This window comes from Aethina tumida, chromosome 3 (assembly GCF_024364675.1).
Source record: "Aethina tumida isolate Nest 87 chromosome 3, icAetTumi1.1, whole genome shotgun sequence".
Taxonomy (NCBI): Eukaryota; Metazoa; Arthropoda; class Insecta; order Coleoptera; family Nitidulidae; genus Aethina; species Aethina tumida.
In genome coordinates this window covers 4,447,724-4,519,812 of record NC_065437.1, presented here as the reverse complement: position 1 = coordinate 4,519,812, position 72,089 = coordinate 4,447,724, and the positions used below count along the sequence as shown (strand labels likewise).

The 72,089-nt window shown below is 28.1% G+C and overlaps 7 protein-coding genes across 7 annotated transcripts in view; 1 reads left to right on the top strand and 6 right to left on the bottom strand.

The window, feature by feature from the left end:
* Positions 1-43,486: 43,486 nt before the first annotated feature.
* On the bottom strand, positions 43,487-44,758 carry LOC109606815 (putative uncharacterized protein DDB_G0282499). The gene is made up of 2 exons (XM_020023354.2): positions 44,653-44,758; positions 43,487-44,529 (listed from the first exon to the last, which is right to left on the bottom strand). Exon 2 carries the CDS (start codon positions 44,509-44,511, stop codon positions 43,591-43,593), a length of 921 nt encoding a protein of 306 aa, XP_019878913.2. The 5' UTR covers positions 44,512-44,529; positions 44,653-44,758; the 3' UTR covers positions 43,487-43,590.
* Positions 44,759-44,861: 103 nt separating this feature from the next.
* Positions 44,862-46,413, bottom strand: LOC109605470 (uncharacterized). The gene is made up of 3 exons (XM_020022044.2): positions 46,321-46,413; positions 45,925-46,149; positions 44,862-45,864 (listed from the first exon to the last, which is right to left on the bottom strand). The coding sequence occupies exons 2-3, from the start codon at positions 46,147-46,149 to the stop codon at positions 45,025-45,027; spliced, it is 1,065 nt and encodes a 354-aa protein (XP_019877603.2). The 5' UTR covers positions 46,321-46,413; the 3' UTR covers positions 44,862-45,024.
* Positions 46,414-47,355: 942 nt separating this feature from the next.
* Positions 47,356-52,352, bottom strand: LOC126265099 (uncharacterized). The gene is made up of 2 exons (XM_049965741.1): positions 52,311-52,352; positions 47,356-51,885 (listed from the first exon to the last, which is right to left on the bottom strand). Exon 2 carries the CDS (start codon positions 51,883-51,885, stop codon positions 47,356-47,358), a length of 4,530 nt encoding a protein of 1,509 aa, XP_049821698.1. The 5' UTR covers positions 52,311-52,352.
* A 1,245-nt stretch (positions 52,353-53,597) lies between these two features.
* On the bottom strand, positions 53,598-55,707 carry LOC109606814 (protein zerknuellt 1-like). Its single transcript, XM_020023353.2, has 3 exons — positions 55,481-55,707; positions 55,334-55,421; positions 53,598-55,272 (listed from the first exon to the last, which is right to left on the bottom strand). The coding sequence occupies exons 1-3, from the start codon at positions 55,520-55,522 to the stop codon at positions 54,101-54,103; spliced, it is 1,302 nt and encodes a 433-aa protein (XP_019878912.2). The 5' UTR covers positions 55,523-55,707; the 3' UTR covers positions 53,598-54,100.
* A 366-nt stretch (positions 55,708-56,073) lies between these two features.
* Positions 56,074-57,871, bottom strand: LOC109605192 (uncharacterized). The gene is made up of 3 exons (XM_020021759.2): positions 57,690-57,871; positions 57,546-57,630; positions 56,074-57,489 (listed from the first exon to the last, which is right to left on the bottom strand). The coding sequence occupies exons 1-3, from the start codon at positions 57,738-57,740 to the stop codon at positions 56,240-56,242; spliced, it is 1,386 nt and encodes a 461-aa protein (XP_019877318.2). The 5' UTR covers positions 57,741-57,871; the 3' UTR covers positions 56,074-56,239.
* Positions 57,872-58,094: 223 nt separating this feature from the next.
* Positions 58,095-62,937, bottom strand: LOC109605195 (homeobox protein SMOX-3). Its single transcript, XM_020021762.2, has 2 exons — positions 62,853-62,937; positions 58,095-59,554 (listed from the first exon to the last, which is right to left on the bottom strand). The coding sequence occupies exon 2, from the start codon at positions 59,472-59,474 to the stop codon at positions 58,359-58,361; it is 1,116 nt and encodes a 371-aa protein (XP_019877321.2). The 5' UTR covers positions 59,475-59,554; positions 62,853-62,937; the 3' UTR covers positions 58,095-58,358.
* An 8,477-nt stretch (positions 62,938-71,414) lies between these two features.
* Positions 71,415-72,089, top strand: part of LOC109605191 (protein zerknuellt 2-like) — a 1,190-nt gene continuing 515 nt past the window's right edge. The window contains exons 1-3 of the mRNA XM_049965740.1: positions 71,415-71,736; positions 71,801-71,912; positions 71,973-72,089. The exon at positions 71,973-72,089 is cut by the window's right edge and continues 515 nt beyond it. Of these exons, the coding sequence (XP_049821697.1) occupies positions 71,569-71,736; positions 71,801-71,912; positions 71,973-72,089 (397 nt within the window). The 5' untranslated portion in view covers positions 71,415-71,568. The remainder of the gene's footprint in view (positions 71,737-71,800; positions 71,913-71,972) is intronic.

The following is a 72,089-nucleotide window of genomic DNA, read 5'->3' as shown; positions in this document are numbered from 1 at the left end:
ATAAACTCATCCATAAGTTTTCTCTAACTATTATAAATTTGAGTCATGCTTTATTTAAATAGACATCCTGGCGTGTTGAGGGAAAAGAGGTCTTGAGTGGGAACACTTTTAATAACTTTACCTTCATCATTCCAGAAATTCTGTTTCAATAATTTTTGGACCATACGAGTCAAGATAGGCAACAGAAGAAGTTGGAGAGTTTATTTATAAAAATATAAGAGTGAAGAATTAGTTTTCAAAATGGACCAGATAAATGCAGAAATCACAAGCTTATCATCTGAGAGGAAGTCTAGTCCGAAAATAAAAACAATATTTGAAAGATGGAAGATTTAAGAAAACACAAGTGAGTGAATAACTGCATCTAAGTCTACAACGATTAATGAAATGAACGAAAATGTCTCGAGAAGTTTGAATTTTATCAGGAAGTGATTGTCTGCACATTGGTAAGTATTTCATTTTTATACTTTAATAAATACTCAGCCCTCAGTTTCATCTCCCACCTATAAATGTAACAATTAACCAATAAAGCCTCCATTTGTACTGTAAAAAAATCTAGTTAATGCTAGATTTACTCCTATTGTTAGTTAAATTGGTATTAAATTTAGTTGGCTAATTGTTACTATAGGTAACAATATGCAACACATACACAACAAATATGTGTTGTCATAGTGATGTGTTAATAAATAGGCAATGAAAGAAATAAATACTAGATTTATATCTATTGCTTGTTAAACTAGTGTTAAATATAGTTGGCTGGTTGTTGCCATAAACAAAAACATGTGTCGTCATAGTTAAATGTGTAGACAATAGTTTACTTGAGAATAGACTTCGAAACAGTAAACAATATTTTAGTTTGGGGGCTCAGAGGAAGACCTATCATGAAGTATTGATGTCCACAAAGGTATGATGAAATTACTTATACATTTTGAAAGATTTTAATACATATTTCACTCTTATGCTTTAATAAATAAACTCATTCATAAGTTTTCCCCAACTCATATAAATTTAACTCATGATTTATTTAGTTAGAAATCCTGGCGTGTTAAGGGAAAAGAGTTCTTGAATAGGAACATCTAATAACTTTACCTTCAACATTCCAGGATTTCTGTTTCAATAATATTCGGACCATACAAGTCAAATATAGGTTGTTACTTTTATAGGTAACAGAAGAAGAATAGGTAAATCTAAGCAAACGTCTGATTTTTAATATGTAGTTGGCTGTTTATTACTATAAATATAAACGTATGTTGCCATAGTTACATGTACAAATAGAAACTTGATAAACAAACTTGATTAATTTTTTAGCTTATGGTCTGGGAGGAAAACTGGTCCGAAAATAACAATATTTGAAAGATGGAAGATTTAAGAAACCACAAGTGAGTGAAAAACTACATCTGAGTCTACAATGATTGATGAAAGAGACGAAAATGCCTCGAGAAATTTGGAATCTGATGTACAAGTGATCTGCAGAGTGGTATGATGGAATTCTTATCTTCAATAATTAAACTCAACCATCAACTTCCTCTATCACCTATAAATGTAATGATTTATCTTTACTTTCTATCTGATTTGGATTTTGTTGTAATAGGAATCCTGCTGTGTTGAGCGAAAAGATAGTGGAAGTGTTCTTGAGTTGGAACACTTTTAATAACTTTACACTCAACATTCCAGGATTTCTGTTTCAATAAAATTGGGAGTAGACAAGTCAAGATTCTTTATTATATTTATTATATATTCAACTTATGGCCCAAGAGGAAGACTGATGCGAAAATAAGAATAATATTTGAAAATACATTAGTGGAAGATTTAAGAAACCACAAGTCAGAGAGAAGCCATATCTACCTCTACAACGACTAATGAAAGGGACGAAAATGCCTCGAGAAATTTGAAATCAGGCGTAGAAGTCATCTGCAGAGTGGTATGATGGAATTCTTATCTTCAATTATTAAACTCATTCATCAACTTCTTCTGTCACCTATAAATGTAATGATTTATCTTTACTATCAAACTGATTTGGATTTTGTTGGAATAGAAATCCTGTTGTGTTGAGCGAAAAGATAGTGGAAGTGTTCTTGAGTTGGAACACTTTTAATAACTTTACACTCAACATTCCAGGATTTCTGTTTCAATAAAATTGGGAGCAGACAAGTCAAAATACTTTATTATATTTATTATATATTCAACTTATGGCCCAAGAGGAAGACTGATGCGAAAATAAGAATAATATTTGAAAATACATTAGTGGAAGATTTAAGAAACCACAAGTCAGAGAGAAGCCATATCTACCTCTACAACGACCAATGAAAGGGACGAAAATGCCTCGAGAAATTTGAAATCAGGCGTAGAAGTCATCTGCAGAGTGGTATGATGGAATTCTTATCTTCAATTATTAAACTCATTCATCAACTTCTTCTGTCACCTATAAATGTAATGATTTATCTTTACTATCAAACTGATTTGGATTTTGTTGGAATAGAAATCCTGTTGTGTTGAGCGAAAAGATAGTGGAAGTGTTCTTGAGTTGGAACACTTTTAATAACTTAACACTCAACATTCCAGGATTTCTGTTTCAATAAAATTGGGAGCAGACAAGTCAAAATACTTTATTATATTTATTATATATTCAACTTATGGCCCAAGAGGAAGACTGATGCGAAAATAAGAATAATATTTGAAAATACATTAGTGGAAGATTTAAGAAACCACAAGTCAGAGAGAAGCCATATCTACCTCTACAACGACCAATGAAAGGGACGAAAATGCCTCGAGAAATTTGAAACCTGATGTAGAAGTGATCTGCAGAGTGGTATGATGGAATTCTTATCTTCAATAATTAAACTCAACCATCAAATTCCTCTATCACCTATAAATGTAATGATTTATCTTTACTTTCTATCTGATTTGGATTTTGTTGTAATAGGAATCCTGCTGTGTTGAGCGAAAAGATAGTGGAAGTGTTCTTGAGTAGGAACACTTTTAATAACTTTACACTCAACATTCCAGGATTGCTCTTTCAATAAAATTGGGAGCAGATAAGTCAAGATACTTTATTATATTTATTATATATTCAACTTATGGCCCAAGAGGAGGACTGATGCGAAAATAAGAATAGTATTTGAAAATACATTAGTGGAATATTTAAGAAACCACAAGTCAGAAAGAAACTATATCTAACTCTACAACGACTAATGAAAGGGACGAAAATGCCTCGAGAAATTTGGAATCTGATGTAGAAGTGACCTGCGGAGTGATGTGATGGAATTCTTATCTTCAATAATTAAACTCATCCATCAACTTCCTCCATCACCTATAAATGTGATGATTTATCTTTACTTTCAAACTGATTTGGATTTTGTTGGAATAGGAATCCTGCTGTGTTGAGCGAAAAGATAGTGGAAGTGTTCTTGAGTTGGAACACTTTCAATAACTTTACACTCAACATTCCAGGATTTCTATTTCAGTAAAATTGGGAGCAGAAAAGTCAAGATACTTTATTATATTTATTATATATTCAACTTATGGCCCAAGAGGAAGACTGATGCGAAAATAAGTATATTTAAAAGTACATTAGTGGAAGATTTAAGAAATCATAACTCAGAAAGAAACTATATCTAACTCTACAACGACTAATGAAAGGGACGAAAATGCCTCGAGAAATTTGGAATCTGATGTAGAAGTGACCTGCGGAGTGATGTGATGGAATTCTTATCTTCAATACTTAAACTCATCCATCAACTTCCTCCATCACCTATAAATGTGATGATTTATCTTTACTTTCTAACTGATTTGGATTTTGTTGGAATAGGAATCCTGCTGTGTTGAGCGAAAAGATAGTGGAAGTGTTCTTGAGTAGGAACACTTTTAATAATTTAACACTCAACATTCCAGGATTTCTGTTTCAGTAAAATTGGGAGCAGATGAGTCAAGATACCTTGTTACACTTATTAGATGACAAAGATGGAGCTGATGGAGAATTTATATATATGAAGAAATCATAACTGGGCAAATTTAAGGAACATCTGATTTATGTGGTCCAAGAGGAACACTGATGTGAAAATGACAATAATATTTGAAAGTACATTAATGGAAGATTTAAGAAACCACAAGTCGGAAAGAAACTATTATATATCTAACTCTACAACGATTGATGAAAGGAACAAAAATGCCTGGAGAAATTTGAAACCTGATGTAGAAGTGATCTGCAGAGTGGTATGATGGAATTCTTATCTTCAATAATTAAACTCAACCATCAACTTCCTCTATCACCTATAAATGTAATAATTTATCTTTACTTTCTAACTGATTTGGATTTTGTTGGAATAGGAATCCTGCTTTGTTGAGCGAAAAGATAGTGGAAGTGTTCTTGAGTGGGAACACTTTTAATAACTTTACACTCAACATTCCAGGATTTCTGTTTCAATAAAATTGGGAGCAGATAAGTTAAGATACTTTGTTATACTTATTCGATGACAAAGACAATGGATGGATGGAGGGTTTATTTGTGTAAATATAAAAGTGAAGTATTAGAAGTCTTCAGAATGTATTAAGCTCGAGTATAATGGAAGCGTGGAATCTACTAACAGAAGTGTGGCGGCAGATATAAAAAGGTAAATTATGATTTCTAATATGGTATATAGTTGTTTATTTGTTAGTATAAATATAAATATATGTTGTCATAATTACATGTAAAAACTTACTTAACCTAACCTCAATATAAGTCGTGTCTTCTATTAATTCTAAATTAATTTTTCAGATTATGGTCAGAGAGAAAGACTGGTTCGAAAATAAGATGAAAACGGGAATGAAAGCTAGAGTTCCACTTCAACTTCACAGGAAACGACAATCCCATCAATGGGTTGATCAGAAGTCTTTATATATTTTGATGGCCTGGATACTTGATTCTCATGCTTTAATGAATACATTCCTCATCAGCTATTTCTGTCCTCTATACCACTAATGTAGCGAAGTAGTTGGTTGAATGCGTTGAGCTAAAAGATATTGGAAGGGTTCCACTTAAGAAAACTGGGACAACTAAATAATTATTCCAGCATTATGGATTACTCTGGGTTGAAAGGCTTTTTATAAAGGTTAAGAAGTATTTAATGAACAAAATTTTAAAATTTCCATTCAAAGGTTATATATCTCGGACATAAGCTTATTAAGTATCTAAATGAAGATTAAATTGTGATTTTTACATCTTCTAAAATTACAGGTCTTAAAACACTTAATGGAAATTTTGATTTATTGTTGTATAAATTCTTCTAGGACTATCAAACCCTCACGACCTGAAGTATTCCATAATGCTAATTATTTAGTTGTCACCGTTTTCTTGAATTTGAACTCTTTCAGTATTTTTACTTTCAATATTCATCGATTCCCTAATCCAACAAAATCCGAATCATTTGTTTGAATATGCAGATACGTCTAATATTTCTATATGACAAAAGTAGTTGGTGGCGAATTTGTTTATAAAAACATAAGAGTAAAGTATACAAGCCTTCAAAATGTATAAAGCTGGAGAGAAAAAGAAATGTAAAGAAGTTAATGGACCAGAATATTTATTATATGCTGATTGGGACATGATAATCTGACTGATGGAATTCCAACTGATATATTGAAAAAATCATAAGAATCGACTTGTCAGCAGCAAATGGAAACCTTGTGCCTTAGATACGTGCATTTAAATACTTAAAATTTGCTAGTTACCATAAACAAATGTTGTCAAATATAATATACTAGTAAAATATAAATAACCAAAATTTCACTCAAAGTATTGCCTATTATTTATTAGCCCTCACTTTCTCCCATTTGAAATCTCATGCATGCAGTACTACCATTATTTTATATGGCCCAAAAGTAAACATTGTTTACACTTAAGTGGACTATATACACTGAAATTTGAGGTTAGAGTACTCCCTTGCAGGTGCGTTACCTCTCGAAATTCCATACATGGAGTACTGCTTCGGCCATTATTGTATTTGTCAGAAAAGTAGATATTTTCAAAACCAATAAAACATTACTTTGTTTACCCTTAAGTGGACTAATATACACTGAAGTTTGAGGTTAGATAGAGTACTCCCTTGCAGGTGCGTTACCACTCGAAATTCCATACATGGAGTACTGCTTCTGCTATTATTGTATTTGTCAGAAAAGTAGATATTTCCAGAACCAATAAAAAATTACTTTGTTTACACTTAAGTGGACTATGTACACTGAAATTTGAGGTTAGAGTACTCCCTTGCAGGTGCGTTACCTCTCGAAATTCCATACATGGAGTACTGCTTCGGCCATTATCGTATTTGTCAGAAAAGTAGATATTTTCGAAACCAATAAAACATTACTTTGTTTACCTTTAAGTGGACTAATATACACTGAAGTTTGAGGTTAGATAGAGTACTCCCTTGCAGGTGCGTTACCACTCGAAATTCCATACATGGAGTACTGCTTCTGCCATTATTGTATTTGTCAGAAAAGTAGATATTTTCAAAACCAATAAAACATTACTTTGTTTACCCTTAATTGGACTAATATACACTGAAGTTTGAGGTTAGATAGAGTACTCCCTTGCAGGTGCGTCACCTATCGAAATTCCATACATGGAGTACTGCATCTACCATTATTGTATTTGTCAGGAAAGTAGATATTTTCAGAACCAATAAAAAATTACTTTGTTTACACTTAAGTGGACTATGTACACTGAAATTTGAGGTTAGAGTACTCCCTTGCAGGTGCGTTACCTCTCGAAATTCCATACATGGAGTACTGCTTCTGCCATTATTGTATTTGTCAGAAAAGTAGATATTTTCAAAACCAATAAAACATTACTTTGTTTACCCTTAAGTGGACTAATATACACTGAAGTTTGAGGTTAGATAGAGTACTCCCTTGCAGGTGCGTTACCACTCGAAATTCCATACATGGAGTACTGCTTCTGTCATTATTGTATTTGTCAGAAAAGTAGATATTTCCAGAACCAATAAAAAATTACTTTGTTTACACTTAAGTGGACTAATATACACTGAAGTTTGAGGTTAGATAGAGTACTCCCTTGCAGGTGCGTTACCACTCGAAATTCCATACATGGAGTACTGCTTCTGTCATTATTGTATTTGTCAGGAAAGTAGATATTTTCAGAACCAATAAAATATTACTTTGTTTACACTTAAGTGGACTAATATACATTGAAGTTTGAGGTTAGATGGAGTACTCCCTTGCAGGTGCGTTACCACTCGAAATTCCATACATGGAGTACTGCTTCTGCCATTATTATATTTGTCAGAAAAGTAGATATTTTCAGAACCAATAAAAATTACTTTGTTTACCCTTAAGTGGACTAGCATACCCAGAAGTTTAAGGTTAGATACAGTACTTCCTGGCAGGTGCGTTACCATCCAAAATTCCATGCCTAGAGTAGTACTACTGTCATTTTTGAACATTGAGAACTTATTCAAGTCCTGATAAATAAATGTTTTATGTTGAAATTAATGTAAATTAAAAATACTTTCAACAATTTTTATGTGACTACATAAAGTACAATTACATATTTGTTTTGTAGAACTAAAAAAAATAAAATAGGAAAGTTTTAAATGTGTTACAGTGTTAAAAATAGCATTGAATATTTTAATTAAAATCATTTTCGGTTCGAGCGTCCCGTTTTATAAAAGAAAATTTCTTCCCCCCCGATAACGAAATTAAAAAGCGAAGCGCCGATACCAGTTCGTCGAAGGGTATCGGAGAGCGCGGCCTGTTCGCATCGTGAACACAAAACCGTCTCATTATCCCTCCGGTCGTATGCAGGACGCCATGTGATCCACCGATAAAATATTACTGCCATTTTTCATTCTCCTTCAGCAGCCTTCTACTTGTCAGATAGACTTGATCATTGAGGGTATTAAAAGAGCTGCAATGATTACGCACTTTTCGATATACATTTTTTTTTTTTTTTTGATGCCCCACGCACACAGATGCGCCCGGATTTTGGCCATAATGAGAAAACGATTTTTCGCCACTTACGACGCCGACATTAATCTCCCTTTATTGCACCAAATCTGAATTTAAAAGTATAATTTTTATGTGAAAAAATCGTATTAAACTTGTGCCTAATTAAACGTAACGAAGCAATTATTCATACGCATCGAAAACCCGTCGGCATTTCCTTTGGGAATGGAACGTCTTCGGCATGGAAGGCGGCAGGTGTAAATTCAAATTGTTGCAGCGTCGAGATCCGCCGGGGTGAGGCATCAACATGAAAGTTCATTGTCTCAGCGAGATATTCAAATTACTATTCAATAATTTTGACAGCTGATAGATATCTTGGAAGTTTCCCATGTTACGTCAGTCAACGTTGGCAGTGCTGTGGCCGTCTCGTCCGCGATTGAAATTCGAATGAGGCCAGGCGACGAATGGCATTAAATTGAAAATTAACCACAGGTTTTTGTTTTTTTTTTTTTTGTTCTTTCTTATATAAACACAATATTTTGCATGGTTTATCGATTATATTTTTCCTTTCTTCGTTAATTATTAAGTTAAGTTTCCTTAAAAGTTAAATGTTGTCTCAATGACCTACTTTTACTTTTATTTTCTCCATTCGTTAGGTTAATGATCAGGTAAATAGTTAATTAGTTAATTATATCTCACTATAGTATCATATTCAAATTCTGTGTAGAATAGATACTATAGAATTCTATCTTACACGACAAGCTAGTCTCGAGATCTTTCAAGAATAGTTAGTACCTTCTTGTTTTCAACTATTCGTACGACTTTGAATGTGTACCTCGTAGTGAGTTTTTTCCTACATTTGCTTCCTTAATAGAAGTTATTACGAGTAAGTACTACTATATATGGTTTATCTGCAGCCTTATTTTGTCTGCTCATTTTGTTATTTATCTGGTAGTTATCTTAAAGTTAAATTACATGTTACTCTGGTACCTAGATTCTTGAAGAATATTTAGCACCTTCTTTTTGTTCACAAAACTTCGAATATGTGCCTTGTGGTGAGTTTCGTTCTACATTAACCTCATCTAAGCTGCTTCTCTCTTAGAAACAGGTACGAGTAAGCTGTATATGGCTTACCCTTATCCTTATTCCTTCCATTGGATTCATTAATTAACAGTAGGTTTGTTTAAATAGTTAAATTATATCTTGCCCTAGTATTTACTCCAGAAGAAATAAAGCTGAAGGTAAGCCAAATATGGTACTACTTACTTGAACAAGTTTCTATTGAGGAAGCAACCTAAATAGAGCAAATGTAGGAGATCACTCAACACAAGGTACATATTCAAAGTTGTACTGATGTTTGAAACCAGAAGGTACTAAACAATTCTTTAAAGACCTCTACACTAGATTCTAGAGTAAGATAAAATTCTACATTATCTATTTCTCAAACACTTTAATTACAAATACTGGAGTAAATACTAGAGCACGATATAATTTAACTATTTAAACAAACCTACTGTTAATTAATGAATCCAATGGAAGGAATAAGGATAAGGGTAAGCCATATACAGCTTACTCGTACCTGGTTCTAAGAGAGAAGCAGCTTAGATGAGTTTAATGTAGAAGGAAACTCACCACAAGGGACATATTCGAAGTTCTGTGAATAAAAAGAAGAAGGTGCTAAATATACTTCAAGAATCTAGATACCAGAGTAACATGTAATTTAACTTTAAGATAACTTACCAGATAAATAACAAAATGAACAGAAGAAATAAAGCTGAAGGTAAGCCAAATATGGTACTACTTACTTGAACAAGTTTCTATTGAGAAAGCAACCTAAATAGAGCAAATGTAGGAGATCACTCAACACAAGGTACATATTCAAAGTTGTACTGATGTTTGAAAGCAGAAGGTACTAAACAATTCTTTAAAGACCTCAACGCTAGATTGTAGAGTAAGATAAAATTCTACATTATCTATTTCTCAAACACTTTAATTACAAATACTGGAGTAAATACTAGGGCAAGATATAATTTAACTATTTAAACAAACCTACTGTTAATTAATGAATCCAATGGAAGGAATAAGGATAAGGGTAAGCCATATACAGCTCTTCTGTTCATTTTGTTATTTATCTGGTAAGTTATCTTAAAGTTAAATTACATGTTACTCTGTTATCTAGATTCTTGAGAATATTTAGCACCTTCTTTTTGTTCACAAAACTTCGAATATGTCCCTTGTGGTGAGTTTCCTTCTCATTAGCCTCATCTAAGCTGCTTCTCTCTTAGAAACAGGTACGAGTAAGCTGTATATGGCTTACCCTTATCCTTACTCCTTCCATTGGATTCATTAATTAACAGTAGGTTTGTTTAAATAGTTAAATTATATCTTGCCCTAGTATTTATTCCAGTATTTGTAATTAAAGTGTTTGAGAAATAGATAATGTAGAATTTTATCTTACTCTACAATCTAGTGTTGAGGTCTTTAAAGAATTGTTTAGTACCTTCTGCTTTCAAACATCAGTACAACTTTGAATATGTACCTTGTGTTGAGTGATCTCCTACATTTGCTCTATTTAGGTTGCTTTCTCAATAGAAACTTGTTCAAGTAAGTAGTACCATATTTGGCTTACCTTCAGCTTTATTTCTTCTGTTCATTTTGTTATTTATCTGGTAAGTTATCTTAAAGTTAAATTACATGTTACTCTGGTATCTAGATTCTTGAAGTATATTTAGCACCTTCTTCTTTTTGTTCACAAAACTTCGAATATGTCCCTTGTGGTGAGTTTCCTTCTACATTAGCCTCATCTAAGCTGTTTCTCTCTTAGAAACAGGTACGAGTAAGCTGTATATGGCTTACCCTTATTCTTATTCCTTCCATTCGCTTAATTAATCAACTGTAGGTTTATTTAAGTAGTTAGATTATATATTGCTTTAGTATTTATTCCAGTATTTGTAATTAAAGTCTTTGACAAATAGATAAAATTTCATCTTACTCTATAATCTAGTGTTGAGCTCTTTGAAGAATTGTTTAGTACCTTTTGGTTTCAATCATCAGTACAACTTTGGATATGTACCTTGTGTTGAGTGTCCTCCTACATTTGCTCCATTTAGGTTGTTTCCTCAATAGAAACTTGTTCAAGTAAGTAGTACCATATATGGCTTACCTTTATCCTTCCTCTGTTCATTTTGCTATACTAAGAGGTGGTCTTAAAACTTTTTTAGTTAGTAACCATGCTTATCATTACACATATTGATTGTAATTAATCAATCAAAAACTAAATAAAATGTTTAAAATTATATTATAATTACTTAATATATTGAGCCATTAGCTTGGGTTGGAGTTGGTTAATAAGGTAGATTGAAAAATGCAGTGCAAAGCTCGCATATACCAAGTAATTACTTACGTGCAGGCACACAACATCAACACGTAAAAGCTGTTGCTGTTGCATTGTACAAATAGCAAATAATTTTCAATTTAAATTCAGTCAGGTACAATTATTATTAATGAATTCCATTAATTATACACGGCCACTCGTAATTTATAGCAGCATTAAGGCTAATTGCAGATATGGGAAATATCGAGTGGTTGCAATGTTTCGAGATTTATTGGATTGATAAGGTTGTTTCAATTTGCTATTGAGCAGTGGATTCGAGGGTTCGGTATTTAATTAATACAATCTGACAAATAGTTTGATTATTTCCTCTTGAAAGTAAAAATAAGATAATAAATTATAATTTATTTTTGTTTAATTGATGAAATTGATACAGTTTTATCATTAATTATTCTCGTCATCAATTAATTAAATTACATACTTTAATTTTACATATTTATTTTAGTAACATTAACATAAAAATGTTCAAAATTAATTATAATTAAAATTGAGTTTTGAAATGTATATCAACTTCATTGTGTTTTACATTTACTAAAATACACTGTATATTTGAGGACGGTACAATGCAATCAATTCTGTATAAAATTACAGGTTAGGAACTCTTGCGCTATCTGCCAGAATAGTGGCAAACTAATTTAAAAGAAATCTGTAATATGTAATTTTGTGGTCAATTTCATAGATGGCGTCAACAGAGAATTTTTTCAATTTTTAGCAGAAGTTTCTGCATTTTTATATCACATATTACATAATTATAATCTATTAAAAAGAATATGATTGTCATAAAAATATACGTTTTAAATTTTAATTTAATATTCCATTTTTTTGAAAACTGAATATATTAAAAACTAGTTTTTTGGCAGGAAAACTATTCAAATAATTCAATTTTTTCATAAATTCAATAAATAATTGAACAAATATTGACTGTTATTTAATTATCAGTAGTTAACAAATAAAATTTTTCAGAGTATTTTGTTTTTTGCTTTCAATACTCAAATTAATTCAGAAATGAGATTGTATGTACAGGGTGGTTCACTTGTAATGATAAGTTAGAAAAATATTTTTTCTTACATATTGTGATATAAATTTATAAAAATATTTAAACATAACATTTAAATGTTTTATCTTTAGTTCTAAATTGTCATTCTTTAAAATGAAATTTTTTGGTTATAACAAATTACTACATGCAATTTTGGCTTGTAATAAATACAATTCTTGATATTATCTATTATTTATTATTTAATAACAAAGACTGTTACTATTTTGATTCAGGTAGGATTCTCTAGGAAGAAATATTTATAAATCTTAATACAAACTTTAACAACGATTATTAACTTGTTACTTCTAGTAAGTAATAAATAAATACAATTACTTTTATTATTATTTATTATTTACCAATAAGGATTATTACAACGGTATTTATTAATATTTTACTTAGTTTTCTTCATGAACAAATATTTTTAAACAATAACAAAAATATCAAAACTTATATTAAATGTTACAATAAAAATAATACATGAATGATAATTTGCTTGATAACAATTAGAGATACATCAACTAAAAGATTTTAATGTTCTTAAATAGTACCCTATTTATTTTTAAAATGATAACGATATTTCAGTAAAATTTTATTAATATATAAAGTTTTCTTTAATAAATTCATTATTTCTATAAGGAAATAGTTCAAAATTGATTTTGATAAAAATTGTACAACAAAATTTGTTCAAAGTATGTTAAATTATAATTGGCAATATATTTAATATTATCGTCTTTTTATCCTAAAAAACTAAAAAACAAACTAATTCATGTGGATTTATTATTAGTTATTTTGTTTCAAAATAAAGTGCGGTTTATTAGACTATTAAAGTTTATCATAACTTCTCAATTTTGTTGAATTTTCATTTTTTACCATTTGACAAAAAAGGTTAATACATGTTATCGAATTTGAAAAAGAAGTTTCCAAAATGGCCGATAGATCAGCGACTTCTCATAAATGTAAATAATGTCCTAATTAAATGTGTATTTAATGTGTTTGTCTTTTATTTTAATAATTGTAATATGTTAATCTTACAAAAGAATAAAATTGAGCTTTACAAAAGTAGATATGAAAGTGAAGTAAATATAATGTATTGCTCATGGAAAATAGAGTTTCTTTGCTGTATCTTTAAAATAAAATAAATATAATATGTTAAACTGGACTTTTCTTAGAATTGAAAAGGACAAAATTTGGTAACTCCAGTTTCGACTTAATGAAAAAGCAGAGTTTTCATCACTCTATTTTTAAAATTAAATGATATTAATATAGTTAACATTGAAAAGGATAAAACTAGATAACCTCAGGGTCTCAAGGAAAATGGATAAACAAGAAGTTTATTTGCTCTATCTTTAAAATGATGTTATTGTAATATGTTAAACAATAAAAAGATTAAAACTTAATATCTCCAAATTTCGACTCAATGAAAATAGATAAGAAAAAGTAGTCTTTGCTCTATCTTCAATATGATGTAAATGTAATGTGTATTCAAGGAAAATAATAAAACTGGATTAGTCCATTTTTGGCTTAAAGAAAATAGACAAGAAAGGGTTTTTTTGCTCTACTTTTAAAATTTATAAATGTAATGGCTCAACGAAATGGATAAAAAAGACTTTTCTTTGTTCTATAGTATCTCTAAGTGATTGTAATGTGTTGAATAAGTAATAGTTTTCATCATCTTATTTTTAAAATAAAGTGATAATAACAGATAATCTCAGTTTTGGCTCAATCAAAGTGGAAAAAAAGAAGTTTCTTTGCTCTACCTTTAAAGTAAAGTAAATGAAATGTGTGAAACATGGAAAATGATAAAACTAGATTAGTCCAGTGTTGGCTTAACAAAGTGGATTAAAGTCTTTAAAATGCAGTGAATGTGTTAAACATTGAAAAGGATAAAACTCGATAGTTTTTGTTCAGTGAAAGTGTACAGAAAGTTTTCTTTGCTCTATCTTCAGAAATTATTATAATGAAAAGGATAAACTGGTTAATTCCAGTTTTGATTCAATGAAATTGGATAAGTGACATCTTTAAAATTAAATTTTAGAAATGGAAAAGGATAATATAATTCCAGTTTCAGCTCAACCAAAGTGAAGTAACAGTTTTCTTTGCTTTTATCTTTAAAATGAAATTATTGTAATAAAAACAATAAAACTGAATAACTACAGTTTTGGTTCAATTAAAATGAATAAGAAAGATTTTTCTGTGTATTATCTTTAAGTGAATTTTTGCATCTTTAAAATGAAGTAAATGTGATTTGTTAAAATTGAAAATGGTAAAACTTGATAACTTCGTCCCCACAAAAGTAGATAGAATTTTCTTTGCTCTATCTTATTATAATGAAAAAGATAAAATCAGATAACTCCAGATCTAGATCAACGAAAGTAGATCAGAATATCTGTCTAAAACGAAGTGATAAAACTCTATAACACCAATATGGGTAAGAATGAAGGTAAGAAGTAATGTATTAAATTTAAAATTTTATAAACTATACATTTGTTTTAGAAAATGTTATTAACAATGTCAGTTGCATAAGAACTTGGGGTGGAGAGAAAATATACCTATGACAAACATAAAATTTACGAGATTTACTATAACATGAGGATGAATTTTATGATTCATAACATAGAAGAATATTTTTTTCTCTCAGGCTTTAATTTTAGTAATTGCTGTTGGTACGCAAATATTTGCATAGATGTTGTTCCAGATATCCAAGTTTCATGGCGATAAAGGTTGGAAGACGAGGGTGTCACAGGGCTACACATTTTCTCCACTTGTCTTTGACCCAGCCATTCAAGATTAACAATGGATAAACCTAAAATATACAAAAAAGTATTACTTTATTACGTATACTAAGTTTTCTACAAAAAAAATATTACATACATATTTACTTTTACTAGACAGCGTTACACAATAAGCATTCTTATTTATAATGGATGGCAATACAGAAGCCATCAAGTCATTTCTAGTTCATTTTGAAATATTTAGGGCAAACTTCCACTAGACAAATTGAACATTTTATACGACAATACTATTCTGAGACACAAATAAAGTTTATTACCCTATCAGAATATGTCACATACCTACAATTTGTCTACAGGAGGTTTGAAAATGACTTGTGTATACGTTTTAAATAACAGTAACTTTATGAAAAAGCATACAGCAACATATATCAGTGATTGGTTGTAGGAATCAGCAGATAGGGTCATCGCCGAGCGGTCTTCCATCCGTAAGATACCTGTAGAGACGAGCTTCTGATATAAAAATATCTACAAAAGCCCGGATCTACAGGGTAGATCACGAATGTGCCAATATGACATAATTATCTGTTTTCAAATATATGCCACTGATCAATTAAAATATAAAATAAATAATGAACAAAGGTACACAAATATGAATATGAATATGAAAATACACAACTTTTAAAAGTTTAATTAAAACATATTTTTTAAGATTTTATCAATAATCAATTTTGTGTAAAATTTGATAATGATTGATTTTAGTTTGTTATATTTTATAAAAGTATCATCAAAACTAGCGTATAATAATAATAAATCAAAAACCTGAAATAATTATTAACAATTATAATTAACTAATAACAATATTAGATTTTTGTTAGATTATTTCTAATCTAATGTAATATTGTTAATAAAAATCAATAAATAATCGAATATGTAATTTATAATTAATTTAAAATATACATTATTTGAAAAATTAAAAATTATTATTTTTACTAAAAACCTGAAGTAACTATAGCTAGTTAAAATTATTAACATTTATAAATAACTAATAACAATATCTATTATGAAAAGTAAAGTCAATATACACTTGATATAATTGTTCTTTATACTTCTTAAAAATGTTTAAAAAAAATGGCCAAAAATCGTAAAATAGAAGTTATTGTTAATATTTTGTTAAATATGGGAATTTTTTCTCTGTGATATAGTAATATTATTAATAAATATCAATAAATAATCGAGTCTATAATATATAAATATTATAAATAAAATACACATTATTAGAAAAATTAAAAATTATTACTTTTACAAAAAACCTGAAGTAACTGAAGCAAAATAAACTTATTAATAATTATAATTAACTAACAATATTGTCAGTTGTTTGTGAGATTATTTTTACTCTAATGTAATATTTTAATTTTGTTAAAAAAAATCAATAAATAGTCGTGTATATAATGTATAAATATAATATTTAAAATATATATTATTTGAAAAATTAAGAAGTTATTATTTTTAATTATAGCTAGTTAAAATTATTAATATTTATAAATAACTAATAATAATATCTATTATTAAAGATACCGACAATATACATTGAATATAATTGTTACTTATACTACTTATTAAAAAAATATTTTAAATATATAATAAAATAACCAGAAATAGAAACATGGGCATTTTTACTCTGTTATTAATTAATAAAAATAAATAATCGAGTATGTAATATATAAATATTATAATTAAAATATATATTATTTGAAAAATTAAAAAGCTGAAGTAACTATAGTTGCTATACTATACAATTTTTAACAATTAGAAAAAGAATCACTATAATTAAAGATAAAGTCAATATACATTTGATATAATTATTATTTATACTTTTTATTCAACAAATACTTTAAGTATATTCAAATAAAATGACAATTTATTAATGTTTTGATTGCTGTAGGCATTTCTATTATGTGGTATAGTAATATTATTAATAAAAACAATAAATAATCGAGTATATAATATATAAATATAATAATTAAAATATACAATGTTTGAAAAAATAAAAATTATTATTTTTACCAAAAGGCTGAACATTTTTTGAAAATTACTATTTATAATTTAGAAAATAATAATAATAATTTAGTGAAAAAAAAATAATATATACATATTTTGAATTTAAAATATAAAATTCTGTTGTTGGAAGATACCTATAATATTGATTCTACCTTATAAATAAAATACATAAGCAATTTAATAATGTTAAGTTTATAATAATATTTTATTATTATCAATAAAATCAACAAAAACTTGGTAAACTAAACATTATTTGAAAATTTAAAATAATTATTTCTAAATAACAATAATAATAATAATAATTTAGAGAGAATAATAATAATAATGTTTTTTTAATATAAAATATATATATTTTATTGTTAGAAAATACCCATAATATTGACCCCCCGTTATGAATAAAAATTTCATAAAAGTCTATTATCGTTTGTTAATATTAAATATTGCATTTTATACTATTAAATAAGTAAATTATATACAGTATGGCCCATATGAAAGTGGGACAGTTAAAATAATTAAAATGAACATTTTTTCAAAATTATAATTTATAATTTAGAAATTAATAATAATAATTTAGTGAAAATAATGATAATATATATATTTTTTGAATTTAAAAAATAAATTTTATTGTTTGAAAACTACTTATAATTTACTTTTACTCTATAAATAAATCACATATGCAATTTAATATGTTAAGTATATTATTACATTTTATATTTTATTATTATCAATAAAATCAACAAAAATTTGATAAAATAAACATTATTTGAAAATTTAAAATTATTATTTCTAATTTATATAATAATAATAATTTAGAGAAAATAACAATAATAATGTTTTTTTTTTTAATTTAATTAATTTTTAATTTTAATTTTAATTATTATAAAATAGTCATAATATTGATCTCAATTATAAATAAAAATCTCAAAAATCTTAAGTCTATTATCGTTTGTTAATATTAAATATAGCATTTTATAATATTAAATAAGTAAATTATATACAGTGTGGCCCATTTAAAAGCGGGACACCATTAAAATAATTAAAATCTTTATCTTTCTCTTATTTTAGCAAATCTCTTTAAAACATAAAAATAAGTACTTATACACAAACTGTCACGTTTATTGGCTCAAAACGAAAACCAACAGAGTCAGTCAAGGAATCATACCAGAAAAGTTTATAAAAAAATTTACACTACTGCATTAAGCACTTCCTGAAATGGGTATATACCAAATTTCATAAATAAAATATGCATATTCATAATTTTATAGATAAATTAATAATCTTTTTCTGAATTTGTTTTTTTTAATCAATTAATCTTGAAAAAAGTGTAAAAATACCACAAATTATATTATTTTATAGGCCATACTGTATATTAATATTATAAACGATTTGGAGTCAAATTTCTGCTAAATTATATGTTTTAATTTTTTAGTTAATGGTAGATTAAATAAATTTAAATTTTAATTTAATATGTAACGTGACTATATATAAAAATATAGACAATAAATACAATCTATAGTCAAAGTCTATAAAATATAATAATTAAAATATGTAAAATAAACAATATTTGAAAATTTGAATATTATTATTAGTATTTTTTGTAGTTTAAACAACATAAATAAATAATAAATATTAAAATAATAAAATAGTAGAAAAATTATAATAATATTAATATTTTTAATTATAAAAAATAACGTCAACAATCCATGTCTATTAATATAATAATTAAAATATGTAAAATAAACAATATTTGAAAATTCGAATATTATTATTAGTGTTTTTTGTAGTTTAAACCACATAAATAAATAATAAATATCAAAATAATAAAATAATAGAAAAATTATAATAATATTAATATTTTTAATTATAAAAAATAACGTCAACAATCCATGTCTATTAATATAATAATTAAAATATGTAAAATAAACAATATTTGAAAATTCGTATATTATTATTAGTATTTTTTGTAGTTTAAACAACATAAATAAATAATAAATATTAAAATAATAAAAAAAAATAAAAAACACATAAATAAATATTAAAATAATAAAATAATAGAAAAATAATAATAATATTAATATTTTTAATTATAAAAATAACTTTATATTGTGTTCATTCTAGATACTACCTCATCAATAAATAAATAAAATAAACTTAAAAATGTCAAGAAAATTATTAAAATAGTTTTTAATTAAATATTATTAATCAATAATTAATATTAAGTAAACTATTTTTATAATTTAGAGTAAAATTCTTGCTGAATTATTTGTTAAAAGCACCTTAATTAATTAACCTTTAATGGTTAAACTTAAATTTTAAGGTTAAAACTTAAATTTAGCGTCAAAATTGATGTCATTATTAACTAGGTAAGTCGCCTGTAAACTCTATATTCTAAGATAGGCAAATACATAGTTCAACTTTGGGAACTTGTGGTAAATTAATGTCAACGTCGACTCAAATTAAATTAAATTTACAGACAATTTAATTAAAATTAAGTTTTCAGCAGTATAATTAATATAGAATGTAATGACAACTTTATTACTAAAACTGTTTCTCAGAATTTCTAGAAAATATAATATAATTAAATATTTTTTAATACCAAAGTTGGAACTATAATTTTTTTTAATTTCAATTAATTTCAGCAATTTTTACACATTATTTTATTGAGCTACGTTGCACAAAAATTAAAATAAAATATATAAACATTAACATCTTAACTTAGAAATGAATTTATTATACAAAACTTTGTTGTTGAAAAGTTGTTATTAATATTTAAAACACAATTTCAGCAGTCACATTAACACCACCATATTGTACCCACATTTTTTATATTAAACATGGTTCTACTTATTAAAATTTCCTTTTAAAATTTAATAACACAACTCAAAGTAATATTAATCATTAAGTTTGCGCATGACGCAAAATTTACGCGGCATACATAACTAACAATAAAATGCCTCATGCCCACCAACAAACCTAACACAACAATTACAGGTTACCTGTGCCATCTCAACAAACGGTCCGGCTCAATTTCGGCACGGCCGAAAGAAGCGTACGTGGAAAAGAAAAACGAAAAAAACCGGAGAGACATTTACAAATCGGTCCGGTCGAAAACAAAAACAAAAAAACAACAATCGACCGTCGACACAGAAAAATGGGCATCAGTCGTTTGACAGCGGGTGTCCGCGATGCATCCGACCGATACGGACGTGAGAGTAACATGAAAAAATGGCATTTTTAATGTGCCCGTGCTTTCGCCGGACTCACCGCTCTCGCATGCAAACCCGCCGCGACGGCGGACGGGCCGGATCCAGTCGGTCATGCACACGGAATCGCGTCGGTGAGACGGTGGTGAAAAGTAAAAAAATGATTTTAAGAAATACTTATCTAGGGAGGTCGCGCGTCGTGGTTGAAAACAATTATTGGAGGTGACATGGCCGTGACAGAACGTTTCGGAGGACGCTGGTTTTACGCCGACGCCCCTGCGACGTCTACGAATGCTCTGGATGCTGGAGGGCGGCTGGTGGGGGGATGGGATGCAGGGGAGGATTCGTTGCGATTTCGGTTCTGAGCGGCACGGCAAAAAAGGAGGGCTTATGTAATTTTATTTTCAATATTTAAATTATTTACTAAAATAGTGCATATTATAAAATTTATTTTTATTTATTTTAGAATTTAAATTTGTAAATAAAGTTTACAAAAAGTAATGTAAATTTAACAGCTGAAATAAAATTACTGAAATACATTTTTTATATACTATATATAATAATTTATAATTTTCAGATATATTTTATATTTTCACATATTAATTAATCCATTTTTATTGAAAATTTTATTTTTTTTTTAATATATTAAACACTAATAATATGTTCTAAAAGTTGTTTAAGTGAACTAATAATTATTTTCATGAAAATTATTAATAGCACTAATAATGCCTTCAATATGTCATATCTATATATGACAAAATGAAGTAATGACCTCAAGTAATGACAGATTTTATATTTTCAATATTTTAGAAGAATAAATTAACACTAATTTTTATGGGTTTTGTCCATAGAATCTCCTTTTATTCAAAATTTATTAGTTAAAATAAGTTTAAATTAGCAACTAAGGAAATTATAGCTTTTTTATTCATAATTTTATAAGAATTGATTAATATCACTAATTTCCATCGGTTTTGTTCATAGAATATCCCAATTACTATTCCAAATTTTATTAATTTTTGTTAATACATATACATATTAAATATTGCGGTGGGAAAGTGGGACACAGTTAAAATAATTAAATTAACATTATTTTAAAATTATTATGAATTTGGAAACTAAATTTTATTGTTTGAAGATACTTATAATATTGATTTTACTCTATAAATAAATCACATAAACAATTTAATATGTTAAGTCTATTATTACATTTTATTTTTTATTATTATCAATAAAATCAACAAAAATTTGGTAAAATAAACATTTGAAAATTTAAAATTATTATTTCTAATTCTAATAATAATGTTTTTTGTTTTATTTAAAACATAATATTGATACTTTATTATAATGTAATGACAGATTTTATACTGACTACAACAATATTTTAGAAGGATTAATTAATAACACTAATTTTTATTGGTTTTTTCCTTATAATTTTTATTCAAAATTTAATTAATTCCCATTAATACTGTACAAAATAGTTACATACTACTTGTAAGACCTTTATTCATTCAAAATATTATAAGAATTAATTAATGTTCGTCCCAATTACTATTCCAAATTTTATTTATTCCTACCACAGACCATAAAGTCTCCTGACATCTATTCAAAATTTTATTAATTTCTATTAATACTGTATTAAATAGTCACCAATCACCTGATAAAATAAATTTAAATTAATAATTAAAGAAATTATGTTTTTTAAGCATTTCAAATTTTGTAAGAATTAATTAATAGTACTAATATTCAAGGGTTTTATTCATAAATTCCCACAATTACTATTTTAAATTTTATTAATTTCTATTAATACTGTACTGAATAGTTAGAAATAACTTGATAAAATTAGTTTAAATTAATGACTAAAGAAATTATGGTCTTTTATCATTTCAAATTTTGTAAGAATTAATTAATAGTACTAATTTTCAAGGGTTTTATTCATAAATTCCCCCAATTTCTATTTTAAATTTTATTAATTTCTACTAATACTGTACTAAATAGTTAGAAATAACTTGATAAAATAAGTTTAAATTAATAACTAAAGAAATTATGGTTTTTTATGCATTTCAAATTTTGTAAGAATTAATTAATCGTACTAATTTTCAACGGTTTTATTCATAAATTCCCACAATTTCTATTTTAATTTTTATTAATTTCTACTAATACTGTACTGAATAGTTAGAAATAACTTGATAAAATAAGTTTCAATTAATAACTAAAGAAATTATGGTTTTTTATGCATTTCAAATTTTGTAAGAATTAATTAATCGTACTAATTTTCAACGGTTTTATTCATAAATTTCTACAATTTCTATTTTAATTTTTATTAATTTCTACTAATACTGTACTGAATAGTAAGAAATAACTTGATAAAATAAGTTTAAATTAAGAACTAAAGAAATGGTCTTTTAAGCATTTCAAATTTTGTAAGAGTTAATTAAAAGTATTAATTTTCAAGGGTTTTATTCATAAATTCCCACAATTTCTCTTTTAAATTTTATTAATTTCTACTAATACTGCACTGAATAGTTAGAAATGCCTTGGTAAAATAAGTTTAAATTAATAACTAAAAAAATTATGGTTTTTTATGCATTTCAAACTTTGTATGAATTAATAATTAATTAATTATTAATTCATACAATTAATTAATTAAGTATAAATAATTTAACAAAATAAATTTAAATTAATTAACTTAAGAAATGATGATTTTTATACTTTTTCATACTCCATTGTAAGTTATATTAATGTTTATTATTAATAAATTAATATTTTTTATATATATTAAAAAAAATATTTAATAATAAATTATATAAATTATATAAATTATTACAAATTTCTGAATTGACATTAATCATTGTGAATTAAATCATATACGTGTGTTGTATTTTATAGAAAGCTGTACTGTCAATCATTTTTGATCACATAATGTACAAGTCTACATTTCTTACACATTTTTTAGGCTCATTTTTCAGCCAAAAAAAGAAAATAATAAAAAAGTTTATTGTTGTATGAAATTTTAATACGCATATTATTAAATTAGAGAACTATAATTAGAAAAATAATATACAAATTTATTTTCGTACTGTGCAACAAACGAAAAGTAAGATATTACGTCTCTGTTATGCACGCTTCTTGCTTTCAACTCCCTGATTAGATAATATTCTAGTTTTCTGTACATTCCATATCAGAGCTAAGTAGTTAGCTGTGTTGCGTATTAGCATGTCAACTTGGCGTACATATTTCAAATTAAACCAAAACATGAATGGACCTTTTAGAGTGTAAACACATATACAGGGTTTTCTAGACATTTTCTATAAAGCGTCGATTGATATTTTTCGCCGTTTTTGAGATATTTTAAAATATATAAAAACTGCTGATTTTCATATTTATAATTAAATTAGAATACCACTATTTAAGATATAAAATTAGTAAATATTTTTTAATTTATTTTTAAGCATTATCTGTTTAAATAATATAACGATATCTCCATCAAATTTTAATTTTCTCATTGACAGAAAATATTTATTTAATATTTTTATTAGAAATTTTATTTAATATTTAACGTTTGCGAAATCAAAATTATGGAAAAAATGAAACATAGCTAATTTGTTGTTATAAAAAATGTAATAATATTTCTCATTTTGGTGACTATTGTTAACACTGTCGTTTCTGTATCATACAGAATGTAAATTATAATAAAAATAAAATGTTTTTATTTTGTCAAATTGTGAATATATGTCTAACATGTGTATTTTGATATTTAAATGGTTATAAATGAAATATCATTTTTTTTTATTTTAACTAATTACAATTTACATTTAATTCTGTTCCTGTTTCTATTCAAAACGTTATACAGTAAGTCCTATACTTGTTGATTTTGTCGAGTATGAGTACATTCAGATCAGATATTACAATAGTTTTTTTAAAACATAAATAGAATAATTTATAAGTTACCTCAGCTAATTATAAAAAAAAGTTTTTAAAAAATTGAGCCATAGACATTTGATTTAGTATGGAAATACCCAAAATTAACCAATTTGGGACACTCTGTATGTTTTTACCAATAATAATTTAAACACTTTATAAGAATTTGGAAATATATGAATAAATAATTTTTTAAATTAATTTAATGCTTGTTTAATTTTTTACTTCTATTGATAATTAAATAATTGATACTTTTTTAATTACTGGTTCTATACTAATTATAATAGTGAATAACGTGCTTTAAGTGAGTGTAATTTGGCGAAGTGTTGGTCAGTGTGTAAAAGAGTCGGAACATTTTACTGAAATCTTGGGCATACGATGATCCCAAAAATGAATGTTGAATCAATAAATTAGGGCAAAATTATTGTATTAGTTCCCTTTGTTAGTCCTGTTTGTCTTGTACTTAATTTGTAGTGTTATATCTGTACCTAGACATTCCAACAAAAATTTTTTTGATAAAAAGATTTAGAAAAATAAATTTCTGACATACGAAAATCACAAAAATAAATGCTGACTCAATAAATTCTGGCAAAATTGCTGTGTTAGTCCCTTTTGTTTGTCCTGTTTGTGTTGTACTTAGTTTGAAGTGTTATATCTGCATCTAGATGTTCCAACAAAATGTAGTTTGATATAAATATTTATAAAAATAAATCTTTGGCATACGATAACCCCAAAAATGAATATTGAATCAATAAATTCCGGCAAAATTTTTGTATTAGTTCCCTTTGTTAGTCCTATTTGTGTTGTACTTAGTTTGTGGTGTTATATCTGCACCTAGACATTCCAACAAACATTTTTTTGATAAAAATATTTATAAAAATAAATTTCTGACATACAGAAAATCGCAAAAATAAATGCTGACTCAATAAATTCTGGCAAAATTGCTGTGTTAGTCCCTTTTGTTTGTCCTGTTTGTGTTGTACTTAGTTTGTGGTGATATATCTGCACTTAGACGTTCCAACAAAATGTATTTTGATAAAAATATTTATAAAAATAAATCTTGGGCATACGATAATCCCCCAAAAATGAATGTTGAATCAATAAATTCCGGCAAAATTTTTGTATTAGTTCCCTTTGTTAGTCCTGTTTGTTTTGTACCTAATTTGTAGTTTTATATCTGCACCTAGACATTCCAACAAAAATTTTTTTGACAAAAATATTTATAAAAATAAATTTCTGACATACGAAAATCCCAAAAATAAATGCTGATTCAATAAATTCTGTCAAAATTGTTGTATTAGTTCCCTTTGTTTGTCCTGTTTGTGTTGTACTTAGTTTGTGGTGTTATATCTGCACCTAGACGTTCTAACAAAATGTATATTGATAAAAATATTTATAAAAATAAATCTTTGACATACGATAATCCCAAAAATGAATGTTGAATCAATAAATTCGGGCTAAATTGTTGTATTAGTTCCCTTTGTTAGTCCTATTTGTGTTGTACTTAGTTTGTGGTGTTATATCTGCACCTAGACATTCCAACAAACATTTTTTTGATAAAAATATTTATAAAAATAAATTTCTGACATACAGAAAATCGCAAAAATAAATGCTGACTCAATAAATTCTGGCAAAATTGCTGTGTTAGTCCCTTTTGTTTGTCCTGTTTGTGTTGTACTTAGTTTGTGGTGATATATCTGCACTTAGACGTTCCAACAAAATGTATTTTGATAAAAATATTTATAAAAATAAATCTTGGGCATACGATAATCCCCCAAAAATGAATGTTGAATCAATAAATTCCGGCAAAATTTTTGTATTAGTTCCCTTTGTTAGTCCTGTTTGTTTTGTACCTAATTTGTAGTTTTATATCTGCACCTAGACATTCCAACAAAAATTTTTTTGACAAAAATATTTATAAAAATAAATTTCTGACATACGAAAATTACAAAAATAAATGCTGATTCAATAAATTCTGTCAAAATTGTTGTATTAGTTCCCTTTGTTTGTCCTGTTTGTGTTGTACTTAGTTTGTGGTGTTATATCTGCACTTAGACGTTCCAACAAAATGTATTTTAATAAAAATATTTATAAAAATAAATCTTTGGCATACGATAACCCCAAAAATGAATGTTAAATCAATAAATTCCGGCAAAATTTTTGTATTAGTTCCCTTTTTTAGTCCTATTTGTGTTGTACTTAGTTTATGGTGTTATATCTGCACCTAGACATTCCAACAAAATTTTTTTTGATAAAAATATTTATAAAAATAAATTTCTGACATACGAAAATCACAAAAATAAATGCTGACTCAATAAATTCTGGCAAAATTGCTGTGTTAGTCCCTTTTGTTTGTCCTGTTTGTGTTGTACTTAGTTTGAAGTGTTATATCTGCATCTAGATGTTCCAACAAAATGTAGTTTAATATAAATATTTATAAAAATATATCTTTGGCATACGATAACCCCAAAAATGAATGTTGAATCAATAAATTCCGGCAAAATTTTTGTATTAGTTCTCTTTGTTAGTCTTATTTGTGTTGTACTTAGTTTGTGGTGTTACATCTGCACCTAGACATTCCAACAAACATTTTTTTGATAAAAATATTTATAAAAATAAATTTCTGACATACAGAAAATCGCAAAAATAAATGCTGACTCAATAAATTCTGGCAAAATTGCTGTGTTAGTTCCCTTTGTTTGTCCTGTTTGTGTTGTACTTAGTTTGTGGTGATATATCTGCACTTAGACGTTCCAACAAAATGTATTTTGATAAAAATATTTATAAAAATAAATCTTGGGCATACGATAATCCCCCAAAAATGAATGTTGAATCAATAAATTCCGGCAAAATTTTTGTATTAGTTCCCTTTGTTAGTCCTGTTTGTTTTGTACCTAATTTGTAGTTTTATATCTGCACCTAGACATTCCAACAAAAATTTTTTTGACAAAAATATTTATAAAAATAAATTTCTGACATACGAAAATTACAAAAATAAATGCTGATTCAATAAATTCTGTCAAAATTGTTGTATTAGTTCCCTTTGTTTGTCCTGTTTGTGTTGTACTTAGTTTGTGGTGTTATATCTGCACTTAGACGTTCCAACAAAATGTATTTTAATAAAAATATTTATAAAAATAAATCTTTGGCATACGATAACCCCAAAAATGAATGTTAAATCAATAAATTCCGGCAAAATTTTTGTATTAGTTCCCTTTTTTAGTCCTATTTGTGTTGTACTTAGTTTATGGTGTTATATCTGCACCTAGACATTCCAACAAAATTTTTTTTGATAAAAATATTTATAAAAATAAATTTCTGACATACGAAAATCACAAAAATAAATGCTGACTCAATAAATTCTGGCAAAATTGCTGTGTTAGTCCCTTTTGTTTGTCCTGTTTGTGTTGTACTTAGTTTGAAGTGTTATATCTGCATCTAGATGTTCCAACAAAATGTAGTTTGATATAAATATTTATAAAAATAAATTTCTGACATACGGAAATCCCAAAAATAAATGCTGACTCAATAAATTCTGGCAAAATTGCTGTGTTAGTTCCCTTTGTTTGTCCTGTTTGGATTGTACTTAGTTTGTAGTGTTATATCTGCACCTAGACGTTCTAACAAAATGTATATTGATAAAAATATTTATAAAAATAAATCTTTGACATACGATAATCCCAAAAATGAATGTTGAATCAATAAATTCGGGCTAAATTGTTGTATTAGTTCCCTTTGTTAGTCCTATTTGTGTTGTACTTAGTTTGTGGTGTTATATCTGCACCTAGACATTCCAACAAACATTTTTTTGATAAAAATATTTATAAAAATAAATTTCTGACATACAGAAAATCGCAAAAATAAATGCTGACTCAATAAATTCTGGCAAAATTGCTGTGTTAGTCCCTTTTGTTTGTCCTGTTTGTGTTGTACTTAGTTTGTGGTGATATATCTGCACTTAGACGTTCCAACAAAATGTATTTTGATAAAAATATTTATAAAAATAAATCTTGGGCATACGATAATCCCCCAAAAATGAATGTTGAATCAATAAATTCCGGCAAAATTTTTGTATTAGTTCCCTTTGTTAGTCCTGTTTGTTTTGTACCTAATTTGTAGTTTTATATCTGCACCTAGACATTCCAACAAAAATTTTTTTGACAAAAATATTTATAAAAATAAATTTCTGACATACGAAAATTACAAAAATAAATGCTGATTCAATAAATTCTGTCAAAATTGTTGTATTAGTTCCCTTTGTTTGTCCTGTTTGTGTTGTACTTAGTTTGTGGTGATATATCTGCACTTAGACGTTCCAACAAAATGTATTTTGATATAAATATTTATAAAAATAAATCTTTGGCATACGATAACCCCAAAAATGAATGTTGAATCAATAAATTCCGGCAAAATTTTTGTATTAGTTCCCTTTGTTAGTCCTGTTTGTTTTGTACCTAATTTGTAGTTTTATATCTGCACCTAGACATTCCAACAAAAATTTTTTTGACAAAAATATTTATAAAAATAAATTTCTGACATACGAAAATTACAAAAATAAATGCTGATTCAATAAATTCTGTCAAAATTGTTGTATTAGTTCCCTTTGTTTGTCCTGTTTGTGTTGTACTTAGTTTGTGGTGATATATCTGCACTTAGACGTTCCAACAAAATGTATTTTGATATAAATATTTATAAAAATAAATCTTTGGCATACGATAACCCCAAAAATGAATGTTGAATCAATAAATTCCGGCAAAATTTTTGTATTAGTTCCCTTTGTTAGTCCTATTTGTGTTGTACTTAGTTTATGGTGTTATATCTGCACCTAGACATTCCAACAAAATTTTTTTTGATAAAAATATTTATAAAAATAAATTTCTGACATACGAAAATCACAAAAATAAATGCTGACTCAATAAATTCTGGCAAAATTGCTGTGTTAGTCCCTTTTGTTTGTCCTGTTTGTGTTGTACTTAGTTTGAAGTGTTATATCTGCATCTAGATGTTCCAACAAAATGTAGTTTGATATAAATATTTATAAAAATAAATTTCTGACATACGGAAATCCCAAAAATAAATGCTGACTCAATAAATTCTGGCAAAATTGCTGTGTTAGTTCCCTTTGTTTGTCCTGTTTGGATTGTACTTAGTTTGTAGTGTTATATCTGCACCTAGACGTTCTAACAAAATGTATATTGATAAAAATATTTATAAAAATAAATCTTTGACATACGATAATCCCAAAAATGAATGTTGAATCAATAAATTCGGGCTAAATTGTTGTATTAGTTCCCTTTGTTAGTCCTATTTGTGTTGTACTTAGTTTGTGGTGTTATATCTGCACCTAGACATTCCAACAAACATTTTTTTGATAAAAATATTTATAAAAATAAATTTCTGACATACAGAAAATCGCAAAAATAAATGCTGACTCAATAAATTCTGGCAAAATTGCTGTGTTAGTCCCTTTTGTTTGTCCTGTTTGTGTTGTACTTAGTTTGTGGTGATATATCTGCACTTAGACGTTCCAACAAAATGTATTTTGATAAAAATATTTATAAAAATAAATCTTGGGCATACGATAATCCCCCAAAAATGAATGTTGAATCAATAAATTCCGGCAAAATTTTTGTATTAGTTCCCTTTGTTAGTCCTGTTTGTTTTGTACCTAATTTGTAGTTTTATATCTGCACCTAGACATTCCAACAAAAATTTTTTTGACAAAAATATTTATAAAAATAAATTTCTGACATACGAAAATTACAAAAATAAATGCTGATTCAATAAATTCTGTCAAAATTGTTGTATTAGTTCCCTTTGTTTGTCCTGTTTGTGTTGTACTTAGTTTGTGGTGATATATCTGCACTTAGACGTTCCAACAAAATGTATTTTGATATAAATATTTATAAAAATAAATCTTTGGCATACGATAACCCCAAAAATGAATGTTGAATCAATAAATTCCGGCAAAATTTTTGTATTAGTTCCCTTTGTTAGTCCTGTTTGTTTTGTACCTAATTTGTAGTTTTATATCTGCACCTAGACATTCCAACAAAAATTTTTTTGACAAAAATATTTATAAAAATAAATTTCTGACATACGAAAATTACAAAAATAAATGCTGATTCAATAAATTCTGTCAAAATTGTTGTATTAGTTCCCTTTGTTTGTCCTGTTTGTGTTGTACTTAGTTTGTGGTGATATATCTGCACTTAGACGTTCCAACAAAATGTATTTTGATATAAATATTTATAAAAATAAATCTTTGGCATACGATAACCCCAAAAATGAATGTTGAATCAATAAATTCCGGCAAAATTTTTGTATTAGTTCCCTTTGTTAGTCCTATTTGTGTTGTACTTAGTTTATGGTGTTATATCTGCACCTAGACATTCCAACAAAATTTTTTTTGATAAAAATATTTATAAAAATAAATTTCTGACATACGAAAATCACAAAAATAAATGCTGACTCAATAAATTCTGGCAAAATTGCTGTGTTAGTCCCTTTTGTTTGTCCTGTTTGTGTTGTACTTAGTTTGAAGTGTTATATCTGCATCTAGATGTTCCAACAAAATGTAGTTTGATATAAATATTTATAAAAATAAATTTCTGACATACGGAAATCCCAAAAATAAATGCTGACTCAATAAATTCTGGCAAAATTGCTGTGTTAGTTCCCTTTATTTGTCCTGTTTGGGTTGTACTTCTAACAAAATGTATATTGATAAAAATATTTATAAAAATAAATCTTTGACATACGATAATCCTAAAAATGAATGTTGAATCAATAAATTCGGGCTAAATTGTTGTATTAGTTCCCTTTGTTAGTCCTGTTTGTGTTGTACTTAGTTTGTGGTGTTATATCTGCACTTAGACATACCAACAAAAATGTTTTTTGATAGAAATATTTATAATTTTTCATCGAATATTGACATAAACAGAAATTATATTGAATTAAAGAACATTATTTGGGTTTACATGTGTGAGGAATTGCTGAAAATCACCGAAGCAATATACGGTATGTTCACCTAGGCTGCTACAAAACAAAGAAAAAAAATAAAAGTACCCTGTAAAAACGTCATCCGTGCAGACCAGCAGCATACCCATCCAATTAAAAAAATCAAGCTTACAATTGAAAAAACCATCGATCAAACCAAACAGCGAAAAAACCACCCCCGGCTTCCACGTTCGCAGCGACGCGTCGCCCGAAGGATCACCGCCGCGGCCGAGATGCACGGTTAGTTGCACAGGAACAGAAATTACCCCGGTCGTATTGATCGGCGAATGACGGCGGGCCGGAACGGGCCGCGCGAGCCGGCTCGCGCACAAAGGCACCGTCGCCGACGCAAAAAGGGCCTTGGGGAGAAGGGACGACCGCTCGACAACTATCCGGCCCTCCGCGTGTAATGGCTGTCGGCGGGAGACGGCGTCCCTGTCACGGCCGATTCACGCACACATGCCACGCACTCGAACGTGTTTCGATCATCTCGATTGAGCGGAGGCTCCGATTTACTCGTCGTAGTGAGGGTGAAGGTGCCACTTTTTACGGACTCTGCGGGACAGAAATTACAAAGTATTCGTATTATCACTCGTTCTAATTTTAAAGTACCCACACATTTTTTTGTTTAGTCATTTTATCTTAAGTTTTCTTCTTAAAGTTTGATTTGTTTTAATTAAATTGCCTTTTAATAAGAGTAACATGAGTAAAAGTTATTTGTTGCACATTTATTTTTACGAGAATTGAGAATTGAATAATAATAAGTCGATTGAATAATATTATTCAATGATTCAGTCATATTCTACTTTTATAAAAACATTAAAATGATCTTAAAAGAGTATAAAAATTATTTTTACTACTGTTACGAATATTGGGAATTGAATAATGTGAATAATTCGATAGAATAATATTACTTAATCGATCAATTTAATTCAAACGAAAATTTCTGACTGAAACTAATATTCTAAGATTTAATTAAAAACTTTGAGGTTGTTTATTATCATTACCCTCTATGTTACAATATATTATATAGGCATATTATATCACTGTTTTATGAATATTACATATATCTAGAAGTGAATAAAACTTAATAATAATAGTTCGATTGAATAATACAATTCGATTGAACATTAAACAAGCATTAAATTGACTCTTCAAAAAGTGTATTTTTATTAATACTATAAATATGGAGAATGAATAATAATACCAAATAATAATAATTCGATTGAATAATATTATTCAATCGAAAAGATTAAATCTAAGCAATCTTTAACAGATATAATATATTATATTTACTTATTGTACAATTATTTTTATTAATATTACGAATATTGAAAAGTGAATAATAGTACCTCACAATAATAATTTGATTGAATAAATATTATTCAACTGGACAGATTAATTCCAATATAAGCTTTAAACTGACGGTTCAAAAACTGAGAAAATCAAAGACAAAAAAATTCACCTTTAACTGTATTAATATATTATATTTATTTAATGTGTCAAATTCTACTTCAATAAAAACATTAAAATGATATTAAAATCTTTAAAAACTATAAAAATTATAGAAAGAAAAGATATACAAACAACTGTTTTTATGAATATTACGAATATCTAGAAGTGAATAAAACTTAATAAAAATAGTTCAATTGATTAGAACACAAACATCAAACTGACTCTCCAACAAGTATTAAATTCAAAAATAAAAAATTAACCTCTTACAATTATAATATATTTTATTTATTTAATGTAAATTTATTTTTATTGGTATTATAAATATGGAGAATGAATAATAATACCAAGTAATAATAATTCGATTGAATAATATTATCCAATCGAAGAGATTAAATTTAATTAACCTTTAACAGATATAATATATTATATTTACTTATTGTACAATTGTTTTTATTAATATTATGAATATTGAAAAGTGAATAATAGTACCCCTCAATAATAATTTGATTGAATAAATATTATACAATTGGACAGATTAATTCCAATATAAGCATTAAACTGACGCTTCAAAAACTGAGAAAATTAAAAACCAAAAAAATTAACCTTTAACCGTAATAATATATTAAATTTATTTAATGTAAATTTATTTTTATTAGTATTAAAAGTATGGAGAATGATTAATAATACCAAGTAATAATAATTCGATTGAATAATATTATCCAATCGAAGAGATTAAATCTAATTAACCTTTAACAGATATAATATATTATATTTACTCATTGTACAATTGTTTTTATTAATATTACGAATATTAAAAAGTGATTAATAGTACCTCACAATAATAATTTGGTTGAATAAATATTATTCAATTGGATAGATTAATTCCTATTCAAGTATCAAACTGACGCTCCAAAAACTGAGAAAATCAAAGACAAAAAAAATTTATGCCAATTTATTTTTATTAATACTATAAATATGGAGAATGAATAATAATACCAAGTAATAATAATTCGATTGAATAATATTACCCTATCGAAAAAATTAAATCTAATTAACCATTATAACATATTATATTTATTTATTGTAAAATTGTTTTTATTAATACTATAAATATGGAGAATTGAATAATAATAACAAATAATAATAATTCGATGGAATAATATTACCCAATCGAAGAGAATCATTTTATAAATCAAAAGGAGGAAAGAATGAAAAGTCCTTTTAATAGTTTAGTAGTATTATACAATAATTAACCTTTAAGACAAAAAACAAATACCGTTATAATATATTATATTTATTTATTGTAAAGTTATTTTTATTAATACTGTAAATATGGAGAATTGAATAATAATAATAATAATATGATGGAATAATAATAATGTAAAACATTGTTTATTAAATAAATGTTTAATTTTCAAATGTTTTACTCGTGTACAATGACTATTACTCACTTAAGAGGTTACTATAAATCCATAATTAGATAACAATCATTATTGTAGTCTTATTGAATAATATTACTCATTATTAACATTTAATAAATATGTAAATATGTGATAAAAATTTAAATTTTATTTTTAGGTAACAAATAATATTGAAATTCACTTGTTTTTGGTGTCCAATAAAATGCAAATACCACACCATCACGATGTATGATAGAAGAGATGACAGGGACGAACGTCAACTGCTCTGGTTCTAAATATTATAATACTTTATGTGACATTGATTCTTTACCCTATTTTTAAAATAAACTGTCGTTAGTAACAATCTATTTGTGCATAAATATTTAATGGTAATTATAAGTCGAAGAAAGCAATGAATAATAAATAAATGAGGCATTAAAATTAAAGGTATCAGTAAAACAATTAGTAAGGTCACATTTGTATTATAAAATAAGTAGATACACACTTAAATATTTTATTCGAATTTTTATTCAAAGTCACACCATAATATAAGGGGAGTTCACTCTACTCATGCAGAATTTCGAAGTGGCAGTGAGAAAAATTGATATTTATGTTTTCATAAAACAGTTGAACGGTACTAGACGAATAACATTTGTTGCAATTCATATGGCGCTTTTTGAAATATTGAGGGGCTCGAAACCTATTCTCAGAGCTAATTTAACTTTATTTCTTTTTAAATGACAATATGTATTCTAGTTTATATGCAAATGGACTGGTGATAAAAATTAATAAATAATATCAGTGCTTTTAATTAAAAAATAAACAAATATTTTTGTAACATTATAGTTCATGCCAAATTAACAAGTAATTATTACTACAACTCATATAAATTTATTTATAATTTTCAATTTCAGTTAAATTTTATTAAAGTTGACGAAAATGTATTTAATATATTAATAAAATTTTATTTGATATTATTATTATATTTATATTTTAAAACAATATTTTACTTTTCAAAGTATCTTATTGTATAGTTGTAATAGTTAATTGAATTATTATTTTATTCAAATAATAAATGAGATTTGTAAATTAAACTGTTAATCAATGTTTCGCTGTTTAATTTTTAAATTCTCGCAACCAGACATACAGCGCCGCTTATTAGAAGTATCTGGAAACTTTACTTAAGCCGCTTCTCAAGAGATGGCACCCAGTGTTTTTTTAACGAATTAATTTAGTAATGCTTCTGTTTCGTAATACAGTTTCTTTAATAAGATTTAATTAATGAAAAGAAGATTAATAAATATAAATAATCTAAAATGATTAAAATTTGAAATAAATTTATAATTTACCGTGACGTTAGATATGTTCAAGAAAATGTAAGGATAAATTAAGTGTAATTTACAATTTTATTATTGATTTAACTAAAAAATTAAGTGGAAAGTAAATAATATTTCATTTAGAAAAAATAATAAATTATTTAATACAATTTAATAATAAATTTGTAATAGAATAAATAAAATAGAAATAAAAGATGCCCAATTATCCCAAATTTTCAATTGCTTTTTTAAAATAAAACCAGAATTATTAACATTTATCATAAAATACGGTACATAAGAAAAAATAATAAAAGAATAAATAAAGAAATAAAAATAAAATTTACCCAATTATCCCAAATTTTCAATAACAATTAACATACACCTATTTATAATTATATTGTGAAACTAAAAAGCTTTTTTAAAATAAACCCAGATATATTAACAATTATTGTAAAATTAAATTCATAATAAATAAGCATATTTGATAAAAATTTAATTATTATAAATAATGAATGAATGAAGTAATTCTAACAGTGTCAGTACACACATGTATAATATATCTGAAAAAATAATAAACTGATATATAAAATATTATAATTTTATAATAAAATATATAAAAAAATAAAAATAAGAGTTACCTAATTATCTCAAATTTTCAGTAACAATTAATATACACCTATTTATAATTGTTTTGTGAAAACAAAAAGCTTTTTTAAGATAAAATTTATAAAAAATAATAATTTTATTATCAAAAAAATAAAAAAATAAAAATAAGAGTTACCCAATTATCCCAAATCTTCAGTTACAATATATATACACCTATTTATAATTGTTTTGTGAAAACAAAAAGGTTTTTTAAGATAAAATTTATAAAAAATAATTTTATATTAAAATAAATAAACAAATAAAAATAAGAGTTACCCAATTATCCCAAATTTTCAGTAACAATTAATATATACTTATTTATAATTGTATTGTCAAAACAGAAAGCTTTTTTAAGATAAAATTTATAAAAAATAATAATTTTATATTAAAATAAATAAACAAATAAAAATAAGAGTTACCCAATTATCCCAAATTTTCAGTTACAATTAATATACACCTATTTATAATTGTATTGTGAAAACAAAAAGGTTTTTTAAGATAAAATTTATAAAAAATAATAATTTTATAATAAAATAAATAAAAAAATATAAATAAGAGTTACCCAATTATCCCAAATTTTCAGTAACAATTAATATTCACCTATTTATAACTGTTTTGTGAAAACAAAAAGCTTTTTTAAGATAAAATTTATAAAAAATAATAATTTTATATTAAAATAAATAAAAAAATAAAAATAAAAGTTACCCAAGTATCCCAAATTTTCAGTATCAATTAACATACATCCATTTATAATTATGTTGTGAAAACAAGAAGCTTTTTTAAAATAATACCAGAGGTATTAACATTAATTATTAAATTAAATTCGAATATATTTATTTAATAATATGTATACATATTTAATAAAGATTGAATTAATTATTATAAATATTAAATGAATAGAGTATTTCCAACAGTTTTAGTACATACATGTACGACACATAAGTAAAAATAATAAATTGTTTAATAAAATATAATAATTTTATAACAAAATATATACAATTATTATAAATATTAAATGAATAGGATAATCCCAACAGTTTTAGTACATACATGTGAGATACATTGTGTAAAGGAGTCCCGATAAACGGAAGCCATTTATCTTTACAGCAAGAGGGGTGAGTTGTATTATACTTTGCTTTCACCCCTTGATTTTTAGACTACTTCACTTTTAATATGTCGGTCATATTGCGAGAAAATGTCTATGAGAACGGTTTTTTAAATATATTTATTATAAATATGTTCCAATAAAATAATTATTTATTATAATTTATAATATTAATTTATTTATAATAATCATATGAAGGATTGTTGAACTGTTTCAAAAATATTTATTTATATACTCTCCCACTACGGAGCAAACTTTAACTGTCTCTGTCGTTCATGATGTCTCTCACAAGATTGAGACGAGTCAAACCATTTTTGATCTGTACAAATGGTTTTTATAAACAATTAATTTAATATATTATTTGTAATATCAGGATATATTATTGCTTATACTTTAGTATTACAGGATAATATTAACCTTAAAATTAATATCCAATTTGTAAGATATTTTTTATTATTTTTTATAAAAAAATAAGTGAGTCATAAAATGTTGATTTAAACAACATTCATTTAGATTTAAATATTAATTATATAATGTTAATTAACTTTTAATTTATAATAAGGAAAATAATTTATAATAATAATTTATTAAACATTATTAATATTAATAAAATTTTATAAAACATTTTTTTAACATACCAATGAATATTTTTATAAATTTTGAATATTTATTGTTATAATAAAAGCTTAATATGAATCAATATTTCAATGTAAACTTCGGTAACACAATAAATACTTTTTGAATTTGCATTTCACATTCACAAAGTAGTTATAGACATTTATTTTTAAATTGTCGTTGCTATAAAATGTTAATAGAAAATCAAATTGAATATTTAACTTTTTTATATTTTTACATACTTTAATCACAAATTTTGTTCTTACTAAATGAAAATTTTATCCTCCATTAAGTTTATTATCAAATCATTATTAAATTTTAATAATTAGGGAGTCAAATTACTATATTAATGTAAGTTTTTTATCTTTCGAATATTAATTTGCTCATTAAACACATATAAACAATAAAAAATTACCTATAAATAATAATTTATAGCAAGAAGTGTTGTTTGGAAAGATTCCTTAACTATCGTTTTCCACTTATACACATTATAAAAATTAAATTTGTTATTACACTCAATACTAAACACTGAACAACAAAAACAGGAAAAACGTGGAAACAACAACATACTTTCGACCGTTTGTCGAAGTTTATGACTGTGAACTGATCTCCGCAACATCAGAAGCTTTAGCTGTAATAAAAGGGATCATTGTCAAGTCAGGAAAATTTATGGCCTACGGTGTAACCTTCCCTTCTAACTAGTCATTGTACCGTTGAGCAAACCGACCTCCCGATGGGGGATGCGAGATGGCGCTCGGACAACCACTTCCAAGGATTACGTGCATAATCCCCGGCTTCTTGGAGGGAATCATGTGTGGACAATTGAATAATCAGAGACTTTTTTGAGTGAGGTGATTTAGACCTTAATGAATGTTTGTTTAATTATTTAGATGAAGCGGAGTATTTCATGAGTATCAAAGTCCCCAGATTTGGGATATGCAAACAACCACCGTGGAAGGAATAATAAAACCTTCGTCTCCTTTACAAAGACACCAACAGCTTCGACGTTGAAAGCACGGACAGTGCGTTGCGTAAATTGACGTTTTGTGTACAAAACAGAGCGGCGTTGTGAGCGCGGGGCCCCGAACGGCAAAGGCACAGTGTGCCGGAGTGGAACCCCGAGAGTCAAGGGTGGCCCGGCTCGCAGCCGTCCTGGATCATCAATCATCCTGAGACAATCGCTCAGCGCACAGCTGTCGCGTATTCCGACAGGCTCTCACCCGCCGGCCTACCGGGCTTATGTAGCAGAGCGGCCGAATGCACTTCGCAAGAATTAAACCACGAGACTTCCTTATCGCAGACACTGATACGCACTAATTACACATGGGGCGGTTTCCGTCTTCCCGCTGCGGCCGTGTCGAGGTGTAATTTGCTGCGGGGCCTCCGGATTTCGCCCCAATTTTGTGTCCGAGTTTGAGGGGCAGTTTCGTTATTCATTACGCTTATTACATCTTGATAATGTATGTTCACAAACTTTTTTTATAAAGGTTCAAAATAACTTTATTAATAATTTATGTTCAAAAAGGTGAATATGTTGTAGTAGCACTACACTTACACTTACCCATAGAAGATCTAAATTTATCAATTTATAATATACTAATAAAAAGAAATATATACTAATGAGAAAAAAAAAATAATTTCTGACGTTTTCAAATATATTTTTTGAAAAAATTATATATTCTACAAAAACTTTTGTTGTTGGTGTTAATTTTGATTCATAATTAACACTCTCCACTTCCATCTTTCAATTGGAACAGAACTGCTTCGTCATTATTTTTTGATTTTGGACCTTGCAAACTTCATCCCCAATAGAGTTGAGTCAGGTTTGCTTGAAGACCATTTTTTGCAATCATTCAAGTTATATCTAAATCAGTTCTATGCCCTTTGTTTGGATGACACTTTCCTTAAATATAATAGATAATTTTCCTAACAAATGAGAATTTTGTTTCAAGAAATGAATTCTTTCTTTCTTTCCTCTTTTCTTTCTTTATTTCTTCTTTTCTTCCTTCATTTCTTCTTTTCTATCTTTATTTCTTTTTTCTTCTTTGCTTTCATGCCTGACTTTCTATCTTTTTTCCTCTCTTGCTTCCATAGTTTATTTCTTCCTTCCCTTCATTCTTCCTTTCTTTCTTGGTTTATTTGTTCCTTTCTTTCTGTCTGACTTTCTTTCTTTTTCCTAACCTCCTTCTTTGTTTTCTTCCTTCCTTTCCGTCTTTGCTTATTCTCTTTTTTCATCGTTTATTTCTTCATCTCTTTCTTTCTTCATTTCTTTCTTCCTTTCTTTTCTTTCTTCGTTTCTTTTTTCTTAACGTACTAAAATTTATTTCTTTAATTTTAAGCCACAAATCAACGAATTATGATTTTTTGTTAAAATAATTACGTTTTTCCCTTTTAATGACAAATTTCATAAGTACATCATTATCTTATCTTATTTTTTCTAGTAAACCGTGAAATATAATTTTTGATAGTTTTTGATAAATTATGATAATTTTTGAATATTTTTGATAATTTTTTATATTTTTTGTTAATTTTTGATAATTTTTGATAATTTTTGATAATTTTTTTCCTTTCTTTCTTCATTTCTTCTATCTTCACGTACTAAAATCTAATTCTTTAATTTTAAAACACAAATCAACGTATTATGATTTTCTTGTAAAAATAATTACGTTTTTCCATTTTAATAACAAATTTCAGTAGTACATCATTATCTTATCTTATTTTTTTTTAGTAAACCATGAAATATAATTTTTGAAAAATTGTGATAATTTTTGATCATTTTTGATAATTTTTGATGATTTTTGATAATTTTTGATAATTTTTGATAATTTTTGATAATTTTTGATATTTGATTATTTTTTATCATAATTTTTTTTATTATTATTACTAATAATAATTTTTGATAATTTTTCATAATTTCTCATAATTTTTTATAATTTTTGATAATTTTTGATAATTTTTGATAATTTTTGATAATTTTTGATAATTTTTGATAATTTTTGATAATTTTTTACAATTTTTAATAATTTTTGATAATTTTTGAATGGAACAAGATATTAACCACCAATAAAAACTTAGAACATTTCCATAAAATTGATATATCCCAAATTGGTAAGTACCACATGGAAATTATTAATTATATTAAACTGAAAAGATGGTCTTGTGATACTTCATTTGAAATGTATATTTATTGTATATTCAGTAGTAATTTGTTTGTTAAAAAAAAACTAATATTATATGTTTATTACTATATTTCTATACAATATTCAATACAATATTCAATATTTTTATAAAAAATAATAGTTATTATCCCGTTTACTTCCGAATTCTTGGTTATGCCTATTTACAAATTTTAAAATTTACCTACAATATACTTGAAATTGTCAAAAATTAATCCTTTCTATAGTGCATTCACATAAGGTACAGAATGATGTAAACAAATATTATCAAATTAATAATTTAAGTATTCTTTTGATATCGATTATTTAACATAAAAAAGAATCTTAAATAATACTAAATTAAATTAATATGTAAACGAAATGTCGTCATAGTTCGAATGGAGTATGTTTTGTGGCTCCCACTGTACATATACACATATTTTATTGAAAATAACAAAACAAATTATTGTGTTAAAATTTACGTTTTAATTGTAAATTGAAGTGAAATATTTTAGAGTTATTAAAACATTTCATAATATTTGTGTAATTATTGTTTATAATAAACAGTCAATAAATTTGTAATATTAGTTGCCTATTTTTTTGACAACAAAAATTAAACATCACATGACTAAAATTTGTTTTATTTATTATTACTTTTTATGTTTTATACCACTGCATGTAGATTTACTTTCAAAATCTTCTAAAAGTATACTTCATTCTAAATTAATAATTAAATAAAAATAAATTCGTTTAATTTATGAAAGATAAATTATATTAATTATTTACACACATTATAACTAATGCAATTTCACATTACAAATAAAATTTTGCATGAACATAAACATTTATATATTCGTGTTTAGCACGCGAATATTTTATGGGGTGCATTTCAACTTGAACCGTGAGTGGTCGAATTGATTTGAATTATGGCCGCCACTAGAACCCCTAACAGCTTCCATGCATCATTTCTTGTGGCACAGTGGTCAAAGGATATTTTTTATATGGAAAATTATCACAAATTAACAGAAGATCTATATTTTAGGGTGCAAAAATTAATAAACATCAAATTTAAATATATTTAATTAATTTTAATAATTTAATTTAATCATTTTTAATAATTTAATATTTAAAGTATGTGAATATATTATATTTATATAATATTTAAATTATATTATTTATAGTTTGTTAATATTTTTATTTTTTTATGATTAAAAAATGTTTATTTTAATTATAAAATTTTATTGATTCGCTTTTATTTGATCTTTATTGATAATATTAAAATAAATACCCATATATGAAATATGAATATAAAATTAACAATAACTGTTTCTAATCATTTTATTTTCCTACATTTTTAATATACAAAATATTTTTTATTTAATTATTTCAAAATGTAGATTAATAATAATAATTAATTATAGATATTTTTTCAATACATTTACTATATAACTATATTTATATATAACATATAATAATTTTTATTAGGAAAAGTAAAATCTTTCAGAATTTAAAATTATGTTTTGTTTAAACATTTAAACAGGAAATATTTGTATTTTTTTATTGTATAAATTTTGTTTAATTTTGAACTTAAAATTAGAATACTCAAAAAAATTATTTTGATTTTTATAACATAAATTCAAAGAGTTTTTCAATTTTTATAATTTTTAAAATCGTCATCAGATTAATTATTTTATGATATTGTTTAAGAAATATTTATACTAATAGTTTATTTATTTGATGTATTTATTTCTGGATATAGATAAAAAAATAACTTCTGTCTAAGTTAATTTATTATTTAGACATAAGAAATTGATAATGAAATTGAATAACAAATTTTATTTTTTATTATTATTAATAATAAATTTACAATATAATTGGTTCGTTTAAAAAATTTTTTAATAGTTAAACTTTAAAAGAGAATTTAATTTATTGTATAATTATGATTTTTTTCGCACCCTTTGATATTGTGTTTTGAACCACTGTGCACATTTTCGAGGGTGACTGACAGGGTGAATGACGTCATTCCGCATCTCGTCGGAATCCGCTTCGTCCTGTCAACGATTCATTTAGCACACGAACTTAATTATTTTATTATGTGTTAATTTTTATGCTACAATAGGTATTTGTCTAAAATCTTAATTCAAATACTTTAGTATTAATTGGTCATCATATTTCCCCTTGACACCGCTTACTAAGACTTTTCTATTACCAAATAAAGTTTCTCTGCTTTATCTAGATAATATCTGCACTTATAGAATGGCGGAAATGAAGACACCACTATTTAATTTAGATAAAACGATGAAGTGAGGAAAGTTTGAAACTTTAATAATTTACAAAACTTCATTGATTTTTAATAGTCATTTTAAAGCTGATTAAGAGTGGGGTTACATGTTTTATAGAAATAAAATCATTTTAATTAAACTATAGCAGTCTTTTATTTATTTTATTAATTTATAAAAATTGAATTAAATTATAATAATAATAATAATTAACTAAATTTATAGGAGTAAATTAAATAAATTCTTTCTTACAATTTATTAAAAATACACACAAAAATACAATAAAGGTTAAAAACAATTTGCATCTATTTATTTAGATATAGTCCAAATAATTATTTTAATTACTTAAAGGACAGTTAAGGATACCTCAGTGTCATCTTTCATATAACAAATAACATTTTCTTGGACTTCTGAAGGAATATAATTATCTTGTAAAGGATGTTGTTGAGTTGGAAAATAATTTTTGAAATTCGAATGTGGGTTATTATACTGAATGTACTGTTGATCATATGTCTTCATGTCTGGATAATAATTTGATCCCAAATTGTTATAAAAATGGTGTTCTCTTTGTTGAGATGATCCACAGGGTGGATAGTTAAACCCATCCAAATTATTTTGATAATTGGACTGAAAATTATAATTATTGTAATTTATATTATAACTGTTATTGTAATTTGAATTATTTTGAAGGGGTACCATAGAAATATTAGCTACTAGCAGATTATTTTGTTTATTGAACTGGATGTTATCACTGTAATTTGTATTATTGGAATTATTTTGGAGAGGTACCTTAGAAATATTATCTACTACCAGATTATTTTGTTTATTCAATTGGAAATTATCATAACTGCAATTGTTTTCCATACTTCCATTTTTATTAGAATGGCAATAGCTTTCTATTTTTTTAAAACATTTTAAGGGCTGCAAAGTGTTACTCTTGGTCTTCTTAATTTTGCCACGTAAAGGTTTTTCATAATAATTCGACAATTTTTTGCTATTGGAACCATCGACATTCTCACTTAAAAGTTCATCAAATCCCATTCCTTCATATTTCAACAGGTTTCTCTTGACGGGTACTTTGTTTTGTTGACGTACTTTAGCCTGTCGATTTCTGAACCAATTCTTAATTTGATTATCGCTTACTTTAAATTTCTTGGCCAATTCACTTATTAGTTGTTCAGTTGGTTTGTGTCCCAAGTAACCCTCAAGTTCTATCATTTGGTCATTGGTGAATAGTCGACTTTTTTTTTGCTTTTTGCTTTCCATGTTAATGTCTATTTATGTCTGTAAAAGAATAAATATTTATAAAAATTATAAATCAAATATAACCTCAAATGACCTAACCCATTTGTTGAAAATTTACATAAACAATATTTATTTTATTAACATATATTATAACTTACTTACCTTAAATATTTAACAATTCTATTAACGTTTATTACAGATTTAAAAATTAATTAAATTGTACATGTGAAGCTAATATTTTAAAAGGATTGTTCTTAACGTAATTATAAATTAGATATAAACTATTGGACAAAAATGAATAGTCCTTTCGATATACTGAAACTGACTAAAATTATTTTTATTAATATTCATAATTGGTATAAATATAAATAAACTTTAAAATACAATTTTACTGCAATTTAATTAATTAATTACATTATACATTTACAACGATCATTCATATCCCCATATATAAAATGAGGAAAGTCAATTTAACAGTAATAAATACTGTCGCATTTATGTGTGGAATAAAATCCTCCACCCAATTATTCATCATCAAGCCAAACATGAAGGGAGGGACGATGAAACACTGTCTAAAAAACTCTTTGAGTGTTCATTAAGGGTGAATGCTTTTGTTTGTTCAAATGGTGGGATATTCTCCACATTATTTAGATAGAGCATTGAATGGGGCTCCTCTGGGTACTTTACCGAATGGGTCAAGCAATTAGGTGGTGGAGGCAAAGTACCATATTCTCCACATAGTTTAGATGGTGCATTTGTCAGAGGAATTGCTTTTGGTTCTTTAAGGAGTGACGACCAGTTTGGTTGAGCCATATTCGAGATCAATGGTTGGTATTCTGAAATCAAAGGCAGTTGTTGCCTGAAGACCATTTGTAACTGTGCTAATGGTGTGGATTTCTTCTGAGAATACATCATACTTTTATGTTGATAATCAACATAAAAACTGGAGTGCCCCATCATATTATTTTTAGCAATATAATTGTCCTTGCTAAGTCTATTTTGGAACCAAACATTAACTTGGTTCTCTGGTAATCCCAGGCTGACAGAAATTTTATTCAACCTTTGTTTCTTCATGTATTTACAAGTACGAAATTCGTTCTCCAAAGTTATTAGTTGGAAGTCAGTAAACTCATCGTGTAACGTTGTTGTATGTTGTATAAATTCTTCTTGGTGACTTATATGTTGTCCTCGTTTAATAGGAGGTTGTTCAATGCCTTGTTGATGAATCTCAAGTTGTTTGGTGCCTGTTTGGTGAATAGGAGTTTGTCCAATGATATCTTGTTTAATTAAACGTTGTTCAAAGCCTTGTTGATGGATGGTAGGTTGTCTAATGGTAACTTGAGAAATAGGAGGCTGAATAATGGTTCCATTTTTCTAAAAATTTATTTTATATCTTAAACTTATTTTCGAAATTAATTCTTAATTATCACTTACAAGATCATCATATCCAATTTCTTTATATTTCAAGAAGTTTCTCTTGTCTAGCCTACGGAGTTGAGTATATCGATTTCTGAACCAAGCCTTAATTTGCCCATCGGTTAATTTGAGTTCCTTGGAGATTTCTTTTCTTTGTTTCTTCTTTGGTTTGGCCTGCAAATACCTCTCGAGTACTGTGACTTGTAGGGAGGTGTAGTTATGTCTATTTTTGACTGGACCCATCTGTAGAAGATGTTAATGAACTTAGTTATATTCTGAGATCAAATTCAATACTTCTAATTAATATAAATTAAAAAAGTTCATATAACTAATTGTTGCTATTAAATTAGTTGATAAGTTTAACTAAAAATGTCCAGTGGACCAAGAGGATGTGGATCACACGAATTGACTTACCTTTTCTGTACTCTTCAGACACTTGACGAATGTTTGAAGTTTGCAGGTTTCTCTTGTTTACTTTTTATAAAATGACATCTGTTTTAAATCCACGTGCTTGTAAACGTTTATACAGGGTGAGCATTTATTTGATCAGGATTATTGTCCAGAATCATAATACTCCTTCCTCAAAATTGGACTTTCTCGTTTTGTTAATGGACTGATGATAATGATAAGAATTTGTCTTTAAAACTTGAATTACAGTTCATGATCTATTTGAATCATCAAAAATATGATTAATTTAAGATCCAAAAGTTCTTCTTGAAGTTCTGTCTCTTCTCTCTGTATATCCATGAATGGGGTGTTTCAAATTCTTTAACTGAATTAATAACTTAATAACTGATATACATTTGTTCAATGCTTTGGAGAATAGAAGATGTCTGTTTGATGACAAAGAAGGAACATTGTTGGTAAGTCACCATAAAAGTGTAAGAAAGACAAAGACATAGGTAAAGACAATGTAATTTATTTATTTATATTAATATATGTAAATATTTAAAACTTCACATCACAATATAATTTTATAATTATCACAGAATTTTAGATTTGTACATATTTTATTACACTATGTCCCTGTTTCGTCAGCTTTAATTCGTATCCCCATATGAGGAGGTGTCATTCTCTAAGTCTAAAACAGAAATATCATGTATATAACTTATTTCGTGTAGAGCAAGAGAAAGTGTGTCTTTATGTCAACATCATTTTAAAGCTCCCTCTCATCACTGCTTATCTGGATATAAAACACTTTCCTATTTTGCATTATTCCATCAGTTTCACTTCGAACCAAATCTTTTAAAGTCCACTTAGACAGTCTTCTTCTTGTAGCAATTTGATTTCAACATCAAAATGTTTGATAGAAGATACCTTTCATTGCAAGAAATCCTCCACCTGGACAAGATTCGGATACGTTTCAAATGTTGGCAGGTACTGTGGGGCAGTAATCAAAGACAAATGTTGCAGCCCGACTGTTTGATTCATACCCACTTAGGGTTCTATTTAATAATACAACCTATTTTGATGGTGGCTATTGTATCCACCTATTCCATTTTCAAAAAAATGGTTGTTATCTCTGTCCTGGTACCAAACTTTATCTTGTGTTTGTGTTAACCCCATATTCGTATAAGCCCCATTGGCAAGTTGTTCAGAGGCTGATTGATAAAAAGCATATTGTGTAATGGGTACTTGGTAATTATAATGTTGTTCAATGACTGCTTGGTAAATAGGAGATCGTTTAATAGTTTCTTGGTGAACACCAGATTGTTCAATGGGTGCTTGCGGAATAGGACTTTGACTTGTGCCCGATTGGTGGTCACCAAGTTGTTCAATGGCTGCTTGTGGGATAGGGCTTTGTTCAATGTCTGCTTGGTAAACAGGAGATCGTTTAATGGCTTCTTGGTGAATACCAAGTTGTTCAATGGGTGCTTGTGGCAAAGGGTTTTGTTCAAAGTCTGACTGATGCATACCATATTGTTCAAAGCCTAAATGTTGAATATAAAGTTGGTTAATATCTGCTTGGTGAATACCAGGTTGCGGGGTATGAGTTCGTTGAATGGCTTCTTGGTGAATACCAGGTTGTTCAATGGCTGCTTGGGGAATAGGACTTTGTCTTGTGCCTGATTGTTGAGCACCACGTTGTTCAATGGGTGCTTGTGGCAAAGGGTTTTGTTCAATGTCTGACTGATGCATACCATATTGTTCAAATCCTAATTGTTGAATATAACGTTGTTTAATATCTGCTTGGTGAATACCAGGTTGCGGGGTATGAGTTCGTTTAATGGCTTCTTGGTGAATGCCAGGCTGTTCAATGGGTGCTTGCGGAATAGGACTTTGTCTTGTGCCTGATTGGTGGACACCAAGTTGTTCAATGGGTGCTTGTGGCAAAGGGTTTTGTTCAATGTCTGACTGATGCATACCATATTGTTCAAATCCTAATTGTTGAATATAACGTTGTTTAATATCTGCTTGGTGAATACCAGGTTGCGGGGTATGAGTTCGTTTAATGGCTTTTTGGTGAATGCCAGGCTGTTCAATGGGTGCTTGCGGAATAGGACTTTGTCTTGTGCCTGATTGGTGGACACCAAGTTGTTCATTGGGTGCTTCTGGTATAGGACTATGTTCAATGCCTGCTTGGTAAACAGGAGATCGTTTAATGGCTTCTTGTTGAACATCACGTTGTTCAATGGGTGCTTGTGGGATAGATCTTTGTTCAATGTCTGACTGGTGAATGCCATATTGTTCAAAGCCAAATTGTTGAATATAAAGTTGGTTAATATCAGCTTGGTGAATACCAGGTTGCGGGGTATGAGTTCGTTCAATGGCTTCTTGGTGAATACCAGGTTGTTCAATGGCTGCTTGGGGAATAGGACTTTGTCTTGTGCCTGATTGGTGGACACCAAATTGTTCATTGGGTGCTTCTGGGATAGGACTTTGTTCAATGCCTGCTTGGTAAACAGGAGATTGTTTAATGGCTTCTTGGAGAACACCACCTTGTTCAATGGGTGCTTGTGGGATGGGTTCAATGTCTGACTGGTGAATACCATATTGTTCAAAGCCAAATTGTTGAATATAACGTTGGTTAATATCAGCTTGGTGAATACCAGGTTGCGGGGTATGAGTTCGTTTAAAGGCTTCTTGGTGAATACCAGGTTGTTCGAAGGCTGCTTGCGGAATAGGACTTTGTCTTGTGCCTGATTGGTGAACACCAAGTTGTTCAATGGGTGCTTGTGGGATAGGGCTTTGTTCAATGTCTGCTTGGTACACAGGAGATCGTTTAATAGCTTCTTGGTGAACACCACGTTGTTCAATGGGCCCTTGTGAGATAGGTCTTTGTTCAATGTCTGACTGGTGAACACCATATTGTTCAAAGCCTAATTCTTGAATATAAAGTTGATTAATATCTGCTTGGTGAATACCAGGTTGCGGGGTATGAGTTCGTTCAATGATTTCTTGGTGAATACCATGTTGTTCAATGGGTGCTTGCGGAATAGGACTTTGTCTTGTGCCTGATTGGTGGACACTAAGTTGTTCAATGGCTGCTTGGGGGATAGGGCTTTGTTCAATGTCTGCTTGGTAAACAGGAGATCGTTTAATGGCTTCTTGGTGAACACCACGTTGTTCAATAGGTACTTGTGGGACAGGTCTTTGTTCAGTGTCTGACTGGTGAATACCATATTGTTCAAAGCCAAATTGTTGAATATAACGTTGGTTAATATCTGCTTGGTGTATACCAGGTTGTGGGGTATGAGTTCGTTTAATGGCTTCTTGGTGAGTACCAGGTTGTTCAATAACTGCTTGCGGAATAGGACTTTGTCTTGTGCCTGATTGGTGGGCACCAAATTGTTCAATAGGTGCTTGTGGGATAGGGCTTTGTTCAATGTCTGCTTGGTACACAGGAGATCGTTTAATAGCTTCTTGCTGAACACCATGTTGTTCAATGGGTGTTTGTGGGATAGATCTTTGTTCAATGTCTGACTGGTGAATGCCATATTGTTCAAAGCTAAATTGTTGAATATAACGTTGGTTAATATCTGCTTGGTGAATACCAGGTTGCGGAGTTTGAGTTCGTTTAATGGCTTCTTGGTGAAAACCAGATTGTTCAATGGGTGCTTGTGGGATAGGACTTCGTTCAATGTCTGCTTGGTGAATTGGAGATCGTTTACCGACTTTTTGGTGAATACCAGGTTGTCCAATGGTTGATTGGTAAGTACCAGGTTGTTTAAAGATTAAATTATTAATAGAATGTAGCTTAATGTCACCTTGGTGAATACCAGGATGTTCAATGGATGTTTGTGGGATTGGACTTTGTCTTGTGCCTGATTGGTGGGCACTAAGTTGTTCAATGGATGCTTGTGGGATAGGGCTTTGTTCAATATCTGCTTGGTGAACAGGAGATCGTTTACTGACTTTTTGGTGAATACCAGGTTGTCCAATGGCTGGCTGGTAAGTACCAGATTGTTTAAAGATTAAATTATTAATAGAATATGGTTTAATGTCACCTTGGTGAATACCAGGATGTTCTATGGGTGCTTGCGGAATAGGACTTTGTCTTGTGTCTGATTGGTGGACACCACGTTGTTCAATGGGTGCTTGTTCAATAGGTCTTTGTTCAGTATCTGACTGGTAAATACCATATTGTTTAAAGATTAATTGTTGAATATAATGTTGATTAATGTTTGCTTGGTGAATACTAGGTTGCTCAATGTGTACTTGCGGGGTATGAGTTTGTTCAATGTTTGTTTGGTGAATGGGAGATCGTTTAATGACATCTTGGTGAATACCAGGTTGTTCAATGGCTTCTTGGTAAGTATCAGGTTGTTTAAAGTCTAAATCACGAAAAGAACGTGGCTTAATGGTGGTACCAGGATGTTCAGTGGATGCTTGTGGGATTTGTCTCTGTTCAATGGTTGATTGGTTAATAGGAGGTGGTTTAATGGCTTGTTGGTGAATACCAGAATGTTTAGCGGATGCTTGCCGTTTAGGTCTTTGTCCTGTGCCTCTTGATGTCTTTGTTTGGTGAGTACCAAATTGTTCATAGCCATATTTTTGAATATAAAAATCAATGGCTTCTTTGTAAATACCGGGTGGCTCAACGGGTATTTGGTGAGTATCACGTTGTTTAAATTTTAATTCATGAATAGAATGTGGCTTAATGCTATTTTGGTGAATACCAGGATGTTTAGTGGGTGCTTGCGGGATTTGTCTCTGTTCAATGGTTGATTGGTTAATAGGAGGTCGTTTAATGGCTTGTTGGTGAATACCAGAATGTTTAACGGATGCTTGCCGTTTAGGTCTTTGTCCTGTGCCTCTTGATGTCTTTGTTTGGTGAGTACCAAATTGTTCATAGCCATATTTTTGAATATAAAAATCAATGGCTTCTTTGTAAATACCGGGTGGTTCAACGGGTATTTGGTGAGTATCACGTTGTTTAAATTTTAAATCATGAATAGAATGTGGTTTAATGCCATTTTGGTGAATACCAGGATCTTTAGTGGGTGCTTGCGGGATACAACTTTGTCTTGTGCTTGATTGTTGAATACTAAGTTGTTGAATAGGTGCTTGTGGGATAGGTCTTTGTCCAATGGTTGATTGGTGTTTACCATTTTGTTCAAATTCTTCAAAATAATATTTAAGGGCTTCTTTATAAATACCAGGTGGTTCAACGGGTGTTTGGTAAGTAGCAGGTTGTTTAAAGAGTAATTGATTAATAGAATATGGCATAATAACATCTTGCTGTATACTGGGTTGTTTAATGTCTGGTTGTGGGGTAGAACTTTGTGCATTGCTTGATTTGCGAATACGTGCTTTAGCTTTACGATTTTTGAACCAAACCTTAATTTGATAGAAGCTTAAATTAAACTTATTAGCGAGGTTAGTTATTTGTTGATCTTGTAGCTTAACGCCCACATACTTTTCAAGTTCCATCACTTGTTGATGAGTGTATTTATGTCTATGTCTTTTTTTCTTTGGTAACATTTCGTAATCTGTCGGTGGCCCATCGGCCATATCCATGTCTCCGAATGGATACATCTATAAAAAATATTATTGTTATCAATCCATTTGTAGTTAAAATGAGGTTAAGGCAGAATAAGAATCGGATTACTTCAACACAAAACAGTCTTGATAGCATAGTTAAGTTAAATAACAATGGACAGGAAGTTCTGAATATTGTTAACAAAAATTTATTGCCCAATTAGTCTGGGCTGAGTCATATAGAATTTTTAAGAGTTTACTGTTAAAGTGAGGTTAAAACAGAAGAAGAATGATATAACTACTATAAAAAAGTCTAGATAATCTAGTTTAGTCAATATGAATCTGGGCAACGTATATTATTTTCATAGAAATGTGTTAAGATAAGTGTACATCATCAAGAACAAAGACATAACACTGAAATCTTTTGATTTTCAGACGATTTTTGTTAATGCAATAGATAGTTACTTATATCTATGACTTACCTTTTACAATATATTTGTCTTTCTTCTCATACAATTCAGTTTATTTAAACAATATTTAATTTATCACCAGACATTTAAAGTTGTAGATTTCTGTTGTTTACATTTTACCAAAAAAATATGTTGTATTTGCTTTCTGTTTAGTTTATACACAGTGTGATCATTTTAAATGACACAGCTATATTTATATATTAGTTTATTTATATATTATTATAATTAATATTAATTAGTGTATAAAAGGTTATATTTTTATTGCTTTTGGAATAATTTCCTTTGCATTAGTATAATCTTAAATTAAAATAATAAATGTTTTTAAAAAACAATATTCCCAAAAACTCTATAATAGTTTTGAAAAGAGGATTGAGAATTAACTAATTTTGATATACCATTTGGTATGGGTGAGTTGGATCATAATGTTACTGGCACTGTGGGTAGTTTATACCATGAGGTAAAAGTTGTTGTCTTCTGTAGCCTGAACCAAATATACATCATTGTCTGAGAACTTTTTCCTTCTTACTATTTTAGAATCAAAGTTATTTCTAACCCAATTATCTGATAACTCCATTCATACAGCAATAATTTTATTGTTTCTACCCTATCAGTACACATTTTTATCTATATATACAGTGTGTAGGAAAAATATTAAATATTATTTGAATGAGTAATAATATAACTCATTAACAGATGCTGCTCACCTAAACTTTCTATTGGGATCTTCTGAGCAATATCTCTTCGTATCAAAGACAACAATTTGTGATTCCAGCATGGTGGTGCTCCAGCTCACTATTTAATTTTATTGTTGTCTGTTAGATTTCCCTATTAAACCTCATTTATTTAATTTTGAGTCTTTAAGACACATTTATCGTCTCATTTAATTTTTAACCAACGTTACTGAAAAAATATATTTGGTTTAAATATTCTTCATTCGTGTTCATATATTCCTCAGTCATTCTTCTAAAAATTAAATAATATGAACTTCTTCATTTTTCATTATTTTAAAAGTAAATTAAATCATCAATCATCATTTTGCATAAACTTGTTGTATAATATATACAAATTTTTCCTTTAGATAAAAAAGCTGTTTGATCAAGGAGTTGATAAGAATATCTACCTATAACATCATATTTTATTCATAAAATGAGAATTTAATTATTTACTAATTTGCTCGTTCCCATCAAGTTTTGCATTTTGTTATTGTTTGCCTCATTATTAGTTTAGTTATTTATGACAAGTTGTGAATGACTTAACCTGTAAATTTGTTAGAAAGGAAGTTATCAATTATAAAGACACTTTGATTAAATTTTTATTTATAATTAGAATGTCTATTTTAAAAGTTATGTTATTTGTTTAATTAAGTCTTCATTTACCAACAACTTTATGCCTTTACAAATATGTCAAATACATTTTTTTAACTTTAACTACATCTAGCAACCTTTTTTTCAAATTTTCAGAGTGTTACAACAACTTGACACATGATTTATAAGATATTGATTAAAAATTCTCTAAAAACCAGTAATTTATCAATTAATAAACCTTTTAGGACATTACAATATGATTTGTGAATCATATACCAATTGTTATAAATAGTTGTTGAAGATTTTAGATTAATTACAAGACTTAGACAATTACTAGGACACATTAATCACATAAATATCTTAAATAAAATATACTGTCACAAGTCGACAATAATATATAGATCACAGAATTTAAATAACAATATACAGGATTTAATGTCCTTCCTTCGTCCATCTCCTCATTATGCATTTAGCATTGTTGTCATGGGTAAATTCGTATTATCGTCCAAAATCCTCGTCTGAAGATAAAACGTCACGACCCACATCCGGGGAAGATCGAGGTGAAATATTTTGTACATCATGAACTGAAGTAGTTGGCCAGTGATTTGGTATATAAGTGAGATCATCCATCCGTGTCTCCTGACTGAAGGTCACTTCTTCAGCCGATGATGATGATGATAATGGGGGAGAAACCAGATGATTACCCAACTCCATAAGTGGTTTCCAAATAAAATTGTTCGGTCGCAGTTGGGTACTTGCAGAAGTGTTACTTTCTTGTGTGATACTTCTTTGAGTGTAGTAAATTTGGGGTGATGCTGGAGAGGACAGATCTAGTATGCTTTGCATTTCCTCAACTGGAGGTGCATGATTTCCATCCATGAACTCGTGCCTTGTGCTTTGTTGTGGATGTTGAGTACTTGCAGGGTTACCATTTTCTTGTGGTACACTCCCCTGAGGGTAGTACCATTGGAGTGATGCTGGAGAGGACAGATCTAGTATGCTTTGCACTTCCTCAACTGGAGGTGCATGATTTCCATCCATGAACTCGTGCCTTGTGCTTTGTTGTGGATGTTGGGTACTTGCAGGGTTACCATTTTCTTGTGGCACACTCCCCTGAGTGTAGTATTGTTGGAGTAATGCGAGAGAGGGCAGTTCTGGTATGCTTTGCATTGCCGCAATTGGAGTTTCTTGATTTTCTCGACTCCAGTCCTGTCGTGGTGTGTATTGTTCTGTTACAGACAACAAATTATGATTTTGCATTGGTAATTCAGTATTGAATTGATGTGGCTGATGGTTTATCTGGGAATACATTTGTTGCCTATACATCATCATCTGATGTTGATGATCTTCATCCTTTAACAAATTATCACTGTCATCTTTGTGAGTGACATCTGATTCGTCATAGCTGCATCCAAACTTCTTACGGTGCTTCTTTTCCTTATTTCTCTTGTTTTGGTACCAGACCTTAACTTGCCTTTCAGATATATTTAGTCGAGTGCCAATTTCAATTCTCTTTTTTTTGCTTATGTATTTATCCTTGAGATACTCATCTTCTAATGTGCAGAGCTGGAACTCGGAATAATATGCACGTCTTTTGACATTCAAGGGGCTTACTAATTGCCTAGAAAGAAGTTGTTTATTGTCTCTTCGTTGATCACCTGGGCGTGGACCTGGAAAGCGGAATACGATGAGTGAGTTTTTTGATCCTGAAGAGCTGTTTGTCACCAGTACTTGTACGTTGTGGAGAATGTATTTGTTCACTGATCCTCTCTTGAACAGTGGGTTGATTTATTTGTCTGTAATCTTCTGATAGTCCTGACTGTAAATAAAAATGTAGTACATAAGAAAATTGTGCTTTTAGCTTCGAATATTACTTACAACATTGGACATGTCGTTCTCCAAAGTCTCATACACGTTCATTGTGGTTTATTTCAGACAATATCACTGACACACTCGAATAATGTCTCTGTCGTAGTCCTAAGAATGGTTTTGATTGTGAAAAGAAAAGAAGATACGCAAGGTTTTAAAACCTTTTTTATTTTTTCAAGCCTTTGTTGTCGAATAATTAAGACATGTCGACGAAACTGTGAGAACAGGTCTGCAATTGCCTATTCAACAAAAAACATCATGTATACGGTTGGTTCGATTTATTTATTTAAGATATTTTAATCATTTTCAGTATGAAGTCTTCCAGAGACTTTAATAATTGGGTAACCATCAACGAAACCAACTTCCTCCATGAAATTTTTTTGAAGGCATAATTTATTACTTATTTTTTGACACAATGAACATAATTTGACCTCTTGATGACATAGTTAGATCTATAATCATGACTAAAGTCCAATTTCTAATCATTAAAATCTAATTCAAGGAAAGAGCACAAAAGGTAAGAAAGGAAATGTAAGTTTATATCAAAATCTTGATTAAATCATATTTTTCAATATTGTGGTGGAAATAAATGATGAAACCAATGATGTTTGTAATATAATATATTTTAGATTAATTGCAAGACTGGATAATTACTGGGACTTATTAATTACATAAATATCTCAAATAAAACAACAATAATTTCTTATTTGTTCGTCTGTTTCCTCATCATGCATTTAGCATTGTTGTCATTGACGAATTCATCATTTATTACAATCCAAATTCTCGTTCAAAAAATTCTCGTTCAATATCCGTCGAGGATAATAAAATGTCACGAATCTCATCCGGAGTTGATCGAGGCGAAATATCTTCTACGTTGTGGTAAGTTGGTGATTGACCTTGCACGTCAATTCGTGTCTCCTGATTGAAGGTTACTTCTGGATATGTATGGTCTTGTTGCAACAACCCAAAAACAAAATCTTGTTCAGGAGTGGCAGATCCAAACCCACCATCCGATGATAATGATGGTGATGGAGACAAAATATCCCGTATGTTATGGGAAGAAGTTGGCATATAAGTAAGATTATCCATTCGTGCCTCCTGACTGAATTTCCCTTCTGGATATACATAGTTTTGTGGCAAAAACCCAAAGTCAAAATCTTGTGCAGGAGTGGCAGACCCACCTTCGAATGATAACAATGGTGAGGGAGGTGAAATATGTTGTATGTTGTAAGTTGGCGATTGACCTGGCATGTAAGTAGGATCATTCTGACTGAAGGTCATCTCTGGATATACACCAAAGCCAAAATCTTCTACAGGAGTAACACAACCAAACCCACTTTCAGATGATGAGGATGATGATGGGCGTGAAATCGAGTCATCATATAAATTGTTCCCTTCCAATGACTCTTGCGGAAGTTCCACCTGGGTACTAGGCGTACTTGCTTGTGTCACACTCTGCAGAGTATAGTATTGTTGGGGCGATGCAGGAGGGGTCTGATCTAGTATACCTTCCGCTGTGGGCATCAGCGTGTGATGTTGCATTGTGCTGTAAATTGCGGGTACTCCACCAGTACTGTACTGGTAGAGCTGGGGATAGTTATATTGAATTTGTTGAGGTTGCAACTCGTAACTATTATACCCATTTGTGTGATTTTGATCAACTTCGTAGGTTAACAAATTATTAACCACCGAATGGTCATCTTTGTCACTGATGTAAGGTGAAGTTGATTCATCACCGCTTATTTCAAACTGCTCAAGTACCCTTTGCTTCATTCGTCTGTTTTGAAACCAGATCCTAACTTGCTTTTCAGACATATTGAGTCGAGTACATATGTTAATTATTTGGGCTTTGTTTAGATGGGTATGCTTGAGGTACTCGTTTTCTAATGAGCACATCTGGAAACGGGAGTACGATGTACGGCGTCTTCTTATATTCAGGGATTGTTTAGCAACGCTGTTTAGTAAGTGCTGAGAAAGAAGTTGTTGGTTGACTCCTCGTTTAACATCTTCAAGTAGATCTAGAAAGCGAAATACGATGAGTGAGCTGTTTTGATTCTTGAGAGCTATTTGTTACCTTTAATTGTACCTTGTTGAAAACGTAATTGTTCATTGTCCCATTGTTGAATATTTGTTTGTTTGTAATGTTCTGATAGTACTGACTGCAAATAAAAATATAGTACATAACAAACTTGTGTTCTTAGCTTCAAATATTACTTACATCGGGTTGTTCGTTGGACATGTCGTTCTCCAAAGTTTCATACACGTTCATTGTGGCTTATTTTAGACAATATCACTGATATATTTGAATAATGTCTCTGTCGTAGTCGTAAGAACTATTTGAATATGAAAGGACTTGATAATTAAGACATTCTTGTCATCGAAAATGTGAAAACAGGTCTGCAATTCAAGATTTTCTTTTGCCTATTCGACAAAAAATATCATGTATACAGTTGGTTCGAAGACAACTTCCTCCGTTGTGATTATCAATATATAGATTTTGGACAGTCAAGGTGACTGTTAAATGTCCTAAATCCTTCATCATCCTGTTTTTGATGGTCATGATTTGATTTAATGTTTGATAAAATCAAAGAAGGTATATTGGTATGAAATAAGTAAAAAATAATTATGTTTGAATATAATTTATTTATTAACTGGGATAATCACTGGTACATATTACATCACATAAATATCTTATTTATAAACATGATACAGATCACAGAATTTATATATTCTTTATCTTTGTTTCTCCTACGTTCACCATTACTTCTATTCCTTCCAAGTTCAACCATTTCTTCATCACAGATGACAATATCCATTCCCATGCTCCCTCCCCATGCACTTAGCATTGTTGTCAACTCTTCTACTGATATTTCGTACCAGGTTTCCATTACAAGACAAATTCAACATCAAAATCATCCACAGTTGTCAAAACGTCGCCACCTCCACCAGGAGAGGATACAGGCGAAATATCCTGAAAACCGTTGGACGTTGCTGAAAGAGTTGGCGACTGGTCTGGCATGCAAGGTAGATTGTCCTCCTGCGTCTCCTGATTGAAGCCCATCTCAGGATATATTTGGTCTTGTTGCAAAAAATCAAAGTCAATATCTCCCACAGATGTAGGAAAACTAATCTGTTCTGGTGATGCTGATGATGACGAAGAAGATGAAATTAGCTCGTTATATAAATCGATGAGTGGGTCCGAATCGTTATCCGGAACAGACAACTCTTGTCTGGCTTGTACTTGTTCTGGTTCTATCTGCGGACTTGCAGCACTATCTTCTTGTTTCACAATCACCTGGGGGTAGTACTGCTGGGGTGATACTGGAGAGTACTGCATTGTTACAACTGGATGTCCTCGGCTCAATTCCTGACGTACTGGGACTTGAGAAATCAAGTTTCCAGGCACCAAACTGTGATGTTGCATTGGGTTGTAAATAGCAGGCAATACAGCAGGATTGAACTGACTGTGCTGATAGTTCATCAGGGGGTGCAAATGCATTGCACCTTGTTGCAACAACTGACCAGTATAACCGTTCGTTGTTGGTCTTTGATCGACTTTGTAGTTCAACAAATTATTAACCAACGCACTGTCATCTTCGTCACTGACGCCAGGTGATGTCGATTCGTCGTCGCTTCTTCTTCCAAACTTCACACGCAGCTTCTTCTCCTTCATTCGCCTGTTTTGGAACCAGACCTTAACTTGCTTTTCGGTCATGTTTAGGCGAGTGCATATGTCGATTCTTCGGGCCCTGTTTAAGTAACTGTTTTTGATGTATTCCTTTTCTAAGGAGCACACTTGGAAAGCGGTGTAAGATGAGCGAGCCCTTTTGGACTTCAAGGGTTGTCCATCGACACTATTTGCTGTTGATTGTAATTGAGGAGGAAATGGTTCATTGTCCACTTGTGGAACAAGGCTTTGATAGTTGGCAAATTCTGATATAACTGTCTCTATATCAGACCAGGCGTTGGACATATCATCTACCAAACTCATATTTGGGTCCATTGTGGTGTTATACAATAATATCACTGTGGCGCTTAAACAATGTCCTTGTTGGTCGTTGTTAAAACTGTGTTGTGGTAGAACTAAAATGTTGCAAAGGTTACAAATGTGAAAATCGAACTGATGTCAAGGTTTGTGAGTTTTGGGCATTTATACGAAAAAGGATTAACCCCAACAGGTAAACGACCAATCAGCATCCAGTATTTTTTAAAATCTTACGTCTCATATTTACTTGCAATTAACAGGGTATTTGCATTTCAAGGGGCCATTTTTCAAAATATGTTTGTGCCAACTATATTTGACCAAAATTTTTATGAGTGTCACTCACAATAAAGAGATGTGTAACTACAAAATATTTTTAGGGCCACACTTCAGTTATACAAAACTTGTGTGTACAGATACCTAAATTATATTATATGTTAGAATTAACAACTAATCTTAATACCTAAAATCTAAAAATTTTCATTTCGTTTATTTGTAAATTGTATTATTTATTTTATATACAAATAATATTGTAAAGATAAATAAAATTTACAACTTTTACAAGTAATATTCCAAGTTTCCAAGGGCATTTTATCACTAGATCATCACCAACAAAACCAACCTCCAACGTTACACTGAAACATAATTTTTGTGATTTTCACATATTAAAATATCATTTATTACTCATTTTTGAATGCAATGAACAAATTATAGTTGATCATTATGGATATTTGCCATCTTGATGAACTAATGGTAACTTAATGGACAAATTGCTAACTGTACAACATTAGTATAGTGTGAAAAAATTGATCTTGATAAAGGGAGTTGTATTATATAATATATGAACGAACTTTTCTTAAAAAATTTACATTTAAGACACAAAACCTTGTGACAACTCCAATAAAATAACAAAACTTTCATTTATCTAAATATATATGGTCCAATCACAGTAACAGAAGTTTGTAAACAAAATTATTTTACTAAAATCTCAAATATTTTATAAATAAATCGAATAGGAATTTTCTAAATCTGTAAGGGTAAAAATTATTATACTTTCCATTCATGGATTCTTACAAATCTGGTGCCTCAAGGATTAACTTATTGTTGAAAGGTTACGCAAAATCATTCCGGAAATGATGCTCTGTGTGATTAGGGGTCAAGTAATTCCAACCACCAAGAGATTATTGCTGCATTTTATTGTTGTGGTAAATCTCTAAGTAATTTTACGACAAATTTTCGAAAATTTGATTCGAATTCGAAAGTTTGAATTTGGATACAAAGAGAAACTGATTAGTTAGGAAAACTTTCAGCAAGGTATCTAATTATTATTTTTTGAAAAGGTGATATGAATTCTTCAATTTCCAAATATATTTATGACTTACTACTTAACTAATTAGAAAGTCATTCATATATTTATATTTTTTGAATTTTCTGTACATCTTACTTAAAATTCTCAAATGTATATAATAAAATAAATAATATTTGATGAAATGATGACTAATTGGGGTGATATTCAGAAAATCTTCACATATTCTTATATTTTTTGAATTTTGTGTACATCCTACCTAAGATTCTCAAGTCTATATAATTAAATAAGCAATTTTTGATGAGATGACTAAGAAATATTTATTTTTACTTAAAAATTCTTTATATCCTAAATGAGTTTGTGACTTAAAATTACCCTTCAAAAATAATTATCATAATTTAGTCCTTCAGGCTAGGATAAGTAGAGAAATTAACTAATTAGTAAGTCTTCATATATTCTTATATTTTTTGAGTTTTGTGTACATCTTAAGATTTTCAAATTATTATAATAAAATAAACAATATTTGATGATATGATGATTAATTAGAGAGACATTGACAAAGTCCTCATATATTCTTATATTTTTTTGAGTTTTAACATTTTCAAATCTATATAATAGAATAAACAATTTTTGATGAGATGACTAAGAAATATTTGTTTTTGCTTAAAAATTCTTTATAACGTAAATGAGTTTGTGTCTTAAAATGACCCTTCAAAAATAAGTATCAAAATTTAGTCCTTCAATCCTTAAGGCAAGGATAAGTAGAGAAATTAACTAATTAGAAAGACATTCACAAAGTTTTCATATATTCTTCTATTTTTTGAGTTTTGTGTACATCTTAAGATTTTCAAATAAATATAATAAAATAAACAATATTTCATGATATGATGATTAATTAGAGAGACATTCAGAAAGTCTTCACATATTCTTATATATATATATTTTTTTAATTTTGTGTACATTTTAATTTAAGATTTTCAAATTTATATAATAAAATAAACAATATTTGATGAAATGATTAGGGTTACATTTAGAAAGTCTTTATATATTCTTATATTTTTTGAATTTTGTATACATCTACTTGAGATTCTTAAATCTTTAAATAAAATAAACAATTTTTGATGAGATAATGACTAAGAAACATTTATTTTTGCTTAAAAATTCTTTACATCCTAAATGAGTTTGTGATTTAAAATTGTCCTTGAAAACAATTATCATAATTTAGGATAAGCTGTGGAATTAACTAATTGGGAAGATATTCAAAAAGTCTTCACATACTCTTATATTTTTACTTGATATACTTGATGAGATGATGACTAATTAGAGAGACATTCAGAGAGTCTTCACATATTTATATATTTTTTGAATTTTGTATATATCTTACTTAAGATTCTCAAATCCATATAATAAAATAAGTAATTTTTAAATGAGGTGTTGACTAAGAAATATTTGTTTTTGCTTAAAAATTCTTCATACCCTAAATATCCTTTGTGACTTAAAATTACTCTTTAAAAACAATTATCATAACTTAGTTTTTTAGTCCTCAAAGTAAGGATAAACAAAGAAATTAACTAATTAGAAAGACATTCACAAAGACTTCTCATATTCTTATATTTTTTTTAATTTTGTATACATCTTAATTAAGATTTTCAAATCTATATAATAAAATAAGCAATATTTGATGAAATGATTAGGGTGTCATTTAGAAAGGCTTTACATATCTTATATTTTTTGAATTTTATATACATCTACTTAAGATTCTCAAATCTTTAAATAAAATAAACAATTTTTGATGAGGTTCTGACTAATATTCTCAAATCTATTAGGTGAGGAAATATTTATTTATCCTTAAAAATTCTTTGTGTCCTAAGTTTGTAACTTAAAATTACCCTTTTCCAGTCCTTAAGGCAAGAATAAGCAGAGAAATTAAGTAATTAGGAAGACATTCACCTATTTCTTATATTTTTTGAGTTTTGTGTACAAATTTTCAAATGTATACAAATGCCAGAAAGTTATCCTCATTAAATTGGTATTTGGGGGTTCAGTAGAAATTTAGATAAACACATATTCCAACATTTATATTAATGACTTACGCCAAGTGCCATCTTTAAGACTGGAATGTCACCAACACTCGATCTATCCAACTGTCCCCCTGTAATATATGTTGATCTGACTTCATTTTATAAAACAGTACATGATTTTTTTAAACATAAGTACAATCTTAGTCAATATTAAGTTACCATAAACAATAATAAACATTTGTGAAAGTATGATTTATTGATTTAATTGATTAAACAATAGTAAATTGAATACCATTATGGCTTGTGCTAATATCAATGGGAAATAGTACTTTTCCACTCAGTCTGGACCACCAGCAGAGGGTATTACAACTTTTTCGTCAGATATAAGGACAAGACATAAAAAGTTAATCTTTTATGGGTAGACACCCATTAATACTAGACAACAACAGTCGACAGTCTGAAAAATTGTTATAGGTGTCAAGACGCAATTAGTACTTTCTATATTGATTTCTTACCACAAAATTATTAGACAGACACAAGACAATCATTAACAGAACAAAGTATTTTGAAACTACTGTTAAATTTAAAATATTTTGAATACGTTTTATTAAATCTACAATATTTTTTTCTTGTTTTCTTGCCTATTTAATTAGTACCTTAAAATAAAACTGGATCAACATCCAATAAAAAAGTTTTTCTTTAACGGTTTTAATTTTTTTTTTAATATTTATTAAAAAAGACCCATATTCTTGGAGTTTTTAAATCTTGTTTAAATAACAATGGGATGTGACCGTCAAGTCGCCACAACCAAATCGTCTTAACACAGCTCAATGGCAGACTTAACACTTCCAAAAGGTCAAGTCTGGTGCCATCTGTAATAGGGGAAAGGCTTTTTGCATAATTCCTGGGCAGACTGTCCACCATGACGTCGACTAATGGACAGAAATTGAGTATGGAAAAGTTTCAAATAAAAATAATATTATTATTATTATTATTATGCAGAAGAAATATATTTATTAATATAAATTTTTCTTCAACTAAGGGGAAAAACAGAAAAATAAAAGATTATGAAGATGTACCTTCATTTACAATACAATAAAAAGAAAATAAAAATAAAATATTGAATTTTTGAAAATTCGGTCGAATTTAATCATTTATATTTAGTTACCAATTTAGTAGAATATTTTCAATTTGTGTTTGTTTGTGGTTAAACATCAAGTGTTTCGAATAAAACAATATCTTGGAAATTCCTTTATCCATTAAGAAATGAGTCTGTCAAATTAAATATCCTGGTTTAGAAAACGTAAAATAGGAAAGGATTGGAAATAACAATGACTGTTCATAGAAATCACGTACTTCTTGAATTGTGACAGTGCAGGTACTATAATTATGCAATATTAAGCCGGAAATAATGTACGACTTGTGCTTAAACTTCCTTCCTTCCTTCCTTCCAAGTAATCAGCTTAAAATTTTAATACATCCAGGCCCCATTACTTTCCAAAACGTTCAAAACTTGTTTTGAACATATATTTATATTCTAGTACTAGACTAAAATATTGATCAGTTTTTTTCTTATTTCTTAAACTTAAATTATAGTTGAGATGGATTAACAAAAATGGCTTGTGCTACACGCCATGTGGCAAAAGTAATGACGAGTCCACCGGGCCCAGACCACAAGTAAGGGAATTAGAAGGGTATTACAATGTTTAGACATACTTATAAGACACTTTGCTATAATCCTTTGTCGGACGACACCCATTAAAAGTTTGTCCAAGTCTATAATAAGTGTTTTCATGAATGGGTAGTATCTTGAAATTTTCCACTACAATAAATAATTTAAAAATACAAAATTGAATTAATTTTTTAATTTAAAATGATGCTTATATAGTTTATACAGCAAGAAAAGCGTTTGACCCGTTTGAATTTAGAGAGAGACATTATGCATGACAGAGACAGTCCCCTAGTGGGAGTTTTACTGTCTCTATTGCACATGATGTCTCTTTCATGATTCAGATTCATCAAACTCTTTTTGTACTATATATTGTCCCCCAAGATAGTAGTTAAACAAATGTTAATTGACTTGTAATGAAAAATGAAATATTTTTATGACTCCCCCTTATACAAATTATACCAGACTTCGGTTAAATTATAAAGCATTGAAAACCTCAAGTCGCCACAACTGAAGGTCTTATTTTACAGCACTTAACACTTCTGGAGTCCGCTATGATTAATCGAGACAATTTTTCGGTAACCATCCACATTGGCGTCGACCACAAGCCGAATTAAAATTCGAAGAAGACTTTTCTTAATATTTTTATGGGGTGCTTGAGAGGTACAGATTAACTTTTGTACTGCAATTTATTCATGAGAAGGCACTTGACTTTAGAGACGTCATAGAGACTGCTGACCACACCAGAATAAGATTATAGGATTACAATCTTGGCTAGACTATTTTTAGTCGGATGTATAATTTTAGAAAATTTCAATTTGAATTTAAAATACAACAAATTGTATTAAACATTGGCGACAAGAATTTTATGGTACTCCTTTGGTATCGATTATCGTTTTAACCACAACTATTTGTGTGCAACTAATCTAAAAGATTCAATATAGAAAAAGAATTCAGCTGACTAAAAAAACAACAATTTTTACATTTAAATTGTCTGTGGTACACTTAGGGCATCAGTATTGTTGCATAATACCTGGGGAGACTCCTTCTTTAGTAACTTCAAGTTGATACAAGCAAATTTACTTCCTTTCAAAACTATTAAAGAAATAATAATTAATAATATTATTGTTCAGTACGTACTTGATGGCTTAGCTCTAATAAAAAGTAATTCTTAGAATAACACAATAATCTTAACTCATAGGTAGATATTCCATCATAATCCATATCTAGGTAGATAATAAATTTTACTGCTCTATACAAAATTGGATAGGTACTTCATATTATGTAATTTTAAAGCAACAAATAAAGGAAACGTTCATAAGTACACTTCTATGTTAAGTATTGCCAACTTATCTCTGTTTCCTAAACCTTATTTCTGTCTTTTCCCACTAAAAATTGAATGACGTGCCTATTTCTAGATAAAATTAACTTAAATTTTAAAAATATTAGAATTTATTTGTTGAAGAAAAATAAGTGCCATTGACAAATAATTTACTTTTTTAATATGGCCAAAGTAAACACAACCTGAAAAATAATAAATGTTTGTATTAAAGCAGGATAGGACAAGTTTTGTTTGTGTTTAGATAATTTTCTTGCCAGCTGGTGTTTTGAAATTATATTACATCCTATTTTCAAGGGGGTAAAATAAATGAATAGTTTTGGTTTATTGTATTTTGAGGAAATTTTGTTAAAATAGAATTTATAAAATATTAGGTATATTTTTTATTTTTATTTCAAAATAAAAACACAAACAATATTTACATAATTTTACACAAAATGTTCAATAACATATAACATAAGTTATATAAGAATTTTTGACAATTTCAAATTAAAAATTTTACACAAACAGTTCAAAAGCAACACTTATACTTCATATTTCTATGTAGTACCCAAAGTATAACGTCTTTGAACATTAAAATCAAACTACCATTATTATTTTTTGAACAAGTTTTTCCCTAAAACAATGTCTCATATAGAATAAGTATTAGAAAAGTTTTTATAAAACTCTCATCAGAATTTTTTCAAATTAAAAATTTTACACAAACACTTCAAAAACAACATTTATAGTTCATATTTTTATGTAGTACCCAAAGTTTAACGACTTTGAATATTAAAATCAAACTACTATTATTATTTTTTGAAGAAGTTTTTGCCTAAAACAATGTCTCATATAGAATATGTACTAAAAAAGCTTTTATAAAACTCTCATCAGAATTTTTGACAATTTCAAATTAAAACTTTTACACAAACCGTTCAAAAACATCATTTATAGTTCATATTTTTACGTAGTACCCAAAGTTTAACGACTTTGAACATTAAAATCAAACTACCATTATTATTTTTTGAAGTAGTTTTTACCTAAAACAATGTCTCATATAGAATATGTACTGAAAAAGCTTTTTGACAATTTCAAATTAAAAATTTTACACAAATATTTCAAAAACAATATTTATTGTTCATATTTTTATGCAGTACCCAAAGTTTAACTTTTTTGAACATTAAAATCAAACTACCATTATTATTTTTGAAGAAGTTATTGTCTAAAACAATGTCTCATATAGAATATGTACTAAAAAAGCTTTTATAAAACTCTCATCAGAATTTTTGACAATTTCAAATTAAAACTTTTACAGAAACAGTTCAAAAACAACATTTATAGTTCATATTTTTACGTAGTACCCAAAGTTTAACGACTTTGAACATTAAAATCAAACTACCATTATTATTTTTTGAAGTAGTTTTTACCTAAAACAATGTCTCATATAGAATATGTACTGAAAAAGCTTTTTGACAATTTCTAATTAAAAATTTTACACAAATAGTTCAAAAACAATATTTATAGTTCATATTTTTATGCAGTACCCAAAGTTTAACGTTTTTGAACATTAAAATCAAACTACCATTATTATTTTTGAAGAAGTTTTTGTCTAAAACAATGTCTCATAAAGAATATGTACTAAAAAAGCTTTTATAAAAGTTATATAAGAATTTTTGACAATTTCAAATTAAAAATTTTACACAAACAGTTCAAAAGCAACACTTAAACTTCATATTTCTATGTAGTACTCAAAGTTTAACTCCTTTTAACATTAAAATCAAACTACCATTATTATTTTTTGAAGAAGTTATTGTCTAAAACAATGTCTCATATAGAATATGTACTAAAAAAGCTTTTATAAAACTCTCATCAGAATTTTTGACAATTTCAAATTAAAACTTTTACAAACCGTTCAAAAACATCATTTATAGTTCATATTTTTACGTAGTACCCAAAGTTTAACGACTTTGAACATTAAAATCAAACTACCATTATTATTTTTTGAAGTAGTTTTTACCTAAAACAATGTCTCATATAGAATATGTACTGAAAAAGCTTTTTGACAATTTCAAATTAAAAATTTTACACAAATATTTCAAAAACAATATTTATTGTTCATATTTTTATGCAGTACCCAAAGTTTAACTTTTTTGAACATTAAAATCAAACTACCATTATTATTTTTGAAGAAGTTTTTGTCTAAAACAATGTCTCATAAAGAATATGTACTAAAAAAGCTTTTATAAAAGTTATATAAGAATTTTTGACAATTTCAAATTAAAAATTTTACACAAACAGTTCAAAAGCAACACTTATACTTCATATTTCTATGTAGTACTCAAAGTTTAACGCCTTTGAACATTAAAATCAAACTACCATTATTATTTTTTGAAGAAGTTATTGTCTAAAACAATGTCTCATATAGAATATGTACTAAAAAAGCTTTTATAAAACTCTCATCAGAATTTTTGACAATTTCAAATTAAAACTTTTACAGAAACAGTTCAAAAACAACATTTATAGTTCATATTTTTACGTAGTACCCAAAGTTTAACGACTTTGAACATTAAAATCAAACTACCATTATTATTTTTTGAAGTAGTTTTTACCTAAAACAATGTCTCATATAGAATATGTACTGAAAAAGCTTTTTGACAATTTCTAATTAAAAATTTTACACAAATAGTTCAAAAACAATATTTATAGTTCATATTTTTATGCAGTACCCAAAGTTTAACGTTTTTGAACATTAAAATCAAACTACCATTATTATTTTTGAAGAAGTTTTTGTCTAAAACAATGTCTCATAAAGAATATGTACTAAAAAAGCTTTTATAAAAGTTATATAAGAATTTTTGACAATTTCAAATTAAAAATTTTACACAAACAGTTCAAAAGCAACACTTAAACTTCATATTTCTATGTAGTACTCAAAGTTTAACGCCTTTTAACATTAAAATCAAACTACCATTATTATTTTTTGAAGAAGTTATTGTCTAAAACAATGTCTCATATAGAATATGTACTAAAAAAGCTTTTATAAAACTCTCATCAGAATTTTTGACAATTTCAAATTAAAACTTTTACACAAACAGTTCAAAAACAACATTTATAGTTCATATTTTTACGTAGTACCCAAAGTTTAACGACTTTGAACATTAAAATCAAACTACCATTATTATTTTTTGAAGTAGTTTTTACCTAAAACAATGTCTCATATAGAATATGTACTGAAAAAGCTTTTTGGCAATTTCTAATTAAAAATTTTGCACAAATAGTTCAAAAACAATATTTATAGTTCATATTTTTATGCAGTACCCAAAGTTTAACGTTTTTGAACATTAAAATCAAACTACCATTATTATTTTTGAAGAAGTTTTTGTCTAAAACAATGTCTCATAAAGAATATGTACTAAAAAAGCTTTTATAAAAGTTATATAAGAATTTTTGACAATTTCAAATTAAAAATTGTACACAAACAGTTCAAAAGCAACACTTATACTTCATATTTCTATGTAGTACTCAAAGTTTAACGCCTTTGAACATTAAAATCAAACTACCATTATAATTTTTTGAAGAAGTTATTGTCTAAAACAATGTCTCATATAGAATATGTACTAAAAAAGCTTTTATAAAACTCTCATCAGAATTTTTGACAATTTCAAATTAAAACTTTTACAGAAACAGTTCAAAAACAACATTTATAGTTCATATTTTTACGTAGTACCCAAAGTTTAACGACTTTGAACATTAAAATCAAACTACCATTATTATTTTTTGAAGTAGTTTTTACCTAAAACAATGTCTCATATAGAATATGTACTGAAAAAGCTTTTTGACAATTTCTAATTAAAAATTTTACACAAATAGTTCAAAAACAATATTTATAGTTCATATTTTTATGCAGTACCCAAAGTTTAACGTTTTTGAACATTAAAATCAAACTACCATTATTATTTTTGAAGAAGTTTTTGTCTAAAACAATGTCTCATAAAGAATATGTACTAAAAAAGCTTTTATAAAAGTTATATAAGAATTTTTGACAATTTCAAATTAAAAATTTTACACAAACAGTTCAAAAGCAACACTTAAACTTCATATTTCTATGTAGTACTCAAAGTTTAACGCCTTTTAACATTAAAATCAAACTACCATTATTATTTTTTGAAGAAGTTATTGTCTAAAACAATGTCTCATATAGAATATGTACTAAAAAAGCTTTTATAAAACTCTCATCAGAATTTTTGACAATTTCAAATTAAAACTTTTACACAAACAGTTCAAAAACAACATTTATAGTTCATATTTTTACGTAGTACCCAAAGTTTAACGACTTTGAACATTAAAATCAAACTACCATTATTATTTTTTGAAGTAGTTTTTACCTAAAACAATGTCTCATATAGAATATGTACTGAAAAAGCTTTTTGGCAATTTCTAATTAAAAATTTTACACAAATAGTTCAAAAACAATATTTATAGTTCATATTTTTATGCAGTACCCAAAGTTTAACGTTTTTGAACATTAAAATCAAACTACCATTATTATTTTTGAAGAAGTTTTTGTCTAAAACAATGTCTCATAAAGAATATGTACTAAAAAAGCTTTTATAAAAGTTATATAAGAATTTTTGACAATTTCAAATTAAAAATTGTACACAAACAGTTCAAAAGCAACACTTATACTTCATATTTCTATGTAGTACTCAAAGTTTAACGCCTTTGAACATTAAAATCAAACTACCATTATAATTTTTTGAAGAAGTTATTGTCTAAAACAATGTCTCATATAGAATATGTACTAAAAAAGCTTTTATAAAACTCTCATCAGAATTTTTGACAAATTTAAATTAAAAATTTTACAAACACAATTCAAAAACAACATTTATATAGTACCCGAAGGTTGACATCTTAGAACATTAAAATCAAACTACCATTATTATTTTTTGAAATTTTTTTTGTCTAAAACAATGTCTCATATAGAATATGTACTAAAAAACTTTTATAAAAGTCACTTAAGAATTTTTGACAACTTCAAATTAAAAATTTTAGACAAACTATTCAAAAACAACATTTATAGTTCATATTTTTATATAGTATCAAAAGGTTAACATCTTTGAACTTTAAAATCAAACTACAATTATAATTTTTTGGAAACGTTTTTGACTAATATAATGTCTCAAACAGAATATGTACTAAAAAAGCTTTTATAAAACTTACATAAGAATTTTGTACAATTTCAAAATAAAAGTTTTACACACACAATTCAAAAACAACATTTACGTGTTTTCATATAGTACCCAGAAATGTGTCACATTTGAACATAAAAATGAAAATACCATTATTAATTTATGAAAAAGTCTCATATAAAATATATATTAAAAAAGCTTTTATTAAACTCATAAGTAAAATGTAAACCATTACGTTTTCACAACTTTCATTTTACCCGAACATCGGAGCATATTAAAAAAAATAAAAGTAATTTAAGTTATTTAGAAAACATCGATATCTAAAAACTTGCCTGAGGCCGAACTAAATTATCTAAAAGTTTGACAATATGCATTAGACCAGTTAGTCGACTACCAAACTTGGTGGCGATTGTAACGCGGCATTGTGTAGACAGTAAAAATAATTAAAAATTAATTACCACATAGTTCGGTTGGTTAGCACATGCGATTACGCATACCATGGACTTTCTAGTTGTGCCATTGGTCGATAGTGTTTGCAAATAAATCCAGATAAGGGTGGAGGTGGTGTACAACTGTAGGTACCAGTACGTCAGTTCGAGTCAAGAACGAAATATGCCAAACCGCTTCGATAGATTCGAGGACAAGCAAGTTGGAGCTTCAAGTCCCGTTATGGAGGAAAGCCATATGCCACATTTGATCCCTGTTACACCTCCGATTTCCAACGACTCACCTCCTTCATATCCAACTTCTGTTTCAATGGCGGTTACTCCAGATCAACTGGTAAGTTTTGTTTAATTTTACTAACTAACTTTGATGTATATTAAATTTGTCACTGTTGTTGCAGCAATATACTTGGGAAGAGCAACAAGTCAGGAACATGCAGGATCATCAGTTACAGGAGTTTATCATGAATGACTTCATAAAACCTCCCCAAATTAAAACCAATGATGACCCAGGTAAGGCTCAATTAATAAACAACTACAGTTCAGTACTAACCAACATTAATTTGTTGATAGATTTCTCCCCAACCCACGTTCAAACCAGTAGCAAACGTGCCAGGACGGCGTACACGTCCACCCAACTCGTACAACTGGAAAAGGAGTTCAACATCAACAAATACCTGTGCAGACCCA

What these genes read in the sequence shown, in the direction of transcription:
- LOC109606815 (XM_020023354.2), bottom strand. Translation starts at nt 44,511, where the DNA reads ATGGAAAGCAAAAAGCAAAAAAAAAGTCGACTATTCACCAATGACCAA.
- LOC109605470 (XM_020022044.2), bottom strand. Translation starts at nt 46,149, where the DNA reads ATGGGTCCAGTCAAAAATAGACATAACTACACCTCCCTACAAGTCACA. An exon ending in AAATTGGATATGATGATCTT is followed by an intron (nt 45,865 to 45,924) that starts GTAAGTGATAAT and finishes ATAAATTTTTAG; the next exon opens with AAAAATGGAACCATTATTCA.
- LOC126265099 (XM_049965741.1), bottom strand. Translation starts at nt 51,885, where the DNA reads ATGTATCCATTCGGAGACATGGATATGGCCGATGGGCCACCGACAGAT.
- LOC109606814 (XM_020023353.2), bottom strand. Translation starts at nt 55,522, where the DNA reads ATGAACGTGTATGAGACTTTGGAGAACGACATGTCCAATGTT. An exon ending in AGAACGACATGTCCAATGTT is followed by an intron (nt 55,422 to 55,480) that starts GTAAGTAATATT and finishes TTTTATTTACAG; the next exon opens with TCAGGACTATCAGAAGATTA. An exon ending in ACATTCTCCACAACGTACAA is followed by an intron (nt 55,273 to 55,333) that starts GTACTGGTGACA and finishes TCCGCTTTCCAG; the next exon opens with GTCCACGCCCAGGTGATCAA.
- LOC109605192 (XM_020021759.2), bottom strand. Translation starts at nt 57,740, where the DNA reads ATGAACGTGTATGAAACTTTGGAGAACGACATGTCCAACGAACAACCC. An exon ending in TGTCCAACGAACAACCCGAT is followed by an intron (nt 57,631 to 57,689) that starts GTAAGTAATATT and finishes TTTTATTTGCAG; the next exon opens with TCAGTACTATCAGAACATTA. An exon ending in TCAACAAGGTACAATTAAAG is followed by an intron (nt 57,490 to 57,545) that starts GTAACAAATAGC and finishes TTCGCTTTCTAG; the next exon opens with ATCTACTTGAAGATGTTAAA.
- LOC109605195 (XM_020021762.2), bottom strand. Translation starts at nt 59,474, where the DNA reads ATGGACCCAAATATGAGTTTGGTAGATGATATGTCCAACGCCTGGTCT.